Here is a 72,089-nt window from a genome sequence, read left to right as displayed (position 1 = left end):
TCACCCACATCAATCTACACCAATTATTCTATATTAGCACGGAACTAACACGTGAAATGACTGGATTGTCCCTAGGTAAAATTCTAAGTCATTACAAAATGAAACCCAAAACCTATTTACTTAAGTCCGTAAAGGGTATCTCTATTAGAAATTAATGCAACAGCCTTTTCGTCCACTTCTGCTCCTCTGATTGGTTCAAGGCCTGGACCATTAGAAATCTCTTTCCGAGTTGGTCGTTTTGACATATAATAGGCCCAATTCTGAGGTTGAGTTCAAAGATACGACCTGCGGAAGTTCTGTTGACTTTTCTACTCTATTTCTGCCCGCGCTGACTTTGACTTTTTAGTTTTGACCGGGAATTAAAAAGGCTTTTTCTTTTTGAGTCTTGGCCTTTGATCATAGAATTTCTTAGCAACCAACCTTTGCTCCTTTATCTCACAAAAAAGACATATTTCTTCACATATTGGTCTCCAATACCTTAAATACACAAAAGCACGTAAATAGTACTAACTCTTCTTTATTATAAACATAATTGGTCTAACTGTAATGATATTAAGGGGTTAAAACTACAGTTTTGGACTCTTATCAAAGCCCTTACCTGCCCCTCAACCCTCTCGAGAGGGCCAAGTATTATGTCATACATTTGAATATTTAATTAACAAAACAAAATTTAAACATTTTGTTAAAAATGATAAAATTGTACTCACTTCTCAATTAAAACGTCAAGCTACTAAAAAACTTATTAAACTTACATTTCTTAATTATGATTAGCTAAATTCATTTAATAAAATATTATAATGCAATAATAAGGTTGGCAAACTTAAAAAATAAGTATTTTTTTAAGTGATGTTTAGTGTATTAATGTTAAAATGGGGTATATTATAATAGAAATCAATAAATTTATGTGATAAATGTTAAGGGCCTAATGAGGGATTACTAAGGGCCTACGAGGGCTGAGCTTAGGGGAGGGCCTAAGCTTCAAAGTCTTGGCCCTTATATGCCCTCCCCTCAAAGGCTTAAGGGTCGGCCCGACCCACAAACATATGAGGGCCTTATTTTGAAGGCTTTTTCAGCCTATGGGCTGGGTCGGGTGGGAGGGCTGAGGGTTTGAGGGCCATTTTGACACCCTGCCAAAGGCTACCATATATGCAATTTAGCAATTTGGACATTGCCATCCGCTTCTTAAGACGTTGTTAAATGGTTATAATAGCATGACGTAGACTATGTAAAAGCCAAACTGAGGTAAAATATGTAGTTTAGTACTCTACATCACCCAACATTCTACCCATATTTTGGTTATGGCCAGATGGGGCATTGGTTTAAAGTTTTAATAAGTGTCCAAATTAATTTAGAAAAAGATAAATTAAAAAAGAACGTTAAACAAATAGAACAACATTTGCACCAACAGAACTAAATTTTATTTTAAAGGATTTAGGATTCAATCCAAAGCTACACCAAAGAGAATAATACATGGGCTTTCTAATAAAAGTTGGAACTAACACATGCACGGAAAATATGACAACAATGGCAACTTAATTAAGACTTCCATTTTTTAAGGAAGGAAACAATTGTTCCATACTATCATGTTGAACATATATGGATAATGGACCCCACACATAAATGGAGACAAGAAGGGGCCATCCCCCTAAAGGTTTTGAAGAACCATTATGTTCTATATATTATCAGTATGAATTTTTTTGAATACATAGAGGTTTGCCCCCCCTCAAAATAAGTTCAAATATTTTACTACCGCCCCCTCAAACTTTTTAGCTATGTTTTTTAAATGTGAAGCCACAACATAGTCTTTTTATAATAGGTGTAGGAGGGTCATATCAAACCCAAGTGTTTTATCATTAATCTACTCTTAGAGAATATAAAGGGACGGGACCCGAGAATAGAAGTAAGTCAAGTAACACACAATTAAGTCGAGCAAAAAATCCTTGTAAAGTCATGACTTACTTGCTCTCTCCAAATATCAAAATGTAAAGCCTTATTATACCATTTACACCCTTTCTTTAATAAGGTCCCATTCTATCTTCACTCTTCAATTTACCTTTCTGAGTTTTGAAAAAAAGGGGGAAAGTTGTTCATTTAATTCTTTCATAACTTCTTAAACCAATTTATTTCAATTCACAGCAAGGATTTGCTAATTTTGATGGAAAGAAGTCAAGAAATGATGTTAGAAGAATATATAAGCATTTTAAAACCCTAATATTAAACTATTTTTTCAATTTGTTTGTAATTTGTTGATTTTGATATTTTTTTGTTGTTAGAGTGTTTGTTCCACTTGTTATTTTGCAGAGATATATTGGTTTTAATGTTTTAGGCTTTTAGAGCACCTCCGAATGAGTGAAATGACAAATCCACACTTATAACTTCTGTGAATTTGTTCACTTGCTCAATACTTGGGAACTTAAGTCTTCAGAGCTTGGGAAAACAAAAGGTATTGTTTAAAAACGAAATTGATATTTAACTTACTCTGATTTTGGCGTTACATGTTGACGGTGTTGTATTGCAATCTTTTAATTAATTACAAATTTACATCGTTTACTTGCTGAGTTCGTTGCTGTGATATTGGCTTGGAAGTCTAGTAATATGCCATTTGGGTATTTATGTTTTGATGTTTGTGTCCGTTTTTCGGCAAACAATTGACTAGTTGAGCAAACTGACCAGGTGTAGAAAACCTATGGGAGTTCCCTCTGTATTTTGACTTGTTATTCATGAGGAAAAATACACTTGATTCGTACTTTACTCGACGCCCTTCTAAAGCTCCTAGAGTTGAACCTGAATAAAGAGGCTTTTCCAATGGTCCTAGAGTTGAATATGAAATTGCTAGACCTTCCATAGCAACTTGTGTTGAATCTCAAGAAGTTGGTCTGCTTGAAGCTTCTAGAGTTTTATCCGGAGAAGCTAGTCCTTCTGGAACTCATAGAGTGGACTCTTAAGAAGTTGACACTTCTTTAGTAAGGGATCCAAGGTTGAGAAAACAAATATGGGATTATCCAAGTTCTCAACATGATAAGATTAGACGTGCTTATATCATTGCTAGACCATGTTAACCTAAGCCTCCAACAAATTAGCATTTTCTTCATGATAAGAATCATCGTTGCTTTCAAGAAAGTTGGTACAAATTATTTCCAGATTGGTTAGAATACTCTGAATTGAAAAATCGTGCCTTTTGCTTTCCATGCTTCCTCTTCACGAAGCCATCTCAACGCCCTGGAGCTAGTGTGTTCATGGTTGGCGGATTTTCTTCGTGGAAAAAGTCAATGATGGCCAGAATTGTGCTCTTTTATCTCATGTCGGAAAGGGTCCGAACTCGATACATAGAGTTCTTGTTGGATGTTGCTATAACCTAATGAAACAAAAGCAACATATTGAGAATATTGTTGAAAAACAAACTTCTCTAAACAGATTGCTAGTACTCGATTACGGCTTGGAACAGGTTAGATATGATATCTTACACTCCAAGGTTATTCTCTTAGAGTCCGCGATGAAAGCAAACTTCTAACAACCGAGGGAACCTTCTTGGAATAATAAAGCTATTGGCTTCGTATAACAAAGATGTTGATGCTAAAGTTTTGGATAATGCTCCTCAAAATTGTACCTATACTTCTCTTACAACTCAAAGGTAAATTCTTATTGTTTTGTCACACAAAATATGCAAGTTTATTCGTGAGAAGATTAGTGATGAGAAGTTTTGTATTATAGTGGATGAAGCTCGAGATGAATAAAAAAGGGAGCATATGGCAATTGTTTTGAGATTCGTCGATAAACATGGTTTAGTGTGGGAGCATTTCTTTGATATAGTTCATGTGAAAGATACCATTTCAGCAATTATGAAAGAAGCAATATGCAAAGTCCTTTCTCGCCATGAACTTAGTGTGCAAAATATTTGTGGGCAAAAGATATGACAATGCAAGTAATATGCCTCCATTTTTGCTCCATTGTGTGTAATATGACGGTGTGAGTAATTAGTGTAATATGCGAGTTGCAAACAAGTGGCCGAGCAATTAGTGTAGATTGTTGTTATTGATTATAATTAATGTTCTGCCTCCATTGTATGTTAAGGTTAGTGAAAGCGTAATTATCTATGGGTTGTGGTGGAGGTGAACCGTAAAGTAAGGGACAAAAGGAATTAGTATGGTTGGGATTAAAACAGACATTATATGGACCAGTGTTTATGTTCATGACCGGATTGGGTTTCGGTTCTTGTTTGTTAATAGAGAGGGCATCGACCTTTCGAGTGAGGGATTCAATGAGGGATATTAACTCAGGGTTAGGTGTAGCCTCAAAAATGTTGGTTGCCTTAGTTGTTGATGAACAAGTATTGGAGTGGGAGTACTCTACCTCCCCAGTTGCTTATCTTAGTTTATTGATCTTCTAAGAAGATATATGCATCATATACGCTTTTACTTAAGAAATTTCCTCCATTCATGATGTTTAGAGTCTTCTTGTGGTATTGTGAAAGACCCTTGAAGAAAGCACGAACAAGTGTGTCTTTCTGAAGGTTGTGGTGGAGACATTCTATAAGGAGATCCGTAAAACGACTCCAAGCTTCTGAAAAAGATTCATGAGGGTTTTGGTAGAGGAATTAGATCTGTTGAAGCATTTCATCGGTCTTCTATGGTGCGTAAAATTGTTCCATGAATAACCCAACTAGTTTCGCCCATGTGTCCACAGAGTTCGGTTTTTGTGTTGTTAGCCAAGCAGCCGCTTTGTCAGCTATGGTGAAAGGAAATACCTTAAGTTTTATTTGTTAAGGACCTACTTCAGGATGATGGAAGGTGGTTAGTACTTGTTGTATCCTACGTAAGTAGTGATAGGGTTTTTCATGGTCTAACCCATGAAAAATAGGTAGTAAGTTAAAGATATTATGGGGGTTTCTAAAATCTCTCGTTGTATCTACAAGAATGATGCATGACTCAGGTCCATCGTTCAAAGCCTTGTAAAAGTCAGAGAGAGGTCTCTCTGTCTCTTGAGCCATTGCTACAGATGTAGTGTGTGTGAATTTCTAGATAGGCGTGTGGTATTGCGTCTACAGTAAATAAGTAAAGCAGGTGTATGCGTACCAGATCTTAATCTCATACAACTTGAAGTATAATATGCAAACAACCTTTTTTAAGCATGCAAAATAGCCTGATTATTACTAGAAATATAATCCTCTTATAGTAGATTTGAGGATGCAAAGAGGTGTTACCTGGAGCATCCTTGCTATGCTTATAAATAGCACCTTAAACAACCTTGAAGCACATCTATTGTTACTGGAACACTTATACTAGTACTGGTCTAGGTCCACGAGGTGGATTGTGAAGTCCTGTAAAAAACTTAACCTGGTGAGTATTACCTCGAGGGCGGGCGCACTCTCTAACATGCTAATTAGGCAAGGCGCGCTGTATATTAAAAAATAAAAGTCGGTTTTTTACTGTGGGCTTCGTGTTGGGCCTGGATGTCAGGCCTGTGGTCAAATGGTGAAACGGGCTTTGGTAGTGGGTGTGCTTACTAATTTTACTACTAAAATCTTATCAAACCAACGGCCAGGTAACATAAGAATTGAGGGAGGTTGTCTGTGCATGCACATTCCTTAATTAGATAACCCCAATTCTTTAAGTTTTCTAGACACCATGTAGTATGAAAATTTTATTATGAAATACTGTAGTGGGTGAGCATATGAGTTTTGTATTGTACTCGTGAGGTAATATTGCACTTACTGTAAAAAAAAATTATTTATTCTATTGAAACTAGGGGGCATGCGCGCTTAGGAATAAGCTAATTTGGGTGCCATTTGATAAAATCAAATTTAGAATGTGTGTGAACAATACTTTAAATCATGCTTATCAATATATTATACTCTCAAATATCATGTGATAAATAGGAGTAATCGTGTTCGATCCACTCTTTTGCACGTACTTAATAACGAATCTAGATTAAATAAACTAAACTATTCACTAATGAGAGTAATATTTTTATTCTATGAAAACAGTAAATTAAAGATATTAAAACAGTAAATTGTTAATATGAGAAATATAATAGAGAGGGGTAATCCACCACACGATTCAATTGCCTATTAGTTTAGTTATTAAATCGATTTTCTTGATCCTTAGGGAACACCAAGTTATCTCTAATCATAGCTTCACTAGCAAGATAGATTAGCACCTCCACAAATCTCTTTGGTGGGGTTTCTAATATCTAGTTCACCGTTATGAGATTTATCTCTAAATCCCACAATAATGAACTTGAAACGCTATTCTAAACAACAAATATTTTAACTAGTAATCATTCTCATGTGGCTTCATAAACCCTCTCTATTGGAGGTTTAGCCTTCTATCATTGGATTTTTTATATTAAAACAATAAAGTAAAGACATAATGTAAAGAAGATGTTATTTATTTGAAGAAACTAAAGCTTGTATTGAAAGGTTTAATGGAGGCTACAAGAATAAACCCTAATTACTTAAATAAACCTAAACTAAACTATACTATACTAAAGAAAATGGGGGCTAAGAGAGAGAGAGAGGGGAGAGAGGTTAAGTTTAGCCTTAATCCTTTTATATAGGAGAGTATTAGGTCACATTTTCATGCATAGGCCTGGAAGGGAGACTTTGGGCCTCTATTGTGAGCCCAAAGTCCATTAGGTTAAGTCTAAAAGAGCCAATGTTGTTGGAAAATACTTCAGTACCTTTTTCATCTAATTTTATAGCTCTGATTAGGGCAAGGCTAGGTCCATTGAAAAGTTTGTTCCGCGATGGTCGTTTTTGATAGGGTTATATACTAAAAGCATTACTTTTGTAATAACTTTAATTATTTATATTTTGAATGAGAATCATATGGGCAAATGTTATGCATATTATATTTGTTATTAGTTATATGCATGTGTCTAATACTTTATGTTGTAGATGATATGGTGTGTGGTGACACACAGAAAATCATATCATCAGTACCTTATAAAGTATAAGTAATCGTTCACAACCTAGATGGATTTGGACAAACCATTGGTACGGTTATAGTATAATCTGGTATTAGTCTATCTTGACTATATGATTACACTAGTACACTTTGTGTGTATTTAACAGGACCAAGTGAGGTTGTTTCTCTTTATAGACTATATAAGAGAGAACGAACATACTCTCATATTATGGATGATTGTCCTCTTAATCCGGATATAATAACGGACACTTACATGTATTATACATTGATATAAATCATCAATGAGTGAGATTCATTTGTGAATCAACAAACTCGATGGATTGGGTAATGACATTGTATGTTAGGTGTGTTGTTGATTATAGAAGGAATCCGTGTCCCGCAAGAAGTCGAGCTAAAGATGTCCCCTTGAGGAGCTCATAAGGATTGTCATGTAAACCTTACAGGTGGATTTGATCCGACATGACAATGAGGTTTAGTGGTATTACTCAAGGACATAAGAAGTTGATTAATGTAGTTATCAGTAACTTGACTTAATCAATGGGCATTCGATATCTTAAACACGGGGAGATCAACGAGCATATAATATGGAGTCCATAAACTCTGACACGTAATTTGGGATTAGGGCGGTAGTGCAACAATGGCTTTTAGTGGAATAAGTCATTTGTTGACGGACTTGGGTCGTGTGTTCTGGGCGAACATGGGAAGCCCAAGCCCGTCAGGAGGCCCAACCCTAATTTCTCCTCATGGTCCCTGTTGTAGCCTATAAAAAGAAACCTCTTTCTCTAGCCGTTTTTAACACTTAGCTTTCAAGGTTTTACTCAAGCAAAAATAGATCCAAATTCGGTTCTAAGGTTGTGAGAGAGAGAGAGAGGCCAAGAGAGAAAGAAGAGGTTAGAAGATCATTGCCCACACAACGTCCACTCTGTGCATAGGACTACAACAGAAGATCAAAAGGTTGTTGATTTCATAGCTATTGGATTCTCAGAGATATCAAGAAGCTGATCTACAGGTATGATTTTCTATCCAAAATCGTGAGAACCCATTAATTCCACTACGCATGGTTTTCATGGTTTGTAGAAATTTACATTCTGAAATAACGGTTCCTACAGTTTTGACATAACGTAGGCCCAATTCCAAGGTCCAAGTCCAAAGATACACTCTTCTGAAGTTCTAATAGCATTTTACTTTTTTTCTACCCGAATTAACTTTGACTTCCCAGCTTTGACTGGGCTTGAAAAGGTTTTTTCTTTTTGATTCTTGGGTTTTAAAAATAGAACTCTTCCTAGCAATCATCTTGACTTATTTTCTATGCAAAATGGCGTCTTGAAGCACATAAACAACTTCAAGACCTGAAATACACAAAAATACGTAAACAGTACTAACTATTATTTATTATAAACATAATTGGAATAAATATACTACTATTAAGGGTTTAAAACTACAATTTTTGGTGCTTATCAGCAAAAATTGTCAATCCAAATGTGGTGTGTGTATTTTAAGATTTTGATTGTTGTTTACTTACTGTTCATTACTATGGACAGTGTATAAGTCATTTCCTGGTTCTTAATTTATATGTTGGACTATAGTGTAGTGTGAGTGAATTTGTGCTGGAAGAATGAAAAAACAGAAGTGGTGCTAAATTGTTTATTAATTTTTGTTTTCAGGCCTTGATGTGGTGACGACCATAGCTGTTATACCTACTTACAAACCATCCAATCGAATATGCTAATTCAATGATTTGGCTGATTTTTTTTGGAGATGAAAGAGCTTAGAGTGCACATAATATATGGAACAGACCTCTTAAAACAGTATATATAAGTGACTGTGAGGAGCTTAAAGTGGCCAATCATTTGCTTTCTCCTAGTCTGCCCTGATTGTTCCCTTTCGAGAACCATGGGGTATGTTCATAATTTGAATATTTTATTTCATCTACTAATACGTTTTATTATCCCTTGTTAATTACATGGTCAAAGTGGTAAACACGCTTCATTCTATTTCATTTTCTGAAATAGTATAAACACTCCCTCCCCCCCTAGGTCAGATTTCTGGCTTCGTCTGGCCGTCCCTGTATTTTGATTATGCATATACACTCGCCCCCTAGGTCAGATTCCTGGCTCCGTCCCTGATCCCACACACTGATCATCATTGCCAAACAAAAAAAAATTGCTATTGGTTTTCTCTTGTTACCACTATTGCGATACCACCACTCTTCACTAACCATTTGTTTCTTCTATGAAATGTGTTGGCATGATCATCTATAACAACAAAAAGCAATAACATATGTTAATATCAAGAAAACCAAATAAAAGTGTCCACAACAAAGTCGATTTTTTCATTACAATAACATAAACAATATGTAACCGATTATGAAGAACACCAATCAAAATGTTGAGTTGGACTGGACTACTGCAGCTACATTCACTTTCACAGTCTTACTACTCTTCAACCATTCAGGAGGTTGAGTTAAAAAAAAAACTAGGTTTAGTGTTTTTATTTCATGCTATGATGCTACGCACTGTTTAAACTTGTCAATACTATGATAGCTTTATATAGGGTTTTTTGAAGTTCATGTTTTTATTTGTTTCGGTATGGCTAGGAGAAAAATATTTGGCAATTTTAGACAAATTACCTCCATGCACTTCTGGCTTCAAAACCGAGGTCTTATGATAAGACATCATATTCCACTTCTTAGAATTCCGTCACCATCACCTCGAAATTTTGATACATGTATTATAAATGATATATTATATAATCGTAACAAATATAGTGATAGTAGTACCGATAGGGGATATAGTTTTAATTCGAAGTTCATTTTTCCTAGTGATAACGAAATGTCTAGTGAAGATACTGATAAGAGCCCAAAACTGTAGTTTTAACCCCCTTAATAATATTACATTTAGACCAATTATGTGTATAATAAATAAGAGTTAGTATTGTTTACGTGTTTTTGTGTATTTCAGGTATTTGAGTCAAATATCTGAAGAAATATGTCACTTTTGCAAGAGAAAGGAGCAAAAGTTGGTTGCTAAGAAGTTCTATGATTAAAGGCCAAGTTTTAAGGAGAAAAAACATTTTTAAAGTCAGTCAAAGTCAACGCGGGCAGAAATAGAGCATAAAGTCAACAGAACTTTCGTAGGCCGTATCGTTGGACTTAGACCTCTGAATTGGGTCTACTTTATGTTAAAACGACCGGCTCAGAAAGAGATTTCTAACAATCCAGACCTTGATCCAATTAGTGGAGTAAAAGTGGACGAAAAGGCTGTTGCAGTAATTTCCAACAGAGAAACCCTTTTTGGACTTAAGTAATTAGGTTTTGGGCTTGATTTAATGTCCCAAAATATTGCTCCAAAGCCCATGCATGAAATTGTAAACCTAGCCCTCTCCTATATAAAGAGGACTAAGGCATAACTCTAAAGATATAGTTTTTAGTTTTTAGATTGATTCCCATTAATTAGTACTCTCTTAATTAAATTAGTCTCTCTCTCTCTCTTTAGTATAACCTAATTATTAGTTCTAAACCCTAGCCTCCATTAATAATAAAACCAAGTTATTATTATTATCTTCATGATGTCTTACTCTTATTCTATTAATGATCGTCTAATGAATCTTAGCTAAACCTCTATTAGAGGGGTTTAATGAAGCTTTGATAAAAACTTGATATGTTAGTTAGATTTATTACTTAATTCAAGAGTTTCAATCTAGAGGTTAGTTTATTTACCATGAGAATGGGTTAAACTTTCTCTCATGCTAATTATTAGTTAGTTAGAGATGTCATGAATAGTTAGGAATCAAATACTTAATCTTTATTGGTTAAGGTTGCAATAATCTACACTAGCATATTAGGAATTTATTTAAGTGGAATCGAATTCCCCTAATCCCTTCTTCCCATTTAAAACCTTCGTAGTAAATTGTTGTAGTATAAACTAGACCATTAAATCTTTGTAATTAGTTATAATTATCATATTAGTAAAATTACAATCCATTGCTCTCACGGATATACGTAGAATTGTTAAAACTAGTGAACTATTACGTCTAAACAACTAGGAGTGGAACGAATTCTTTACTCCATAATATTGCATGATACTTGAGAGTAAAATTCGATCTAAGAGTAGAATAACAAGTTTTCTTATTCCTAGCAGTAAATCACACTATTATTAGGATAAGTGAAGTGTTATTTCTTATTTATCTTCTCCACCTCGGCCTCGACATCTGGTAGATGTGCATCTGACCTAACAACCCTTGGAAATTACCTTCATTGCTAATGGACTGCCATGTCATCCTTTTGAGACAGTGGCTTCCGAATCTGAATGTGATATCACAGAAGACACCAATATATGGAGTCATGGGTTAAATCCTTACTTCCCAAAAAGACCCAACCTAACTTTGGTTCGAGCTGCATATATGATACCCGATAATGTCCATCTTGATACTACGCTAGGTTGAGGAAAGGGACCAAATGCCAAAACGGTAATCCTCAAGCAATTATTATAACCGTTGGTCAAATAGCGGCAGGCTTACGACTTCCCTTCACCGCCCTCGACCGCGAAATGCTTAACCATCTGAATATCTCTCCTGGCCAAGGCATGGGAAACTTTTGGAGATTGATGTATATTTGTAACTTCTACAATGTCCATCTAACTCCCGACTTGCCAAAGTCAAAACGAATTAGGTTGAGTGACATTCTCAACCATTATACTTTTGTCGAAGGTACCGTGAAACAAACCATTGGCCTCGAAAAATACATTGGTTGTTTTTTTCCCAAAAAATGAAATAATACATAAATTAAAGGAATCATTAGGGTAAACCAAGACAGTGACCAACAGTGGCCTCTCTATCCTGACATTGTTTCTGGCCAATGGGAATCAGCTGAAGTCGAAGCGGTTCCTCCCTTGGTGCATTAAGTTTTCAATCTTGGATGTACGTTATCTTTAACTACCTCTTTGATAAAAATTCCAATTCGTTGCCCTATCATCCCGACTCTGATTAATCCATTTGTGCTACTGTTCTTAGTGTTAAGACTTGCCACCTTAAGGAGTAAGGGAAACTCCACGAGAGTAATGGGGCTTTTGAAAGGCTCCAAAGAAAAAGTAGATGCCAAAACTGGTGCCGATATCTATCTTCGCGTGTCACGATGCACAATGCAAACAACTATCTCCCTCTTTTATACGTTCTCAAGGGTAGTGTACTAAAAAAGGATCAACCCCGAGGTCGAGACCCTAGGCCAACGACCAAGGCTAAAGGTTCCTTACAACCTTGCTATTCTTATGCTTTTCAAAATACGTTTAACTTGGAACTCCCTCAGAATGTACCTCAATGTTATTTTGATTATGTAGAAAATGGCTTAGCAATGACTAAAGATCCTTTTCCCAAAATCAAACAAGAAGTCACAGATTTCTATAATTATGCTCTTTTGCAAGATGTGTTTGATCACTATTCGCTACTGCACATAGATATGACTTCTAGAATCAGGAAAAGTGCCACTCTGCAAAGGGTTTCTGACTGCCTTCCAGCAATCTACTGGAGGTGAATGTTCTAAAGCTCCTTCTCAAGAGAAGGATGCTCATACCGACTCTAACTTGAGTCGAAGAAAAAGGAAGAAGTCCTCCGAGACCGAGGTTGAGAAGATCGAACCACCTCCTCGTACATTGACTATTGCTATATGTCGCCCTCCGATGGTTGGTAACGCTTCTTTTGAACCTCAATTCCTTCTTGATAGAGATTAGAAAATTTTCTCTCCATGCTTCTCTCTTTGCTGAAAAGCCGATATCCAGTCTTAGCCGAACTCTTACCACCACTGTCATTCTTCCCAAGGACCGGTAAGTGATAAGCAAGATGTCCGATCTAGATCGTTTCAACATTGTTTGTGATTCGATAGAAAATGTATGTATTGTTTGCCCCTTCTTAATGTATTATGATTTGGTTGTAAAACAGCGGTCGAGTTTGTCATTTCGTTCACATTTCAATAAAATTGCAAATATTTATTTATAAACATAAACTATTAATTCGATCACGTGATTTAGTGAGAAAGTGGATGAAAGAAAGTTTGATTTGATTTTGAAAGAATTTTGAGATTTTTTTATTTCCTAATTGATTTAGAGATTAAAAATAGAATTTGAAATCAGAAAGCAATAAAATGAAATTGAAAACTGAAAGCAGTAAATTAATCTAGAAAGCAGTAAAATTAGACTATAAAGCAGTAAATCTAACTCTACTCTTACAGATGGAATGGTTCATTGATCTTTCTGTAAAACAGTGGTCGGGTTTGTCATTTCGTTCACATTTCAATAAAACTGGAAAACGTTATTTATAAACAAAACGAATATGATCACGTGAATTTGTGAAAGTGAAATTAGGTAAGAAAATCATGAAAATAAAAGAAAATAGACTTTGATTTCAGAGATAGAAAATAAACAGAAAATAAAACTAAATTAACTAAGGTGTTATTCTAATTAACAGAAAATAAAACTGAATTAAAAATATTTTAATTAAAAACTGAAAATTAAATTCTTCATTACACTAGAAAAATAGTAAACAACTCTACTCCTATGATTGAATACTAACCATTTAATGAGAAAAACTAAAACTAGACCTTTCTATTTAAAGGTTGAATGGACGGTCATAATCGAATCTCAGAAATCTGATCCAACGACTGAGATTTGATCACTATTCAAAATTTTGACTTTAAGGAATAGTAATCACTATATGACACTATTCAACACTATTTGACACTATTTAGAACTATTTATCTTTTGACTTTACAAAAAATTAAATAATAAAAATTCTAAAATATATACGCCGTCTTCGATGAATAGTGATGTGCTTGGCTTTATCTATGACTTCAAACCATACATCCATTTTGTAGAAGCAATATATCATTGCGTAGAGTTTTCTGCCCAGATCATTTTGACAGGTCATATGTTTCAATCAGAGTTAGGAGATGGAAGATGTTGCCGTTTGAACTTTCTCCTGATTCTCAGACTATTTTAGGTCAATTTGACCAATTCTTGACCTGAAAATGACTCCTTTGGCTGGCTCAGGGGCTTAGGTTTGCTCTTTTGACTTGTTTCATGACTCTTTCCATAGTGGGGACCATTCCTATGGTGGGACCCATAACTTTTACCAGTGAGACCCGAAAGTCGACTTTTTGCAAAATCTGGCATTGGATAGAGCAGGTTGCAAAATCTTTTGGGCAGGTCACTTGTAGAATTTGGAGTTTAGAATAAGAAGATATGAGCTCCAGAATTTGGTTGACATTTTGGCACTATTGACCTGTTTTGGCCCGTTGAGTCCATGAGTTTTATTTTGGCATCTGTGAGCTTTAAACAGCTGAGACGGAAGACTTCAAAACCAAGCTTTATTCGACCGTATTATGTGCTAAAACACAGGTTTTGTGTGTATTTTGTAGTTTGAATTCTGAAACCTATAAAAGCATGAAAATATAATACCACGGGATTTATATTACAGCTTTAGGTGCTTATCATATTATACAAGGTTATGTAAGTTTCTAAATACTTTGCTTATCTGATCTTAGATGAAAGTTGCTATGGTGGGTTAGTTCGAGGACGATGCTGCTACATCTGGTATCTTCAAGCGAGAGAATGACACTCTGAAAAATTCACTTGCCAGAGAAAAAAAAAACATTCTAGTCACCTGATTCACCAACTTGATATTGCAAAGAAGGCTAAGAAAGAATTGTGGGATTCTTTGAAAGAAAAAGAAAGAAGTTGAAGAAAATGGCATCTGAACGTAATGAAAAAATATAGAGATTAAAGAAAATGGAGGCAGATTATGAAGAAAAGCTCAAGCTCAAGCTCATAGCTGAGTATGAAGCTGAGGGAAATATGTTGGTGGCTCAGATGGAATTTTGTGTCCAGGTAATGAGGAGTTTTGCACCTTATCTGCCTCAGAACTTGATTGACCACATATAACCTCGGATCTGGCAATGCCAAGGAGGGCGTAACTGAAAGTGGTCTTGTAAAGAGTGGAGATGAAGTTACTGAAGTTGTGCCCCCCTCCAATTCTGTTATTCAAGAACCATCCATCCACGAGGCCGAGTCTGTGGACCCTGACATTTAACAAGCGAGTATCGACATGGATGCAGTCGATGTTGCTTTAGAGCAACAATCTAAGCAGTAGTGTCTTATTGAAATTTGTAATACTTAGATCATTTTTGGGGTTACTCTTGAAACAATTCTTGATATGTTATTGTAATATGAAAATTGTCTATATGCTCTTTATCTTTCATCTTAAAACATCCTATTATGCGTACTTGTGTGATTTATATTTTGTTGACTATTAGTGATTTGGATATTACTATAACAGACAAATAGTATCAATTGGTACTTAGCATATTTTAATTTGAAAAGAAATCTTCAATTTCGATACTACCATAACAAACAAATAGTATCAATTGGTACTTAGCATATTTTTAATTTTAAAAGAAATCTTCGATTTCGATACTACCATAACAGACAAATAGTATCAATTTGTACTTAGTATATTTTATTTTAAAAAGAAATCTTTGATTTCGATACTACCATAATAGACAAATAGCATCAATTGGTACTTAGCATATTTTATTTTGAAAGGAAATCTTTGATTTCGATACTACCATAACAGACAAATAGTATCAATTGGTATTTACAATATTTTATTTTGAAAAGAAATCTTCGATTTCAATACTACCATAACAGACAAATAGCATCAATTGGTACTTAACATATTTATTTTGAAAAGAAATCTTTGATTTCGATACTACCATAACAGACAAATAGTATCAATTGGTACATAACATATTTTATTTTGAAAAGAAATCTTCGATTTCGATACTGCCATGACAGACAAATAGCATCAATTGGTACTTAACATATTTATTTTGAAAAAAAATATTTGATTTCGATACTACCATAAGTACAAACAAATAGTATCAATTGGTACTTAACATATTTTATTTTGAAAAGAAATCTTCGATTTCGATACTACCATAACAGACAAATTAATAACATCAATTGATACTTAACATATTTTATTTTGAAAAGAAATTTTCTATTTCGTTACTACCATAACAGACAAATAGCATCAATTGGTACTTAACATATTTTATTTTGAAAAGAAATCTTTGGTTTTGATACTACCATAACAGATAAATTAATAACATCAATTGGTACTTAACATAATTAATTTTGAAAAGAAATTTTTGATTTTGATACTACCATAACAGACAAATAACATCAATTGGTACTTAACATATTTATTTTGAAAAGAAATCTTTGATTTCAATACTACCATAACAGACAAATAGTATCAATTGGTACTTAACATATTTTATTTTGAAAAGAAATCTTTGATTTTGATACTACCATAACATACAAATAGCATCAATTGGTAGTTAACATATTTAATTTGAAAAGAAATCTTCGATTTCGATACCACCATAACAGACAAATAGTATCACTTGCTGTATAAAATACCTGGATTTTTCGCTATCAGCCTGGTATCGAGATAAAGTTCCAGATGTCAGCGAGTTTTCATCTTTGACCTGGATAGAGGTCGACAATACAAATCGCAGGAGTTTTCATCTTTGACCTAGATTGAGCTCGACGTTACAGATCCCAGGAGTTTTCATCTTTGACCTAGATCGAGCTCGACGCTACAGATCCCAGGAGTTTTCATCTTTGACCTGGATCGAGCTTGACACTACAGATCCTAGGACTTTTTTTCTTTGACCTGGATTGAGTTCGATGCTACATATTCCAGGAGTTTTCAACTTTGGCCTGGATCGAGCTCAACGCTACAGATCCCAAGATTTTCTTTATATTTACCTGGTATCGAGCTCGGCGCTACAGATACTAGGATTTTCTTTATATTTATCTGGTATCGAGCTCGGTGCTATAGATACCAGGATTTTCTTTATATTTACCTAGTATCGAGCTCGACGCTACAGATACCAGAATTTTTTGTCTTTGACCTGGATCGAGCTCGACACTACAGATCCCAGGAGTTTTTCTCTTTGACATGGTGTCAAACGTTTGATGAATGAAATGAATATTGGCATAGTATTCCACCGATACTAGTATACTTAGATATTGGCATAAATATTATAATTTGGAAAGTTTGAACATACATAATGACAATGAACAAATATATTCTTTATTGACAATTAACTACTTTGAATCATACATAATGACAATGAACCAACATATTCTTTATTGATAAAATGCTTTCAAATTACTTACATTTTGAAACTTTGGTAATATTACACCTTCAGCTGTTTTTAAGTAATAAACTCCATTGATTCCAACCTTGTGAATGATGTAAGGGCCTTCCCAACTAGCTGCTAATTTACCAGCCCCTTTTTCCTTGGTAACTTGAGTTACCATCTTCAAAATCAGATCACCTTCTTGAAAATGTTTTTCTCTTACTTTCTTGTTGAAGGTTTTTATGAGTTGTCAATGATATGTATCCAACTTTATCCTGGCTTCATCTCGTTTTTCTTCGAGATTCAGTACTTCTGCTATCATTACATCCTCATTATGTCCATTCATAAGGGTTTTAGTTCTGGATGTAGCTACCACCATTTATGCTATAGTTACTGCCTCCATACCATATGCTAGAGTGAAAGGAGATTCTCTAGTAGAAGTTTGTGGTGTCGTTCTATAAGCCCATAGAACACTATTAAGCTCATTGACCCACAAACTTTTCTTATCTTATAGCTTCTTCTTGATATTATCCATGCATGATCATTTTATTTGTTGCCTCTGCTTGCCCATTTCCCTGAGCGTAATATGGTGCCGATGTAAAATGCTTTACTTTATATGATTCTAAAAAAGCTTTGACTTTACCTCCTTCGAATTGGGGGCCGCTATCCGATATGATAGCTAGGGCAACCCGTATCGGCAGATGACTCTTTTGAAAAGAAAGTTAATTACATCTTGCTCTTTTATATGTTGTAACGCTATGACTTCTACCCATTTGGTGAAGTAGTTTGTGACAGCGAGCATGAATCGTCTTTTACCTCTTTTAGGTGCTAATAGACCGACAATATCCAATGTCCATAGAGCAAAAGGCCACGGATTCGAGGTGCAGTGTAATTCCTCAGCTGGAACATGTATAACTTTTCCATGTATTTGGCATTGAACACACATTTTAGCATATCGAAGACAATCTCTTCGCATCTGAGGCCAAAAATAACATTGCCTTATTATTTTATTTGCTAATGATCTTCCAGCTGAATGATTTCCACATTCTCCTTTGTGAAGTTCAACAATGATTAAATGCGCGTCTGCAGATGATATACATTTTAGATGCGGGCCTCCTAGATTTTTCCACTATAGTTCATTATCGAGTAAAAGATATCTTTGAGCGCCTGACTTAACCCTTCTTGCTTCGTTTTTGTCCTCAACTAATTTATCATTGGATTATATATATATGCTTCCATCTATGACACCCCCAGCGTGTTGATTTCCATTACTTCTACTTCATCGATATTGATGATTGGCCTTTGCTGAACTTCGATATGCAAGATGCGCCTCTCAGTGTTTTCTAACATTGTTGCAATATAAGCCAGAGCATTGACATGCATGTTTTCATTTTTGTTGAGATGTTGAAGCCTTATCTTATTAAAATATTTCAGCTTCATCTTTATTAAACTCAAGTAATCCACCATGTTTTCACACTTTGCTGAATACTCTCCATTAATTTGGCTGATGACAAACTGTGAATCACTAATGATTGATAAGTATTTTACTTTAAGAGAATTGGCCATTTCCATACCTGCTATTAATGCCTCATATTATGCCTCATTGTTAGATACATGGAAACCCAAAGTAAATGTTGTTTCGAGCCTTTAATTATCATATGTGACTAATACCACTACAATGCCACATCCCTTACTCCCTGATGATCCATCAATAAACAGTCTATAGTCATTTGTTCCAGCCCATGGATCATCTTCATCAATAATATACTTAGGCTCTTGCAGTGTCAAAAATTCCTCTTCTTCCATTCCCCAATTAGCATCTTCACATGGAAAATCTGCAAGGAAATCTGCTAGCACTTGACGTTTCTCCGACACCCTATTTTGATATTTGACACCAAATTCATTTATCAATACTGACCATTTCGACATTCTTCGTGACTTAGCTATCTTCGCAAGAGTTTGCTTTAGTGGAAGATTTGTCATAACAATCACAGAATGTGCCTGAAATATGGTTTTAGCCTCTGAGAAGAGAACAACAGTGCGAGAGCATATTTTTCAAGCATCGAATATCTTGTTTCTGCCTTAAGCATTGTCTTGCTTTGAAAATATACTGGCCTTTTGACACCCTTTTCTACTTTCACCAATACGGAACTTATGGCGAATTCTGATACGGTGAGATAAAGAAGCAAGCTTTCACCCTCATCTGGTTTTGTAAGTGCTGGCATCTCTTGCAGATACTTCTTTAATTCAGAAAATACATCTTCACATTCTTCATTCCAACAGAATGTCGTATTTTTCTTAAGTAATTTGAAAAGTGGCTTATATCGATTTGATGTTCGTGAAATGAATCTATTGAGTGCAGCTATTCTTCCTGTTAGCCTCTGTATCTGCTTCCTTGTTTTTGGTGAGGGCATCTGCTGAATTGCTCATATTTGATATGGATTAGCATTGATACCCCTCTTGGTTACAATATATCCCAAGAATTTTCCTAAACCCACGCCAAATGTGCATTTTTCAGGGTTGAGCTTCATGTTAAATTCTCTTAATATCCAAAATACGGTATCGGGATCTTTAACATGGTCTACCACCTTTTTGGACTTTATAACCATGTCGTCGATATACACTTCGACTATACGCTTTATGAGCTTCTTGAACATCTTTTCTACCAACCTCTAATAAGTGGCTCCCGTATTTTTTAAACCAAAAGGCATTTTGATAAAGCAATATATACCGGCCTCCATCTACAATGAATGCCGTTTTGAGTTGATCTATGATGGTCATTAGAATCTGAAAATATCCAGAGTATCCATCGCAGAAGCTAATTAATTCGAAACCCGTTGTTCAATCAACCAACTCATCTATCCTTGGCATCGGATAATGACCTTTGGGACACTTTTTTTTTACATCCGTGAACTCGACACAAATTCAAACTTTACCATTCTTTTTAGGTACCACTACAATATTTGCCACCCAATCAGAATGGTCTACCTCCTTAATAATCCCGTTATCGAGCATCTTCTTGATTTCAACTTGCATCGCTTCTTCATACATTGGTCTAACTTTTTAATGCTTCTGATGCACGAGTGCCACGCTTTCCTCCATGTTTAGCTTATAGGAACAAATATCGAGATCGATACCGGTGAGATCTGACATCGACCAAGCAAAAACATTTTGGTTTTCTTTCAAGAAAACCATCAATTCATCTTTAATGGTTGAATGCATCTCTGTGCCAATTAATGTATGACGATCATTATCTTCCATGCCAATATTAACCTTTTCAACTGTTTCTATGGTTTTTGATAAGAGCCCAAAACTGTAATTTTAACCTCTTAATATCATTATATTTAGACCAATTATGTGTATAATAAATATGAGTTAATACTGTTTACGTGCGTTTATGTATTTCAGGCATTGAAGTCAAATATGTGAAGAAACATGTCACTTTTGTGAAATAAATTAGCAAAGGTTGGTTGCTAAGAAGTTTTATGATTAAAGGTCAAGATTCAAGGAGAAAAAGCATTTTTAAATCCCGGTCAAAGCTGAAAAGTCAAAGCCAACGCGGGCAGAAATAGAGCAGAAAAGTCAATAGAACTTTCGCAGGCCGTATCTTTGGAGTCAGACCTCGGAATTGGGCCTATTATATGTCAAAACGACCAACTCAGAAAGAGTTTTCTAATGGTCTAGGTATTGACCCAATCAGAGGATCAAAAGTAGACAAAAAGGCTATTATAGTAATTTCCAACCTAAACCCTTTTTGGACTTATGTAATTAGGTTTTGGGCTTGATTTAAGGGCTCAAAACATGGCTCCAAAGCCCATGCACGAAAATGTAGACCTAGCCTCTCTTATATAAAGAGGACTAAGGCATATAATTAGATATACTTAGACTTAGACAGATATAATTAATTAGAGATAGATAATTAGATTTTAGACTTAGCTATTAGTTTAAACCTTAGTGGATTATTGTTTTTCAGTATTCATTAGATTATTAAAAGTTCATTATTGTTCTTCATTATGTCTCCTTCTTATATATCTATTTATGATAGTCTAATGACATCTAGCTAAACCTCCATTAGAAGGGTTTGATAAAGACTTGATATGTTAGTTAAAATTATTGTTTGTTAAGAGTTTTACTCTAGAAGAATAGTTGATTTGCCATGAGAATAGATTGGACTTCCTCACATGCTAATTATTAGTTGGTAGAGATTGTCATGAGTAATTAAGGATCAATACTTAATCTTATTTGATTAGAACTGCAATAATCGACACTAGAATATTAGGAATACATTAAGTGGATTCAAATCTCCCTAATCCCTTCTCCATATTCACATTCAATATTCTATTATCATAGTATAAGTTAAACATCTTAATTAAATTCAATTGTCATATTAGTGTAATTCAATTCATTACTCTCAACTGTTTTGTTAGTAGCGATTAGACTAGCGGAAACTTATGTTTAAAGGACTAGGAGTGGAACGAATTCTCTACTCCATTTATTGCATGATTCAAGAGAGTAGATAACTTTGATAATTTTGACAGTAATTACTATAGCGTTTACTTCTGCTTAAGTTTAATTAGTTAAAGTAGGAGTAAACAACAGTTTTTATATTTATCAAATGGCGCCGCTGCCATCTTAGTTCTGTTTAAATTCGTTTCTTTTAGAATTTTCGTCCCTACCAAAATCCCATTAAAACCCACCCACCCTTGTTTGATTCTGACTGTGTTTGTTTGGCTCAGAAATATTTTTTTTTCAGAAATCTACACGGAGTGCGCTCGCTCCCATAGTAGGCTATTTCGAGAGCGCGCGCGCCCTAAAAACACGGAACATTGGTTCAGGCAAGAACTCGCACACTTCTCCCAGTTCTGAATTTGCCCGATTTTCACAGCTTAGTTTCCAACTCATTTCATTTAAGTTATTCAGTGTTTCTAATCGTGAATACACTATGATTTCGTATACAAGACGCTATTCAAACGCGTAGCAAGGAGGCATTCAGGTACTCCTTCTTCTGCTCCTCGCCTCTCCTGTTAGAGGAATTGTTTCTAGCATATCAGGGTTGTTTGACTGTTTGTTCGTAGTTTGCTTTATATTGGCCTTAGCCTTGTATGAGACTAAGGTCCGGTACTAGTAAACCATCTTCGATTATTTATCATAAACGTCAACGCACATGCCTATCTAGAATACCACACACTACACCTACACAAATGGCTAACGAAACAGAGACTCCTCTCTCTGAATTTTATAAATCCCTTAACGATAGCCCTAAGTCTTGCATCGTTCTTGCAGACCCAGTGGGGGATTTTTGAATCCCCCCGAATATATTTAATTTGTTACCAGTTTTTCATGGGTTAGACCATGAGAAGCCTTATCAGCATATGCATAGGATAGAATAAGTTCTTACCATATTTCATCATCCTACTGTTGGTTCGGAGCAAATTAAATTAGCCCTCGCCAATAAGGCAACATCTTGGTTAACTACCCAAGCGCCTATTTCTATAGACTCATGGGCCAAGCTTGTTCAATTATTCATGGAACAGTTTTACCCACCGCTAAAGACAAATGAAATGCTTCAAAAGATTTATTACTTCTGCCAGAATCCTCATGAATCCTTTTTAGAGTCCTGGAATTGGTTCACTGATCTTCTCATTGAGTGTCCACATCATAACCTTGCGAAAGACGCGCTTGTTCGTGCCTTTTTCAAAAGGCTTTTACATCACCATAAAGAGGTTCTTAACATAATGACTGGGGGTAGTTTCCTTAGTAAAGGTGCCTCTGAGGCTTATATGTTTTGGAAGATCAATCTAAACGTCAAAATAACTGTGGTGGGGTAATGATATCCCCCGCTCCAGTAATTCTTCTTCCACAGTTAAGGTTGCTAGTATGTTTGACGTTAAATCTGATCCTGAGCTTAAAACTTTAATCGAATCTCTTACTAAAAATGTATAAGCAATTTCTGTCCAACAACAACCTACTCCTGTCATGAACGTCAGCATTCTTCCATGTAATTTCTGTTACAGCCTTAAGCATCCTAACTCCTATTGTCCTCTAGTCTATGAACAACCATCCGCTCAACCGGACAATGTTTATTCCATTAATAGCGAACCTAACGCGCCTTGGAGACAACATCCCAACTTTGGTTAGAAAAATAATCATCACGTTACATCTCCAGGGTTTAATAATCAAAATGTTAGGCAAGTACCAAATTACAATCAAGCTCCACTGAGACAAGGACAAGGACAAGATAATTATAATAATTATAATAATAATTATAATGTTAATAAACGTATCGTTCCGGTTACTAATAACTATCGCAACCCACCCGTTAATAATCAAGGTGAGATAGTTCCAGTCACACCACCTGTGACCACTACACCTACACAACCGGATCGTCTCGGAACGCCTTCATACAGGATAGGCAACAACTTTTCCAATCCATGACTCAATCTAACCAACAAGTTTTACAATCCATTAATCATTTAACCCAATAGTTAATCCAAGAGAAAACCCAACCAAAAGGTGTGTTTCCAGGTCAAGCCGTACCTAATCCTAAAATGCCAAATACAACTTTTGAAGTAACTGATAATCTTAGTAATGAAAATTTCATTGTAGGTGAGCTACATGCCAACACCACTCTTCATTCTGGCAGAGTGGTTGATAACGCCGTAATGATGCCTATTCTTACCCCCCACCAGTGGTCCCTACACCTAATATTTTACTAAATACCGAAGTAGTAACTAATGATCCTACTCCTATAGAGGTACCAGTTAAACCTCAACCCAAGAGGAAAACGGCCAAGGTTAAAACTCATATTGATCTTTATGCTAAATATAGAGAGAACCCACCATTTCCCTAGAGACTAGCCATGTTACACAAGGATACTAACTTTAATGAGATTAAGGAAGTTTTTAAAAATCTAACGATTAACCTACCTTTTTTTTACGCTATTAAAAAGTTACCACAATATGCTAAGTTTCTAAAAGAGTTGTGCAATACTAGACGGAAGACCAATATACCAAAAGATGTTTTTTAACTGAACAGTTTTCAACTCTATCTGCACATAATGGAATCGTTAAATGCATGGACCCTGGTCGTCTTACTGTATAATGCACCTTGGGGGATACCTATACAACGACTGCGCTATTAGACCTGGGGGCGAGTGTTAACTTACTCCCTTATTATTTATATAAGCATATAGGTCTACAAGAGATGCAACCTTCTAAAATAACATTGCAATTAGCAGATCGGTCTATTAAGTATCCTAAGAGTGTTGTTGAAAATGTGCTGGTTAAGGTTCAAGATTTTTACTACACAGTAGACTTCGTTATCCTAGACATAGAAGTCGCTAACGACTCTATTCCTATCATTTTAGGGCATTCTTTCTTAGTAATTGCCAACGCGCTCATAAAATATCGTGATGGTTCGATGTCCATGTCTTTTGGTCATCTTTCTGTTTAGGTAAATGTTTTCAAGATGATGAAACAATTATCGGATTTGTCTATCGATGGAGCGGTTAGCATGATCGAGAGCTTAGCTCAAGATTATTTCAACAATATGTTTCCAGAAAATCAGATGCACCAATTCCTTTTCTTTGGTAGTTCCGATTTCGATGCTGACTCATACTTAAAGGAAGTCAATGCCCTTTTCAATTCGATTCTACCCTTGTTTTAGTTCCTTCTGATGCTCTACCTTCTGAGTTTGAAGATCTCTTACCTAAATAGGTCTTCACTACTCAAGACGAGGATCCTCTGGAATCCTTTTTGCCAATTCCTCCCACCCCTATGCTTAAACCTTTTCCTGCTGAGTTGAAATATATCCAGCTTAATGAAGAGGCCCGTTTGATTAGGGTGATTAGGGAACATCGTTCTGCGATTGGTTGGTCCCTAGACAACATTAAAGGGATTGACCATGGTGTATGCACGCATCACATACATTTGGAGGATAATGCGAAGACTTCATGTGAACCTCAACATCGCTTGAACCCTGCCATGAAAGAGGTGGTCAGGGAGGAAGTCTTTCGATTACTCGATGCGGGGATCATATATCCCATTTCCGATAGTGAATGGGTTAGTCTTATTCACGTAGTCCCTAAGAAATCAGGGTTACCATTGTTTATAATGCTATGGGTGGATATGTTTCCATGCGTGTTCCTATGAAATGGAGGATATGTATTGATTATACACGCTTAAATGCAATGACACGAAAGTGATCACTTTCCTTTACCCTTTATAGATTAGATGCTCGAACGTCTAGTTGGTCATGCTTATTATCATTTTTTAGATGGCTATTCTGGCTATTTTCAGACCATTATTGATCCTGATGACCAAGAAAAGACTACCTTCATATGTTCCTTTTTGGAACATATGCGTATAAACGGATGCATTTTGGTCTCTGTAATGCTCATGGTATCTTCCAGCGGTGTATGCTTCACATCTTTAGTGACATGGTGGAACGTTTTACGGAAGTTTTCATGGATGATTTTTCTATCTATGGAGACTCTTTTAGTTAGTGCATGTCTAACCTTTCCCAGGTGTTGACACGATGTGAGAAGAAAAATCTGGTTTTAAATTGGGAGAAGTATCATTTTACGATAAAGAAAGGGATAGTGCAAGGTCATATTGTATCTAGTGATGGCATTGAAGTAGATAAGGCTAAATTGGATAAGATAGCATATTTACCTATACCACGGACTGTCCGTGACATTAGAGCCTTTTTAGGCCATGCAGGTTTTTATAGGCATTTTATCAAGGATTTTTCGAAAGTAGCAAGGCCTTTAACTAATATGCTTTTAAAGGATGCCATCTTTGATTTCAATTTTAACTGCAAGCAGGCTTTTGCAACTTTAAAAGCCGCTTTAATATCTGCACCGATTATATAGCCTCCCGATTGGTCTAAACCTTTCGAGATTATATGCGACACTAGCGATTATGTTGTTGGTGCTGTGTTAGGACAAAAACTAGATGATAAGTCGATTGTAATTTATTATGCTAGTAAAACTTTAAATAATGCTCAACGCAATTACACTACTACTGAAAAGAAATTTTTAGATGTGGTGTATGCTTTAGATAAATTCCGCCCTTATTTGGTTGGTTCTAAGACCTTAGTCTACACCGACCATGCAGCTCTTAGGTACTTTCTTGCTAAGAAGGATGCTAAACAGAGATTGATCTGATGGATTCTTCTCTTGCAAGAGTTTACCCTAAAATTAAGGATAAACGAGGGGTAGAGAATGTGGTTGCATATTACTTATCTAGACTTACCAATGACAGTGATAGTGATTCAGAGTCCATACCATATTCTTTTCCTGATTAGCATCTTTATGCTATTTTTTTTGCATCATGGTATGCCGACATTGTGAACTACTTAGCTTCTGATATTATTCCTGATATTTGGTCCATAAATGAACGTAAGAGGTTTTTGGCCAGAGTTAAGCTATATTACTGGGATGAGCCCTACCTTTTTAAGTATTGTGCAGATCAGATTATTCGTTGTTGTAATCTCCAATGGGAATATAATGAGGTTTTATCCTTTTTCCATGACAAAGAGTGTGGTGGCCATTTTAGTGGTATGAAAACGGAGGCTAAAGTTCTTCATTGTGGTTTTTACTAGCCTACATTGTTTAAAAATGCCCAAGTTCATTGCAAGATGTGTGTTCGTTGCCAACAACTTGGGCATATTACTAAACGTAATATGATGCCATTAAACCTCATTTTGGTGGTAGAAATTTTTGATGTTTGGGGCATTGATTTCATGGGTCCTTTTCCTGTTTCCCACAGTTTTGTTTATATTCCTGTTGTCGTAGACTACGTTTCCAAATGGATAGAGACCATGGCTTGCCGTAGCAATGACCATAAGACAGTGGTGTATTTTGTTAAGGTATACATTTTCTATCATTTTGGCATTCCTAAAGCAATCATTAGTGATGGTGGAATGCATTTTTGCAACAGAGTTGTTGCTTCTTTAGTTAAAAAGTACACAATTACCCACAAGGTAGGCAACTCCTTATCATCCACAAACTAGTGGCCAGGTAGAAGTCTCTAATAGGGAAATAAAGAAGATATTAGAAACAACAGTAAATCCTAATAGAAAAGATTGGTCTAAGCGTCTTACTGATGCCTTATGGGCATATCGGACTGCTTTTAAAACTCCTATAAGTATGTCTCCCTTTAGACTTGTATTTGGAAAACCTTGTCACTTTCCCGTTGAATTAGAGCACCATGCTATGTGGGCTATAAAAATCCTTAACTTCAATTATAATGAGGCAGGTGTCAGACGCAAATTACAATTAAATGAGCTTGAAGAAATCTGTAGTGATTCTTATGATCTCGCGAAAGATTATAAAGCTAACATGAAATGTGTTCATGATAAACAAATTTTGCGTAAGGAGTTTGTGGTTGGTCAGAAAGTCTTGCTTTACAACTCCCATTTGCACATTTTCCCTGGAAAGTTAAAAACCAGTTGGTCTGGTCCTTTTAAGGTTACTGAAGTCACCCCTTATGGGGCAATCACCTTGTTAAATCCCAAGGACAACAGTACCTTTAAAGTTAATGGCTAACGATTAAAATATTTTCACGAGTTACTGTCCCCAGATGTGGAGGATGTCCTTTTACAGGACCCTGTCTATGAGGACTGACCTTTATTGTTGGTGTATTTTCTTTCATTTCCATATTTTGGTTAGTGTACCATCCAGGTAATCGGGCCATCCCTTTGGAGTGTGTGGTTGTAAGTACGGATCCTAAGTCCACGTTTAACATAATTCATGTTTTCCACTCTTGCATGTTTTCTCGGTTTTTTAGTCATGTTTCTCTATAATGTGAATTATGTCTTTATTGCTTTATTGTTTTCCCTTATTTTAAAACTTATTCATAAAAAATAGAAATGTTAAAACCATAAAAATATGTAATCTAGCAAGTCTCGGGAATTTGACTTTAAAAGACTCACGTGTTTAAACAAATTTTCTAAACCATATTTTCAAAATTTATTTGGGGGTGGGGTGTTGGTCTTCCCATTCTTGTTCGCTCAACTTCCTATTCTTGTTGTTTATGCCGTTTAGTCATATTTTGATTCGGGTTGACACTATCTATGAATTTAGATTTCTTATGCACATATAACTTATGTCATGCACGCATTTCAAGGTGTTTTCCATTTTTAACATGTCAATTACGGTTAGATTTGAGTTTTTTTTTATAGATCATTGGATTGTACCCTCTTTGGTGATCGTTTTTATAGCTCATTCACAAAAATCGGACCGTTAATGAATCGGAAATTTTAGTTTTAATTTCACGCGATATAGGACGGAATGGGTATTTTCAAATTTGTTCTAGGCTTGGGACCAACCGGTTAAACCCACGTGTTTAAACCTCTTCACATTCTTCATCTTCTCCCCGCCTCCAAGAACAGCATTGAACCAAAAAAAAAAAAATCCAAAAAGCCATGCGACCCACTCCAATTTGTTTCAAATAGAGTACAATTAGAACTTCTCCCCACCTTGCAATCCACCCAAATTCGAATTCCAAACCCCAATGGCGACCCAAAACCGGAAAATTCTTCCGGAATAAACTTTTGTTTCTAAACAATTTTCACCATTTTATGATACTGAGATGATTAGTAGGGGGGAAAGGGTTGTGGTATTCGGTGAATGATTTTTATCACACCGATTTGGTGTTGAATTTCTATAAGAAGAGGGAGATTGAGGGTAGGAAGATTTTTGTGAAAGTGAATGGTACGATGAGAGAAGTGTGTACAGCTATGTTGACTAGGATTCTGGGCATTGAGGCAAGACACAACCTCGTAATCATAATGCAGGAATCGCAGTGGGGTGGAATCGAGACATTAATGAAAGAGACAGTATTGGAAGGACAGTACAATGCGAAATCGCATTATGTTTGACAATCATCTCTGAGAACCAACCAGCTGGCTGTGGCTCAGTGGCTTGGTAAGAACATCGTTGGCACCTCGAAAGTCATTGACATCGGCTCGTCCTGTCTGCACATTCTTTGGGTCCTTCAGGAGAAGAGGTATGAGTTTTGCATCCTCGACTTTTTGAATGTTGAGCTTAGAAGTGTTGGAATATATATTGCACCCTTCCCTATTTTGATTACGAAGATCATGCTGCATTTTGGAGCTGTTCCGAAAACTCAGTGAATTATGTTGAAGTTGCATGCAAATGCAAAGATTTATAAAGACTATATTCAGAGGAAGTGGAAATTGTCTGATGATAGGGGTGTTGAGACTGAGTCGAGTGATGATGATGAGGAAGACACGACATGTTTTGAGGCCAATGCCTTGGAAAAGGCTACTTCTGATATAGAACGCATGGCATTACTTCATCGTGGCATGCGTTCTCTTAATACCATTTGTGAGGATCTGCGGACTAGGCAGGTTAACATCCATTAGAATTTTGAAGACCTCGGTGCTAGTAACCGAGAGCTCCAGGCTAACATGGAGACCGTAGTCCAGCGAGATAAGGAGTGTGAGGAATCTATGAACGTATATATAGAGGGACAGAGGAAGTTCCAAGTCAAAGTTCTTCGACGCTTGCCACCTGATGGGGGTTCTTCTTCAGATACCTCTGTGAGGCATGAGTGTCGTCGGCGTAGGATGGACGACTCTGGCCCATCCTAGTCGCGTGGCTAGTTTTTGTTGTGTTAAGACTAGTTTTCTTGTTTTTCATAGATTTTGTTTCCGAATTGTTAGTTAAGTAGTTAATATTTGGATTTTGTAATTGTTATTTCATTTTAATTTAATTTGAAGTTATTTTAGTTTTCGGCATATGCTATGTGTTGTATCGTGAATCCCACCCTTTCAACTTGTTTTGGGGTGAAATTATTTATTTAGAAATGCCTATAATCATATCCACGTATTTTGTTGTTGAATTTATTGCTGGTTTGATTATAATTGAGTTATGTGAGAATGTTGCTATTTTGGTGTCGCTAGAATTAGCAAGTGATGTTTGGTGCAACCTCAAGGAGTCATATGTAGATGATTGCTATTTTCATTCCAGCCAAAAAGCTATTGGTTTGGTTTTGGAGTATGCCTCTTATCTGTTTCTATTTTGGATTTAGAACTGTCTTATTCCATCATGTTGCCTTAACTAGTTGGGAAACTTGTGGAACTTAGAAACTAGTTCTCTATAAAACCTTGGTGCACTCTCACTTCACATCACACCTCTCACTTTGCCTTTGAATTTTGCACTTCATAGCACTTATCATACTCGGAGCGCGCACACCCTCTGTTTTGCCTATACTCAGAGCGCGCACGCGCTAAAATCACTGGACATCGAGCAAGGCAAGAACACGCCCGCGCCCTTCACCTCAGCAACCACTTTCAGTTCTAATTTTTTATAGGTTCTTCCTAGGTTGCTTCCAATAGTTCTAGAGTATGTTGTGTGATATGAAGCCTCCCCAGGTTATACCGGAGCAGTCCTTCGAAAATTTGCTTAGAAGCGAGACCTATAGAGGATGGTTCCGCAAAAGGATCGTGCAGTCAAGATGGCATAATCTACTGGTATGTCCTGATGACTCGTACTCACCTAAACTTATTGAATATTTCTATAATAATTCTGAAATCTTTTATAGACCAGATGGCGAACAATTGTTCTCTATTATAGTTAATGATACGACAATGGATTTCAACAAGTTTTTGGTTGCCTTTGTTGTGAAAATGCCTATGCCTGTTCTTAAAACCTCATGGGGATATCTGACTAATAATGTATACCTTTATAACTACGAGTACTTTCACGAGACTCATGGGGCAGAAATTTTTCGTATAGAGGACCGAGGGCAATATAACATAGCCCTTGGTAGCCTGTCCCTTAACGTAGGCACTACCATGTTATTTATCATGATGAACATCTTAGGGGAATGGCGGTTTTCTTCTGCGAATCATGCCGCTGGTGATGTTTTCCTTGCTTTAGCTGAGGGACGTTTCTTATATGACATTCCACAGGTTTTACTGGCTAGTCTAGCAAGAGCTCATAGTATGAGGCATAAGTACCTTCTTATGCCCATTTTAGTTTGCCACATCATGCATTTCTTTTTTCCTAATTTTTGTACCCGTTTTACGGATTGGGTTGGGGTTGAAATTATGAGACCCACCAATTGTACTGTTCGTTCGTTTCGTGTTATGACTTGGCCGGGATGGAGGGTACAGCCTCATTGGGTAGCTCCTTACACCCCATCAAACCAAGTAACGCTTGACAGATTAGCGCGGGTTAATGATACAAGGAGAAAGACTTGGCAAGTTATCATGGCGTGGCAAGATGTAAAAGAACCTCGCTGCTGTATTGAGGAGGAGGACGACGAGTAAATGCGGGATATGAGGTAAGTATGTTTTATTTTTGTTCGTGTCTGCTTATGTCCCAAGCAATTTACTTCTTGTTATCCCCATAACGGGTGGAATTCGTATAGAGTTGCGTCTGTTTTTCTTTACCTATAGTAGTATGTTATAATTTGTTTTGCACGTGTTTTTCAATTTTCACACGTTTCAATGGTATTTCCTAACCTTTTTATTTTAATACTTTGAGGACAAAGCATGTTCTTGTTTAGGGGGGTGGCATAGAAACACACATAAATTAAGGCACCTATTAGGATAATATATGTGTAATATGCACTTGTTTTATAGTAAAAAAAATCAAAAAAATTCATAAATATAAATAAAAAGTTTATGTTATACACTTAGGAATATTGGTATTGTTTCTTTCTCTATGATGATAATAGTCTAGATATTTTACATTAGTTCTTATATTAGAATAGTTTTTAGAAATTTAGGTTAATATATAGGTAATAATCATTGCATCTTTCTATAAATAAATTGCATGAGTATCTATGATTGTTTGGCAGTAAGTTTCTAAAATCTAGGCTAGAGTACTTATTCTACAAATCCTGTGAGAATATATCCTAAAGCCTTATATGAGTGAAATATTTGAGAAATGACACAAGGGAGAAGTAAATTCCGAATAGAGAAATCACACGTCCACTTGCTTGATCACTATACCATATCCTAAGCGAGAATTTAGGCCCTCTTTGGATCGATATAGCTAGAAATTCAAACCTATATGAAATTATTTCCGCTAGTCGCCCCTCTGAGCCTTTCTTTAGCCTTTCATAAACCGCAAATCATTTACCCTTTTACAAAACAAAATAAAAATAAAAATCAGCCTACCCATTTTTGAATGAGTCTGATAATAGAAATGAAATGAAGAATAGGAAAGAGAAAGACCTGTAAAACCAAGAATTTGTTAGTTGCTTCAAATAAGAAAATAAAGTTTCCATCCAAATAAAAGAAAAGAAAAATAAAATAAAATAAAATAAAATAAAAAGTTAGAACTCCAAAAACATAATCAAATGAGTCAAAAGCCAAAAGAAAAAGAAAAAAATGGGTAAGGATGGAAACAAAGTGTAAAAGCAAAGTAAATAACAAGGTTTTCTCTAGTTACATAATATGAAGACTCTATTATCAATACACCATAAGAGTCATTTTGTAACAGAGCTAAATTTTCATTTGTAACGAATATATCTATTACTACCTTTCTAACGGACATAACTATGAGGTTTGTTGGTATCCGTTAGTATATTTCAATTGATTTTTCTAATTATTATCAAAGCTAGTATTTTAATGTTTGGAAACAATTGTGTCCGTTAGGAAACAACTAAAATAATGACCAGAAAAGTATATTCGGAACTAACGGACAACATTAAATTAAATAGAAAAAAATTGTGCCCGGTGATTTCTCTTTCTCTTCTCTCTCTTCAAGCCTCCATCAAACACTTCCCCCGTCTCCTCTGTCAAACCCTCGCCGACGAAGAAGGAAATAAACCAGGTACGTTTTTTTTCTTTTCTTCTACCCAAACCCCATCTAGTGAATTTCTAAGTTTTTTTTTTAATTGTGCTCCATGATCGAACTGTTCAAGTTAGGTTTAATTGTGCTCCATGTGTCGTTAATAAAATTTGGTTATGAGGAATTCCTAGACACGGCATATTATCTGATAAAAACTTCCATTTGCATTATATATCTGTAACATTCCATGTTTCCCATGCAGGAGTGACTACATTTTCTCTTTTGTGTCGTTTGATAGTTAGATGGCTTTTTGCCAAAAGAAACAATAATTACATGATTGTATAACTTGTTTTGTAAAGAGCTTGTATCATGTTTCTATATATAGACTAATAGACATAACAAATCATCTCAGAAAAAAAAAGTTGTATTTGATGTTTGAAACCATCCATGTCTCTTAAGAAAGGAGTCTATTGGATTGTAGGTGTAGTCCAGTTTTGGCTATTATGGCAGAGAAGAAGTTCGCAGTCAACAATCCAATGGCCTCCATAAATGCTCTTTCGGGATTTGATAGATTCTTTATGTCATCTCTGACTTGCTCCCACCTCATCTTCAGATACTCTGATGTCATTGAACTAGTATGTGTAAAGTCTATAATGTCTATTGTCTCATCAGTGTGCACAAAGACTGGATGAGGTGAAGAATCAATGGGTCATCCTCAAAGTACTTTCTTGTGTCTCTTTTTCTTACTTATGTGTGTGCTTTGTACAAATGTTCTCGCTATAGAAGCAGAGATGAACCGAGACAATACTTACTTGGTCGCTTAACACTTCAAGGAACAGGCAGGGAAGGCTTCAAACACTATTTGGCATATTCTTTGAGGTGAACTATTTCATGGCTGCTGTCGAAAAAAGAAAAAGCTATTTCATGGCTTATTGATAAATTCTTATCCCTCGACTCATTCCTACCTTACACTTTGGTTCATGATATGCTTCATGCAGAAGATCAATCATGCAAGAGCTGGTAGGATATGGGCAGAACTTGTAAGCAACAGAGGTCAATTCTAAATTCCTAAAAACAGTTTGCAAGTAAAACAGATATTTATTTATTAATATTTGTCACATGCCACTAGATTCCAGAACATATGATACAACTTAAAAAGGAGTTACATGCCACTTCAAATGGACCTTATATGATGCTCTCTTGTTAAATTTCCCCTTCAAACTTTGTTGTGTCCCTGAAATGTGGCAACACATGTGGTTTTTCTGCCTAGCAGTAAGCATGCTGCGTCTAGAATGTAAAACTTCATACAATTCTTTAGACTGTATGTGGGCCTCATGCTCATGACACTTAATATTCTCTAATGGTAACTATCTTATTCATCTAAGACCAGATCATATGTATCCTACCCTATTCAGCACGTGGAATCCATGCCTTGGGCAAGTCTCTTATTTCTTGTTTATTTTTGCAATACTTGATTTTGATTTTCTTTTTATGTGAGTCTGTGTGTGTATTGGGGGGAGGGGGTGTCTAGAGATGCAATGATTGCACTAAAAGTGTCAGAGATCAGTATAGTGGTTGTTCCTCTTAATGAATGAAAGATCAGTGGCTTTTGTATCCCCAAGTTTGTTTATACCAATAAGGTGCTCATACAGTTTGGTCTGCAGGTTTTGAAGCTGGTGGGCAGAACACTCCCTCAAACATTAATCCTTGAACTATAATTGGGGATGAATCCTCTATAATCGTTTCCACAGACCGTTCATCCCTTTTTCAAACGTAATAAAGTTGCACTCCGGGTGGAAGTACTCTGTGACACCACGGGGTCTAATGTCTGTTCTGTAGGAGGTGTTAGTATATCTAATCCTGGTTACTGGGGCATGGTAATAAATCGTTATACCGCAATTGTATATCCAATTTTATATCTAACTTTAATTGGAATGTCCCGTTTAACTGTGACTGGATAACACTCATCTTTGTGAATGGGATTGGATCATTTTACTTATTATGAATCTGCTAAACTGGGAGCTGATACCTCATTTTGAACCTTTACTATACTCAGAATGGGTTTACCTCTACCATTTTTCAACTTTAATGATTCAGTAATAACTCAGATATCTAGAAATAGTCTAGTACCATATAAGTTTCTTTATTATGAATCAGACTACAACAAAAGATATAGTGATTTTTCTTTGGCTCAATTTTTTTGTAATTTATAGATGATATATTATCTTGATAGCGAATCACATACCGGGCATGCCCTGTCGATCCAAAGATGCTTAATTCCTCATTTGAATATAAGAACTTGTACTCTTTAATACTTTATTAGAGTCTTCACCGTTTTGATTCTTATGTATGTATAAATTTTACATGGCAGAACATCGAACAAGGAAAGACCTACAAAGTGGTTCTGCATGTTAAGTCTTTGGAGTTGGTCAACATTTCAGTTTCTTTGGCAGGTGCAAATGGACAAAACCTGGCTTCTGCTTACCTCATGTGAGCTTCACTTGTACAAGTACATCTACATTGATAATACTTTCTTACATCATTGGCAATTTTTTTTTCTCATTCAACCTCTTTCTAATTTCTTTTGTTCTCTTAGTGGTTTGATTAAGTTTCAGTCATGCCAGTGCACACTTATAAGGTACTTGCCCCTTCTGAACTGTTTTCTAAAGCAAACAACTTAAATGGGAGACCTCCATGTCTTCATGCTATTGTTTCACCTGTGAATATTACTAGTGATTTTTTCTCTATTTGATTTACATGATTATCTCTATTGCATTTTGGAACGTGTATTATTCTTTAACCTCTATTAGATCTGTTCCCACTCCTTCATTAGATTCTATTATGTTTTGATCATTTAAAGAATTGTCAGTATGTTTTTAATCTACTTAGTTTTGAGCTTTTCTGCTGTTGACTTTTCAATATGTTATTTATCTAATTTTATGTTGTAAAGTGTATTATCTTTTCACATCTATATGTTGTTTATCTTGACAAAAACTAATATGTTGTTTGCAGGTTGGATTTCTCTACTTGCGATATATGCTGCAAACCCAAAAACATTATGGGGCTGATTTGAGCCTTATGTCAAAGATGACAAGGTATTGTTTATTCCGTTTCATTGTTTATAAATAGCATGTGTTTGCTTTTTAATGAGATAGACACGAGTCTAACATGGGTAGAAAGTGTCAAACATGAGGCATGGGGCAAGAGGGAAGGTATTTATTGGCTCAATGTCAAATTTCATGTATTTTAGATGCTCTATTCTTGCTTTAGTGGTGTTTCTTACGAGCTTACAATTATGGTTTTCACCAGGAATTCGCTCCAGGATCAAATGGCAGACTGACGACTATGGGTGTGTATGTACGTGATCTACTTCTTGGACAGGTCGGTTGTCATACCATCCAATTTACTTTGCATTGGGTAGTAGCTAGCTCACTATATTAGTTATTTAGCTCATTGTTCTATTATACTACTTTGGTGCATAGCCTGATTGCGCATGATTTTGAAGTCTATATGTGAAGTCTATATCTTTGGTGCATGGCCTGATTGCGCATGATTTTGAAGTTGGGCTGGTGTACTGGTTGACCAAAGTACCACAGCTTATGTTGGAATTCTGGTTTTTTGGAACTGTTAGAATACTGACAATTCTGAAATCGTGAACTATGATCTTAAGTGGGATGAAGCAAGATTAACAAATACAATGACACTAATAAGGGGGACCAATGATATCATTATACTAATAAGTTTTAAATTGAATGCTGACCTGGTAGAAAATCTTTACCATGCATGCCATTAATTGTTAAATTGTGTTCGAAATTTAAGTTCATTGGAGAGAATGTTAAGGAAATATATGACAAAATGCTTAAGTTAGTTGAAGGGGAATATTCACCTCATAATATATAGTGAGGTCATGGTTGCTTGAAAAAGTACGCTAATCAAGATGACATTGCACTTTTTTTTCCAGATTTTATGGAAGACATGGAGATTTGTGAGCTAAATTCCTCTAATTGACTATGGTATGCTTCTCAAGGTACATATCAATATCTTTTGCTTTATTTATGTAATAGTTAGATTATCACTTTTATTTTCTTAATAGTATCACGCACCATTTTCTGCTTAAACCTAGTACAACATTCATCATCTTTTAAGGTTGGCTTCATGTCTATATGTGATGTATTGTTATAAATGACAAATTATGTGAGAGCCACTTTCTATTAAATGACGAGTTAGACTTGCTTGTTAAGTGTTTTATACTATTGTGTGTATGTAGGTCTTGTGGAATCAGCTTCTAATGGAATTACATGCAACAATCGACATGAAATTCTGGTTTTGGGAATCTCTGTGTTTTATTCAAGCAGTGTACTACTTACCATTTGCTAGTTGTTTTTTGTACAATTTGGTATAGCCTGTGGATGAATAGAATGTTTTAGTTAAATACATGAATTTTGGATGAATAAAATACACTAAAAGTATTGTTTGAAGTTCATCGTTGAGGTTGTACTATATATATTTGTTAAATTATTTGAATGGTAGAGTTGGTGTAATTTGTGGATGAATATAAGTGGTTTTATATTGGTATTACTTGGTTAGTTTTTATTTATTTTTTATAAAAGTTGTCTGTTTTGTAAGATTTGGTAGAGTGTACAGTGGAGGCCAACCCAAAGTCACTGGGAGTACTAACTATTTCTTGTAGGGGGTGCAAGTATCCCCAAAATTAAAACTATTTTTTTTTTAAATATATTGACCATTAGTAACGGATATTTCCGTTACAAACAATAGTTAGTAAATAGCACATCCATTACTAACGGATATTTCCATTATAAACAATAGTTAGTAAATAGCACATCCATTACTATCCATTAGAAATGACAAATTTAATCGGGCCACCAACAGTTGGCTATCTGTTACAAAGAATTTTAGTAACGAATATAATTATTACTAAAATTATTATCAGTAACGGTTATATCTGTTACTAAATTTGGCCTAAGTGAAAGTGATGCCCCAGAGCTAACGGATATAACCGTTAGTAAAAATATAAGTAACGGATGTAACCATTAGTAAATGCCTTTTCTGGTGTAGTGTATCTCAGACTGATTCTTTTTTAATATCAATTTCCTTCATTCTTAAACCATCACCTAATCCCCGCAACACCTAATAAAGACCTCTAGCTCAATTAGGAATAGGTTAGTGTGATAGTAAGTGGCAGATGTGTTTGATCGACTTCGGCTTCCTTGTGTGTCATTGAGATTGTAAGGTAAAGTGTGCTCACTGTACACTAGAGTGAGCGAAACTTGAGTGGAAAAATCAGAGCAGTTTTTGTCTTGACATATATGTGAGGACCTACTTAAGGACGCTATTCCAAAGTTTCAGAAACGGACCTGTTATTGCATTTCATAGCATAGTTCATTGTATATATGTTTATTCGTAGATGATTGATTATTAAGCACGTATTAGCTTAGATTTCGACTTGATTATTCAGTATTCGTTGCTAGTGAGATGTAAAGATATCTGATGATAAAGTAGGAAACAGTATTTTTATTTCTTAGTCGTTGTAGTATAAATGAAGTTAGTACCTTCTCTAGAAAACTCTCACGATGCTATAACTCGTCTACTAGGGAATTCCTAGTGGTTTAAAGCCTTGTTGCATATGGTCAATGCAATCACACTCAGCGAAACGAGATTAGTTAGAACTCCATTTTTGGTCACTTATTTTAATTTCTCATATTTGCTTGAGGACAAGCAAAATGATGTTTGGGGGTGGTTTGATAAGAGCCCAAAATTATAATTTTAACCCCCTTAATATCATTACATTTAGACCAATTATGAGTATAATAAATATAAGTTAGTACTGTTTACGTGCGTTTATGTATTTCAGGCATTGGAGTCAAATATGTGAAGAAACATGTCACTTTTGCGAGATAAAAGAGCAAAGGTTGGTTGCTAAGAAGTTCTATGATTAAAGGCCAAGATTCAAGGAGAAAAAGCCTTTTTAAAGCCCGGTCAAAGTCAATGCGGGCAGAAATAGAGCAGAAAAGTTAATAGAACTTCCGCAGGCTGTATCTTTGGACTCAGACATCGGAATTGAGCATATTATATGTTAAAACGACCGACTCAGAAAGAGGTTTCTAATGGTCTAGGCGTTAACCCAATCAGAGGAGCAAAAGTGGATGAAAAGGCTGTTACAGTAATTTCCAACAGAGAAACCCATTTTGGACTTATGTAATTAGGTTTTGGGCTTGATTTAAGGGCCCAAAACATTGCTCCAAAGCCCATGCACGAAAATGTAGACCTAGCCTCTCTTATATAAAGAGGACTAAGGCATATAATTAGATATACTTAGATTTAAATAGATATAATTAATTAGAGATAGATAATTAGATTTTAGACTTAGTTATTAGTTTAAACCTTAGTTGATTATTGTTTTTCAGTATTCATTAGATTAATAAAAGTTCATTATTGTTCTTCATTATGTCTCCTTCTTATATATCTGTTTATGATAGTCTAATGACATCTAGCTAAACCTCCATTAAAAAGGTTTGATGAAGACTTGATATAATAGTTAGAATTATTGTTTGTTAAGAGTTTCACTCTAGAAAGATAGTTGATTTGCCATGAGAATGGGTTGGACTTCTTCACATGCTAATTATTAGTTGGCAGAGATTGTCATGAGTAATTAGGAATCAACACTTAATCTTATTTGATTAGAACTGCAATAATCGACACTAGCATATTAGGAATACATCAAATGGATTCAAATCTCCCTAATCCCTTCTCCATATTCACATTCAATATTCTATTATCATAGTATAAGTTAAACATCTTAATTAAATTCAATTGTCATATTAGTATAATTTAATTCATTACTCTCAACTGTTTTGTTAGTAGCGATTAGACTAGTGGAAACTTACGTTTAAAAGACTAGGAGTGAAACGAATTCTCTACTCCATTTATTGTATGATTCAAGAGAGTAGATAACTTTGATAATTTAGACAGTAATTACTATAACGTTTACTTCTGCTTAAGTTTAATTAGTTAAGTAGGAGTAAACAACAGATTTTACATTTATCAGTTTTACTTACCCATATTTTTTCATTCTGCTTTAACTATTGTGTAAATTTTACTTGCTCATGTATTTGCTACATATCGGTATCGGCAGGTAAAATATCCTATAATTGCTAATTAGCACTTTCCAAGATGCCCCCAACGTCTTGCCTTTTTTCTTTCATCATACCCTTTACCGTGACAAAATTGCATTTTTCTGATTCTAACTTATCTCCCTTTATTTCATGCAAACCATATGTAGTGGGAAATTTGATTACTTGATAGAAGGTACTTAGAACTGCACACATATCATGAATCCACTTTCTATCAAGGATTGCATTGTGATCAGAATGATGCTTTATAACAATGAATTTTGTCATCACAGTTTGTGGTCCAGCTCGTACTGGTAATATGATCTCCCCAGCTAGCTTGATGGAGCTTCCGTTAAAACCATACAAGTTTAATTGTGGTGCTTTTAGATGAGTTTCATCGAGACTGATGCTGGTGAATGCATTCCATAACAAAATATTTAAGGAACTACCACAGTCTACCAAGATCTTTTGTACATCGTATCCTGAAATGTGAAAAGTGATTAATAATGCATTATCATAGGGCAACATAACCTTCGATAAGTCTTCTGGAACAAACATTATTGCTCCTGGAATGCTGGTCGATACCAGATTATGATTTACTGGTATGGGCTCAATATTGACCTCGAGAACCTCCCGTACGGTCAAAATTTTCCTGATTTTGTCTCAAATAATCTTCTTTTGAGGTATGACCCTTTTATAAATAATGTTAATCACTCCCAACGGTTTCTCATGTATTGTAGCTATGATCTATGGTCAAGCATTAGCTCAAAATTCTCAAAGTTTTCCATCTTTCATCAGCCTATCAATCTCCCTTAACAATTGTAGACACTTGTTTGTGTCATGATTCTTGACTTTATGAAACTGGCAATAGGGCTTGTCTGCCAATTTTGTAGGAGTGAATTGTGGATGTCTCACATAAGCTTCCTTACCTACTCGTCTCAAAATATCTTCTGGGGGTTGTATTGATGGCCACGTAGTTCTTTGGATCTAATTCTTCTTTTAATGACCTTTCATATCTCCCTTTCGCTGAAAGTTGAATCTTCGGTCTTGCATAATCATCATGAGGTCTTCTTTTATCTGGTTTTGGATACTCTCGACTCTCACCTCGGTCTCGAGTATCCTTTTCCTTTTTTCACGAGTCCGATACTTGAAGCACATTTTGAACTGTAATTGGTTGGATCCCTTCCTCGACTCAAATGTCCCTTTCAGCTTTGTTATATAATTCTTGCAGACTTTTAACCTCCTTGCGTAGCAAGTATTTATACATATCTAATGCTGGGACCAGGCTAGTTAATTAAAATGCCATAACTGATGTCATCTCGACCTCGTCTAGCTTTTCAACTAACTGTGTTTCTGCCTTGAATCTAGCCAGAAAGTCTTTAAGCGACTCCTTTTTACCCTCCTTCAAATGAAATAAAGTTGATACCTGCTTCGGTTTTACTCATTGATGGCCATAATTTGTCAAGAATTTTTCTTCGATTTCCCGATAACAGGAAATTGACCCTTCTTGCAACGAACAAAACCATTTCAACGCCTTACCCTTCATATTCGATGAGAATGACTGACATAACATCGAATCCCAAAACTCCGTTTCATGGTATACAGAAAATTGATGTCGGTACCCGAACAAATGATCCATGGGGTCCGTTGTCCTGTCATACTGATTGTACTTCAGGTTTTTAAACTTAGGGGGTAACGACATCAATTCAAGTTCTTTCTTGAGAGGGTTTCGACCAACATCGTCGGCCAGTGTGCACACCGATGTCGACACCTTTTCTAACAACTTGTTTCCAAACTGTTGCTGTATCATCTCTTGAACCATTTCTTTCATGATCGGTTGTGTTGTTTGTTTTATTTCCTCTTCATGAACCACTTTCTGTGCTATATTAGCCACAGATTGTGCTTCTTCGAGATGGCTCTTTCTAGCCATTGGGGTGGCCAAGGTCGACTCCTCCCCCGCCTTCTCATAGAATTCTTCATGTGTAAGTTTCTCATTCATTTCTCTCACCGCCTTATTTTTTGTCATTAACGCTTTATTTTGCTTCTCCAATTCATTTAATTTCTTCAATAAAGCGTGTAAATAAATTTCTTCTTTTTGTATCTCTTCCATTTCATCTTTTACTCTGCTTACTGATCTTCTCATTCGTCTTTCCTCATTCTTATATGTGTTTTCCTCATTCACTGTTACTTTACTAGTTGGTGCACGTTTAGGAGGCATTGTGAAACTAGATTATGAAAACTAATCCTTAAAAAGAGACTTCCTTGATACACTTTGCTCACCAAAGAAAGTTTGATGATGATCAACAAACTAGTTGATACCACACTCTCTTGATGAGCAGACAACCCCAATGTAGTATGCAAGATAGTTCTTCTAAGGATGTGTGTTGTTTGCTTGATGAATTTGGATTCGAGATGAAAGAAAACTAAGATTTTATTGATCAGCAATGGTGATTACAAATCTCTTTGTTTCTCTCTCTTTCTCTCTTATTTACAATATTATTTGTGGGAAGAAGATAATGATTTCTCTTTCCTCCTTTGGTCTTTATATAGTCTTCCAAAACACCTCTCCTCTAGTCAGCTGCTAACACGTGTCACTTTTTCTTCTCCATTTCTTTCCCGCTCAATACCTCCTGCAACACTCAACTTATAGGGAGATATCGACCTTTATGTCTATATATCGATATTTAAATGTATATATGGGCTAAAATATCAGTTGACGATATTTGTCCACGACAGTTACATATTAGTATCATCATTTATTTTTATACATCTGTGACATAACTACATAAACTATTTATTCGATAGTGAATTCTAAACAAAATAGAACAATTAATGAATGTTCGAATAAGCTAAATTGAATAAAGAATTTAGAAGAAAAAATAATCAAAGACAGAAAAAAGAGGACTACTATTCGTGAATCTCATAAATTCCTCAACATCTTATTGATATTGAAGATTCGAAGCACCTAATTCTATAGCAAAGTTGAAAGAATGAGGAGCAGAAAGGCATAGAGTACATTTTTTTTTTCCGAATGCAGCAAACTTCAATATAAACTATAAAAGGAAAAAAAGAACTAAATAATGTAATGTTGAGGATATAAATTTTATGGATGGAGATGGAGTTCTAGACATTGGACGACTAATCCCGATTGTTGAGATTGGAAAGAACCTTGCGTTGAGTAGGAAAAATACATAAATTAGAGTGTTATGTCAATTTAATTTATGATATTCCTGTGTTGCAACAAAAAAAAATGTACATACGTTTTTGAAATTGATGAAGAACTGGAGACCACTTCAAGCGGTTATATTCTACAAAAGCAAAAGCAAAATTTACTAACGAGTAATGAAAATATAAAAATGATGATAAAGAAAATGGAAAGGCAGAGAATGACCACGTTAATATCGAGAGAAACCTTGGAAACGGCGGAAAATTATCTATCCACAGCCGGAACGTTGCTGTAAAAGACCGTCTCTTGTCTTCTGGAAGCGAACCTACCCAACGATATTTTTGGAGCTTTGTGGGAATATTTTTGGATTTATGTCTTGAGGGAAACGATGCGAAGAACATGCCATTTCCTGTTTGAGACGATATTTTTTGGTGACCCGAATTTATTTGGTGACAGGAAAAAATTGTAAATATTAGGCGTATTTTTTTTATCCAAACTTGTTGAACTAAAAAATGGTTACTACAAGCATCAATTCTGATTAAAACCGGATACTCTTGTATCAATTCTTACATATACAATATATATACTTTTGAAAGAAAGAGATACATATGGACAAGGAGTGCCTATGAAAAATATATTCCAAGCTTTACCAAAAAATATATTCCTAGCTTACATTGATTTGTGTGTGGGTTTTTGCACCATTTCCGTTTCCTTCTCCTGTTTGCAATCGAAGTTTGTATATGTTTTTTTTTTTTTTTTTCTTATTTCATTAAGTAATCTTTCTTGTGAAAAACCAAACTCTAAAATCATGTTTCACATACTTACACTATAACAAAAAAGGCTTTATATCACTTCTTACATATAAAATATATACTTTTGAAAAAAATATTCTTAAAACCGCTGACAAAGTGGGGTTTTGCATTTTTTCACTCCTGTTTTTTTTATCATTTCATTAAGGTTTTTTGTCAACATTAAGTTTTTCTTGTTGGTCTTTTGTCACTGGTTTTTTTATTTCCCAAAATCATGACAGAGTGGGGGTCATTTTTTTTCCCCAAAACTGTTACAAATATTCATTCAATAGTAGCCTTCCAACAACACTTAACACCGTGACAAATAGTAAAAAAACAATCACTAAAAAACATGGTTTCCATGACTGTTTTGGTGAAACAGTTGCAAATTGATTTGTAAACTGTCATAAAAGAGTTGTTATTTGCATCAGGTTTCTTAAAACCATCATAAAAATCATTCTATTTTATAATAAAAAAATTCTCATTCTACACTAATTCTGCACTCATAAACAACTAAACACATACGCTTGATATAACTTCATAAACTCATATAATTCGTTACATTCCAAAAAATATTTCATTACAAAAACTAATTCCACTTGAACATTTCAATCTCTGTACATAGACAAAAAAAAGAAAAAACATGTAAATTCAATAGCAAAAAGACTTGTGAGATATAGCCACATGCATTTCCTGCGTCCATGATGAATCTTGGTGGTAGTTCGACAAAATTCATAGTTGTACAATCTCAATTCGAAAGATTTTTTCTGGCATTGTACAAAAAATTAAACAACATAGTTAATATTCGACCAATCAAATTTATTAAAATTAAAATTGTTATGACATAGTTGCTTTTCTAAACTGTGTCATACTCGTGCTTGCTAATGGAGTTAGCGTAGTGCGCTATCTGTTAAAGAATGTATGTTAAAAGCGAAAAAATTGGTGTGAGACAAAGTCGAAAGTGAGCATAAAGACTCATAGAAAGTTTTGACAGGTTGCAATAGCTTAGTTGTCTAATCCTCATAGAAGTTGCATAAGTATTTGACCAAGTAGATGGCTTCAAAGCGGGAAAACTAATCCACATTTATTGAACTAGCTGTACTTTGCAACTTGCATAAGGACCACAAGGTAAATGTGTCTTAATCAATAGAATCCTACGCTCTATGGTCGAATTCTGTTTGAACTATCACATTATGTGAGGGAGTCTAAAAGCTAATGAAGTATATGTATACACATGTCTCCGCACAAAACGGACCAAACAATCAAATTTCTTGGTCATAACACATATAAATAGTGCATACATTCTATATATCATAGGAGGTTCCATCTATCTCAACCATCAATGTATAGGGGTAATGTAGATTCTATTCTTAACGAGCCATTGGATAGTGGGAACTCAAATATTACATATGTAATAAGCTGGTTCATCATTTAAGGAGTCTAATTGGGTTACTGATCAGCTTGGACCAAGTTAATTCCCACAACTCCATTTCATCAATAATTGGAAAGCACTTAAACAATTAACATTTTATCTACTCTACTAATTAGTGTGAGAAAAAATAAAATTACCATCTGTAAGGCTGGTTCTCTTCAATCCTTGTGGCTAGCGCTAGACAAGCTATCCAAAGACTCACTCCCTGCATGCATTTGATTCCTGCTTTCAATCAAACACCAAATTGTCAAGAACCCATGCGTCTTGAGTAACCTTTTGTTCACATCAGCTGATTCTTTTACAAAGGCACTCAATAACACACTTGTCAATTCCATCGAGCTTGTAGATCAGATGTCCAGTACTTCCCAGAGTCGACAATCGACAAGACCAACATCAACAATGCTTATATGGATATTCTCCTTACCCATACCTGCCTTTAGTTCAAAACTCACAAACAAGAAAAAGATAAGAAAACTCCGCGGCTTTGACAGAATATTTAAAAATTAATAATCGCTCCAAAGAAAGAAATTAATGTGAATGACAAGCTTGTGAAAAAAGCGAAAATATCATTTTTGCCTTTTCTTATTAGTTTGGTTTTTCATATGCATATTTGGATGTTAGATTGTGCAAGATCTAGGTATGCTAAAATAGTATGTCAAGATAGCTGGCCCATATTCGTTGTATATATTCCAAGTGGTCTCTGCCAGCCGATTCATTGTATATTTGTTTGCCTTTCAGCCATCGTAACAATTTTTTAAACGAATACTGGGCCCTTTAAGGTGACGTCCATGATCCATTCTTTTTTGCATATACAATTATCCGGCTTTTTATTTATTTATGATATCTGCCGTCGAAATATAAGTATTGGTATTAGACATATTAAATATGATAATCAGATTTTGTGTTCTTCTGATGCTAAACTAACAGAAGTACATTGGTAGCCTGCAGGCTGCAGCTAGGTAAGTCTTTTTATTCCCCAGATAAAATTGGAGCTTAATGCTCAACTGATTAGGCCCTTGTCTTTCAGGTAAATGTCCGTGCTTACACAATTGCGTCGCAATCTCAAAGCTTTGACAGTACGTATGAATCATCGCGACTGCGATTAATACTTTGGTTAAAATTGAGAAAGTTAATATTTGCTACCCATGTTTGTTTGCCTTATGCATATCCTGTGCAGTAATCTGAACAGTTCCATACCAGCTACGTCCTAATGTCCCTTATTGTCTCTACTCTCTACCATATCGTCTATTCCATATTCCATCAACAATGTCAATTAACAAGTACAACAGGACTACAGGAAACCAACGGGCTGCGGCTATATATATATAGCTTGCACCCTCCAACGTGAATGATTTTCTTGAATGTAGAATGGACAGCTGGTATAAAGGTCAACTCAATGATTATATGAGAGCGCTTTTCTTCAAGTATCATTTTTCACTATAATTAAAATGGGCCTCCCAGGCTACCTGATCGAGTCCCAGCCATTTTATTGGGCCCGATCCATTCCCAATCATCTAGTTTAGTTCCAAGATCCAGTCCATATTAAATGTTAATCCATTTTTTCTGAACAATTTCCTCTATCTAAATTCGCAAATGATAAGGAGAGATTGATCTCTCCTCATTTGGAGCGCACCATGGTTGAATTAGCGGGTTTCTTATCCCGAGTCGACAAAGTGGCGGCTGAAGTACAGAGACAATTTAAGGACAATAAAAAATAAAATAAAATAACAAGTTTTGAAAAAAGAATTAAAATAGGGTGATTTTGGACACACCCATAAAAACACTCCCATACCCCAACTTTAAAATAAATAAATAAAATTGTTTAAGACACATTTAGGTTCCTAAATTACCCTTTCTTTTATTAAGTATATCCAAGACAAAACAAAATAAGTGTTTATCCTTCCAACAAACACAAACCCTTCGCACTTATTTTCCTTTTATTTTTCTGTCACTTTTTTTTTTTTCCCATTACGAAAGGAATTAGAAAGGTAAAATTGTAGAATTTGGGAAAACAAATAAGTCTTCCTCCTCCTCTCACTCATCAACCATTAATGCATTTTTTTTATCATTGCAGCTCCTTGCTGTCTTTCTCATTTTTCGCTTGAGAAATTTCCAATTTGATATATTTCTACTAAACTCTTTTAACCCTTCTACAATGATGAAGAATAAGTAATTGCAATAAGAAAAAGAAAATCAAATTTGAAGCAACTTCTAGAAGAGGAAAAAAATGCATTAATGGCTTATGAGTGAGAGGAGGAAGAAGACTTATTTGTTTTCCCAAATTTTACAATTTTACCTTTCTAAAAATTCCTTTGTAAAAAAAGAAAAAAAAAAAAAAAAAAAAAAAAAAAAAAAGTTGTGTTTGTCGGAAGGATAAACACTTGTTTTGTTTTGTCTTGGATATACTTAATAAAAAAATAATAATTTAGGAACCTAAACGTGTGTTAAACAATTTTATTTATTTATTTCAAAATTGGGGTACGGGAGTGTTTTTATGGGTGTGTCCAAGATCACCCTTAAAATAACAACAAAAAGACAATTAAAACAAAAAATTCATGTTCATTTTCTTCTTTTGGATTTATTTGTGGTGTTTGGTTGTATGGTGATTCGGATGTGGTACATTATCGGTGATTGTGTCTTACGAGGTTTTTAATTTTATGGGCCTATAAAGTTTCAATTTAATTATACTATAATTTTGGCTTTGTGATTAGTTAAGACTTTATAGTTTTAGCAATGGAAGCTATAATTTTACTGTCCTCAAACTTCATGACTTTAAGGTCTGTTTTATCTAGCAAAGAAGATATGAGGAAGGATGAAGAAGTTGAAAATAACTTCAAGTAGTGAAAACGAAGGAAGAAGAATTCTTCTCTTTTTTTTTTCAACCCCACACATGCTTATCTCAATATTTGTGTGTTTGGACAATTATGACCATCGTGCGCATGACTTGTAGGGAAGATCAATCTCTCCTCATCATGACTCATCTAAATTTCTCTTTTTCGTTATAAATAGTTTGGACTCTTAAATTCACCGTGATTTTTTCTTCCACTGACTACCCTTAAGTCAAAACTTTATTAAATTCGAGCTCGTTATATGAACTCTACCTTTTATAAACTCCAAATGAACTCCACCACCAAAAGTGGATTTATAAGATGAATTGAGGGCTGATTTTTTGTGAAGATAGTCTTCTCATAATAGAGAATCTTCTTATAAAAAATCAGCACAAAGGGAAACGTTTAGCCTTGTCAAAAGTTGTTTTGAAATTTGAAAAATCTAGACCATTTGATAATTTTATAACATTACAAACAAATTTTGATACATCTAGACATCTTCAAATGTACTGATTTTTTCTAAGGATGATTTATATTGTGGGACTAACATCTCCACAAAAAATCAGTTTCTAATTCATTGTTTTTCATGGTGGAGTTTTTTTGGAATTCGTATAAGTGGAGTTCATATAACGAGTAGGAATTAAATTAGCCAAAACTTAATTAATTAATAGGCAAGCAGTCACTAGTGTTGGTTCAACAAATTACATTGCCTATAAATTTCGTATAATGCTTGAGCAATATTTTCCTCCTTTGACCATGAGTTCACTGGATCAAATTTTGTAACCATGGTTTCATCTGTTTCAAATTAAGTAAGGTTTAGTTGCATTTTCTTCTTTCGGTTTCTTTCTTCAATTTATAATGAATTCAGCACATAGATATTTTGTAATTTTAACTTTGATTGAATAAAATTGAATTTTTTGTGGGCCAGATACCATTGCATTTCCGTAGTCGTGTGGATAAAACATGTATTGGGATAATTAATAAGCTATGTGGATTTGAAAATGTAAGATTAGTTTAATATTGATAATTTATTTTTTATTTGGGGGGGTGATCTTGAACCCTATAAAAACACTTCCGTACCCCATAACTAACTTAAGTTTTTGTCATACCCCAATAATTGCCTCAATCCAATAATATCTCCCAAATTAATTTGGGGTATTTCTAATAGAGGCAAAATAATTAAAAAGAAAAATAACAATATGTTTTTGGGTACTCGTTCTTTTGATCGAAATAAGAAATCAAGAGCACTTTTTTCTTTTGATTAACACGAAGAAAAAGAAGAAGAAGAAGAAGAAGAAGATGAACACGTTCTTTTTCAGTTACAAATGAATAACGTAGTATCTAGGGTTTAGTATGTATGGAGTCCCACGATGTATATTTAATAAATGATTTGTTTTGTCTTGGGTACACCTAATAAAAAAATGGTAATTTAGGAACTTAAATGTGTCTAAAATCATTTTATTTATTTATTTTAAAGTTGGAGTACGGGAGTGTTTTTATGGGTGTTTAGGGTTTATTTAGTTATTCTTGCCTTTTGGTTTGCTTATTAGTACTTCAATAGTGTTTTATAAATGTAGTCATGGTATTTGAACAACTAAGTGACCAACTTCTATGGGTTTATTTCTCCTCCTTAGAATTATCAACGCATTGTTATAATTCATTTCTAATGTGACAGTTGACAAAAAAATTGGCAATTTTCGTCCCCAACGCGCTGTCAAAACACCGTTTTTATTTTAACAATTGTCAAATCCGAAACCAAATTAGTCAGAAATATAAAAATGACTCGCACGGGACAAGTTTTGCCTTCTAATATTTTTTCTTTTCTTTTTTTAATAAAAAATTAAAACTTCTCGATTTTGCATGTGGGGGCCAAAATGTTGGACAGGACAAGTTTTGCCGTCTAGAATTTTTTCAATTTTTTTTTAATAAAAAATTAAAATTAACAAATTAAAATGGCTATATTTTTTTGAGCCCAAGATGTTGGACGGGATAACTATTTCCGTCCAAAATAGAAACCCCAAATTCGTCGAAAATGCATTAGTACTTGACACGAAAATAACAATTTTGAACGACGAAAAAGGCTGATGTATCACAATTTTTTTTAACAACGAGTTGATGATGCTCTTACCAGACTGATAAAAAGCATTCTTAAATAGAATCTTTCGATTGGCCGGATTTGTTTTGGATTTTAAAGTTTCCATTTTGAGAATTTTAAATTCTAGATGGGTAGGTTTCTTAATAAAGTTTTCTTTGCATTATCGAGCCAAAGAAATATTATATTTACATGACCAAATTAAGCATATTTTTAGCAAAGCGAGAAGCTTTTGGTCATGACGAATCATTGTTATTCCTGAGGACTAGATTGAGTTCAATGCTATATATACAGGTGAAGGAGCTCTTAAGGCAGAGAAGAGTTCCTACGTGTTGGAAATACGATTTGAATATATGCCAACTGCCAAGGCAAATTGTAAGCACTTCCATTGATGGTCAAATCTTTAACATATATTGTATATATTGGCATCAACTTGAGATTTTGTTATCTAAAAGAAATTTTAAGCTGTAATATCTCAACTTTTAAGTGCACGTTCAAATATAGTATGCAATGCTTTTGAAGGGTAGGTGTTTTAGTTACAGATATTTGCGTACCCTGATTTCAAAGCAAAGTGGTAAAGGTTTTGGGTGTAAAACTATGAACCTTTCGACTACCTCTGCGAATAATTAAAGAAGTTTTCTCCTTCCACCTAATACAATGAAAAAACTGGGTGGGAATTCTGCTGTAATGTTTACCCTGTTTTACATGCAGTTTATGTGTAGTTGAATCATTACTGATTTTTCATGTATTTGGTTTCTCAAATTTGTTAATATGGTACTTCAAAATATCTATAATAAATGATTGAATGCATATATAGGATGTCTAGAATCTGTTGTGATAATTTAAACTGTAAAGTCCTTATATAAATCATTTCTTATTTGGCTAAAAAATCATCATATCGTATGTATATATATATATATATATATATATATATATATATATATATATATATATATATATATATATATGACATATCATCCCGTGTCAATGTGCATTGTGCATTACAACTTGTTAAATTTTTTAACATGATGCATCCTATCCACCATCCTTACAGAACTAATTTCGGCTTTATTTTTTGAATTACAGTGTCTATTGACTGCAAATGTCTATCTAAGGCTTATATTTGACTCTACTGGATGGATCTTCACAGTGCTATATAAAACAAATTTCTTTATTTCCAATAATAGTTTACAGTTATATTGTTGTACTGTAAACTATTATTCGAAAGAAAGAAGTTTGTTTTATATAGCACTGTTTTATAAATATATCGGGCCGGATAGGTTGACAGCCGAAAATCTAACAGTAGTCTTACAGCCGAAACTCACCGTTGGATCACTCAATCTAAATTAGAAATCAAATACCCAAATATTGCCTTAACTAAATAGAACATAAGTATTTTGGTAAATTATTTTTTTTCTCTCCCAACTTTCATTTCTATTTTGCGATCAAAACCATTACCTTCTTACTCTCTCTCTCTCCAAAAATCGAAAATTTCCATTTAAACTATCAAAAATCAAAATCAAACTGAACCCAAAACAAACTCTTACTTTCTCGCGTGCTCTCACTCTCTCCTCCACTACTAAAATCAAACCCAAAATCAAACCCAAAATTGAAATTCTAAAAATCAACTTTAACAGAGCTTTGTGAATAATTGATTTTACATTTGAATCTTTTGATTAAATAATTTAATCAAACTAAAATACGTGTATAATAGAGTCAATGGCAAAAAATATAGCTATCAGTATGGAAGAAGACGTAGTTGTTGGGTCTTCTTCCAATAAATCTCCAGATAGAGAAATGCATAAACTAGTTGCTCCGTTTGTAGGTATGGTTTTTAGTAGTGTTGACGACGCAAAGACTTACTACAAAAAGTATGGTCAACAAGAGGGATTTGAGACTCGTGTTCAGTCGACGGATCGGAAAAAAAGCGGTGTGGATTTGGCTACGGGCTGTTTAATGGTTTGCTCTCGTGCAGGGCTCCATAACAAGAGAGAAATGGGAGAAATGGGTGTTTCTAGAAATACTAACACTATCAGGTGTAGTTGCCCCCTAGAATGCATGTTACGAAAAGAAAACACGAAGATATATACTATGTAAGTTATGCTGAAAATGACCATAGTCACGGTTTGGTTAGTCCAGTAAAGAGAAATTGCATGAGATCAAACTAAAATATGCCTGAAGCGGCGAAGAGGTTGACTGAAATTTTTGGTGAAAATGGTTTACCAGTCGGCAAAGTTGCAGCTATTTTTAATGGGGAAGAACTTGGGTTTACAAAGAGGGATTGCTGGAACCATCATTACGGTTCGACAAAAAAAATGCCTAAAAAAGGTGATGCAACTGTCGTGCTTAACTATTTTATGCAGAAGAGTGCCGAGAATCTCCAGTTCTACTACGCCATTAATCTTTATCAAAATGGGACTGCAGTAAACTTTTTCTGGGTTGATGGGAGGTCTCGAGTGCAGTATGACTATTTCGGGGATGTTGTCTCTTTTGATACCACATATCGTACAAATGCATACTCTATGCCTTTTGCCCCTTTTACTATAGTCAACCATCATATAGCAGTCGATTCAGTTTGGTTGCGCATTGTTACTTGATGAGACAGAAGATACATTCATATGGCTATTTAAGGTATGGCTTGCAGCCATAGGTGGTCGTGTGCCAACGGCAATCATCACTGACCAGGATAGAGCGATGACTGCAACTATTGCCTAAGTGTTCCCTGATACTCGTCATCGTCACTGTCTTTGGCATATTATGCAAAAATTTCAAGAAAAGCTGTCATTTAATTACTAAAATTGAGACACTGGTAACTGACTTGAAGAACATTATTTCTTTCTCGTATAGGATTAGTGATTTTGAAAGAAGATGGTGTACAATAATAGAGAATAATGAGTTGTCTGAAAATCCTTGGTTGACAGAAATGTATAATATACGAGAGAAATGGGTGCCTTGTTATCTCAGTGACACATTTTTTGCTGGTATGCATACGACTGGGAGAAGTGAATCGATGAATTCTCATTATGACCAATTCGTAAATTTGACAACTAGGCTAATGGAGTTTGTACATGGTAATGAGAGGTCTTTGGCTTTGATTATTATGAATGAAAGAGATTTTGATTACCGCACCAAGCATAGTTCACGAATTGTGCCTAAAGATGATTTTCTCCTTATGCATGTTACGAAGGTCTATACAATTAATTCATTCAATAAAGTTAAGGAGCAATTAGAGAAGGCAAAGACAGAGTACAAATTTGATGGGGACGAGATTGTCAACAATGGAACCGAAAGTTACATGGTGAAATTCAGAGACCCGCAGAAGAAGTCCGTTTAGAAAGTGAGTTTCAATAGAAGAACCTTAGAGGGAGACTGTGAATGTAAGCATTTTCAGTTTAGGGGGTTACTTTGTGGTCACATGTTAAAGCTTTTTCAGTGTTACGAGATCGAAGAGATTCCAATGCATTTTCTTTTGGAGCGGTGGATGCAAAAGGCAAACACGTATAGAGCGGAGTTTGATACTGGATTAGTGGTCGGCCATGAAAACCATGAACCTTTGAGAGTGGTTCATTGTATTAAGGTTGCTTCTCAAGTGGCTTACGATGCAGGGAATACTGTTCAGGCTTATTCATATTTTATAGAAAAGATGGGTGAAATGGCTATTAGAGTTTCAAAGTTGAATGAAACTTCCGAAGGAGTCGCAGATAATGAAGAGCCTTCGATTGATACCTCACAGGTTAATTGATTTTAATGTTTAATTTGATATAGGTTTAATGTTTAATTTGATATTAATATTTATTTTATTTTGACTTTCAAATCTTTATTTCATATATTGATTTTGAATCCTAACATTTCTCAAACAAAAAAGAGAAAGAAAAACGCAGAGAGATTTAAATCCCCTAGGGAGATAGCCCTAAACAATCCAGGAAGAATGTGTAGAAACTGTGGAAAGATTGCTAACTATGACTCGAGAAATTGTCCAGAGAAAAAAAATACGTAATCTGTGAAATGTAAGTATTTTTTGTTATTGATTGCGTTTTCATGGTCTATTATTAAAGACACTGATGCAAGCTAAAGTCTGTCAGAGTTTTGAGTTCTGTCAGAGTTAAGGATACTGATGCAAGCAGAGTTAAGGATAATGATTATTAAGATAGTAGATAGAAATAGTTTTCGTTCATAGTATACATATCTTGTTTTATTTTAAACTTGTGATGTGGATATTTGTTTTAATTATGATTGAGATGGGAAATGATAAACTAGATCTTTAAGTTGAATTGAATTGTTGAAACTCCATTGCCCAAGATACAAATGAGGGTGCACCATGGGGGAAAATTCATTGACTATAGTGACTACTGCTAAAGATTATATTAATGGGTCTGATTATTGAATTTTTAAGGTTGATGCAAAAAATTTATGCTTAGTTTGATTGAATGCATTGATTCTTACGTTTGTCCCGAACCCATTTCGTTATGAACTTGAGATTGGTAGTGACCCAATATATTGCTTAAATGGGGATAGACTAAGTATAAAGAATGACAATGATTGTATGATGTTTGTGAAGGATTCTGATGTTGATGATACTGGGTTTTTGAATTTATTTGTGGAATTTGTTGTTGTGCCTCCTAAAAGATTTTCAATTGGGGATGGTGAAGTGTTTGAAGTAGTATGTGAAGGTAATGAGGTGGAAAAGATAATAGGAGGGTATGTCAAATTGGCCCATGAACATTCAGTGTTCATGTGGACTATGAACACTGAATGTTCATGCTCTTGTTGGACTATGAACATTCAGTGTTCATTGATGCAACAAGAGTATGAACATTCAGTGTTCATACACTATGAACACTGAATGTTAATACTCTTGTTGGAGTATGAACATTCAGTGTTCATGTTCATAGTCCACTAGGAGTATGAACACTGAATGTCCATAGTCTAACAAGAGTATGAACATTTAGTGTTCATAGTTGATGCAGTACAGTTTTCCAATACATATGTCAATGAAGTTGGCATATGATGTGTATGCCAATGAAGTTGGCATACGTCTTCATTGGCATACGTCAATGAACTGGAAAAGCGGGTAACAAAGTCGAAAAGACATAGACGCGGCCATATTTGATTGAAAACATCAAAATAAGCATAACCCACCGCTTTGCTGTGGGCACCACCCTCTCGGGCCCTAAATCCATCGTTTAGGCCTTCAAAATCACATTTTTGCCGTTTTAGGAAAGTTTTGTTTTGGCTATATCTTGTGATAGGAGAGTCCGTTTTTTATTTGGTCACTTGGGTTAGTTCTATTTTGATTAATAGTTTCTTAATATGTAGTTATCCCAAAACTTTCCATTTTTGGAAAATTTCGAGTTTTATGATAATTAGGGTATTTCGAGTAGTTTCTTAATATGAATGTTCGAGAGTATGAACATTCATTGTTCATAGTCCAATTACCACAAAACTCGAAATTTTCTAAAAATGGAAAGTTTTGGGATAACCATATATTAAGAAACTAGTAATCAAAATAGAACTAACCTAACTGACCAAATCGAAAACGGACTCTCCTATCAAAAGGTATAGCAAAAGCAAAACTTTTCAAAAACGGTAAAAACGTGATTTTAAAGGCCTAAATGATGGATTTAGGCCCGAGATGGTGGTGCCCACAGTGAAATTGTGGGTTATGCTTATTTTGACGTTTCCAATCAAATATGGTCGCGTCCATGTCTTTCCGACTTTGTTACCCGCTTTTCCAATTCATTAACGTATGCCAACTTCATTGACATACGCATTGGCAAGCTGTACTGCATCAACTATGAACACTGAATGTTCATACTCTTGTTGGACTATGAACATGAACATTGAATGTTCATACTCTTGTTGGACATTCAACTTCCAGAAACCATTAAGATTCTATGCGTCCAAAACCAAGAAAGGTGACCATTACTTGAACTTAGAAGAAGCACACGTGTTTGTATCGTTTAAGTTCATCTCTAAAACAACAATCGAACCGAGCCTACTTCAACATCGAAAACACAATTCAAAGTTTGGTTTTCTCGTCCTTTCCTCTTCTCTCTCCTGTTTCTTGATTTTTCTTCCTCACCACACTTTCTTGAAACTTGAAGGCCAGCCATGGCAAACAACTTTGATCCCAGGTTACGAACTTCGTACATCATTGAAAAGAAACTCAGCTGTGGCAATGTGACATCGGAAGTACACCAAGCCAAATTAAAAGACCAAAACACTGTTGACCTTGCTATCAAGATTCTTGACCTAAGCCAAACTTCTTCAACTTTTTACTCGATTGAAGGCCTACCACCACACCCCAACATTCTTCCTCATCTACATATCAAAATCACTAAAGATAACTATTGGGTAGTTATGCCCCTAATGAACTGTGGGTCTTTCAGCAATCTTGCATCAAAGTTGAACTCAGGGTTAATGGAAATTGAGGTTTGTACAATTTTGAGAAAAGTTGTGAAAGGGGTCCAGTTCTTGCATGAAAATGGGTGTGCACACAACGATTTGAAGATGAGGTCCACAAATCGAAAATGGACTCTTCAAATTTGGGTGCTGAAAATAGAAAATAAGGGGTTTTGGGATCTTTTGATTTCAAATTTGGGTACGTGAAATAGAATAGTTTGCTGAAAGAGAGGCGTTTGTTTTGGGTTAGGTTTGATTTTGATTTTCGATAGTTAAAATGAAAATTTTCTGTTTTTGAAGAGAGAGAGAGCGAGAATGTAAGGGTTTTGATCGCAAAACAGAAATGAAAATTGGGAGAGAAAGAAAGTAATTTACCGGAATACCCTGTTCTATTTAGTTAAGGCAATATTTGGGCCTTTGATTTCTAATTTAGATTGGGTGATCCAACGGTGAGTTTCAAATTTGTAAGGTTCTTTATTAAATTTTAAAAATTTATATATATATATATATATATATATATATATATATATATATATATATATATATAAATATGTGACACGTGACAACATCTTCTTAACGCTCGGGTATGGTCTTAGTGTGAGTAGAAAGTACCAGAACACACTTTAAGTCCAGGTCCTGACTAACTCACATCCTAGGTTCGAGAGTGAAATAAGAAGAGGAGGTTCGAATTGGTTGGAGTAGGTTCGGAGAACTGAAGGTTCAGAACTGGTTGGCCGGAATAGTAGGCTCGGAGAACCAATTCCTGACTATGAACTCCAAATCTGGAACTCAACTACTAGGTTCGGAGCAGGTTTGTGGGCTTTGGAACTAGTTGGAGTAGTAGGTTCGTATAACCAACTCCTAACTATGAACTCCAAATCCGGAACTCAACTACTAGGTTCGGAGCAGGTTCGTAGGCTTTGGAACTAGTTGGAGTAATCGGTTCGTATAACCAACTCCTAACTATGAACTCCAAATCCGGAGCTCAACTACTAGGCTCGGAGCTCTAACTACTACTTCGAACCTAAACATATTTTTCTGTTGTTTAAGTCAATAAAGGAGACCTATTTGATTTGGGAAACATGGGGCTTCTAGAAGAGTCAAGATCAGACTTAACAAGAGACGGTCTCCTAGTTAAACACTAATTGGGAAATCTCATCTATTCATAAAGATGATACTTAACAAGAGACGGTCTCCTAGTTAAACACTAATAGAGAAACCTCATCTATTCTTATAAATAGAATAGTTGAACTACGCTTTGAGTTTGATTCCTATTGACAGGATACGTAGGCAACCATTAAAGAACATGGTTCAACTCATCATCTTCTACATCTCTTCTTCTTCTTCTTGATCCAATACTTCTCATTTTTCCTTGATCATCAACAAAATATTTGTGTTTCTAGAATAGAAAAAATCATCACACAATTGGCACCGTCTGTGGGAAAACCATACAGAATTGATTTGATTTCTTGGTCGAATTTTTTTCGGTTCTAGGTTCTCCTACCCACCAATTTTTCTTGGGTTTGTTGTTCTTTAAAAAAAAATAATTCTTTTCTTCACTTTGATTCAAAATCATGGTTACTACAAGAGCCATTGCGAATCAAAGTAACGAGGGGAATAACGGGCTTAATAACCCACATGTTACTTCTCAAAGACAATCTGAATGTAGAGGAGATCATCATTTTGGACAGGGTTGTGAAAAAGATGAGCCTAACAACGATACTCCCCAATTTGCCATAACCAACCAAGCCGTTATGGATGTTGTGATGGTCGAACGTGGTCGTCAAGAGGCTCGTTTGCGTTTTTTCCAAAACTACTGATAAGATCCCAAAACTGTAGTTTTAACCCCTTAACCATCATACTTTTAGACCAATTATGTGAGTAATAATTAAGAGTTAATATTGATTACGTGTTTTATGCATTTTAGGCTTCAAAGTCCATTATGTGCATAAAATGTGCCACTTTAGCGAGATAAAGGAGCAAAGGTCGGTTGCTAAGGAGTTCTGTGAATAAAGGCCAAGATTCAAGGAGACAAAGCCTTTGTAAAGCTCGGTTAAAAGATGAAAAGTCAAAGTCCACGCGGGTAGAAACAATGCACAAAGTCAGCAGAACTTCCGAAGACCATATCTTTGGACTCAGACCTCGGAATTGGGCCTACCTTACGTCAAAACGACCGGCTCGGAAAGAGCTTTTCAATGGTCTAAGCCTTGACCCAATCAAAGGAGCAAAAGTGGACGAAAAGTCTGTCGAAGCCAACTGCAGCTGAAGAGGCCTTTTTGGACTGAAAGAATTGGGTTTTGGGCCTGATTCTCTGGCCCAAAACATGGCTCCAAGCCCATGCACTATTTTTGGATCTGAAAGTATAAAAACAAAAGCTTGACTCTTTGTTAATGTTTAGATAGTTGGGGTAGATAGTTAGGGTAGATAGTTAGGTTAGAAAATAAATTAGGTTAGGATAAGAAAAGTAGCCATTAAACCTTAGTTCTAGGTCTAGTTTCAGATTAATTAATTAGTTTATTTCTTGAGTATTAAATCATTGAATATCATTCATTAGATAAATAAAATAGTTGTTATTCATTCAATCATATCTTGTTCTTATTGTTCTATTAGATTTATAAAGTTAATTACTTATTCCATAATGACATGTTCTTATTATTGTTCTTGTGTTGGGAATGGTAGTATAGAAATTTCACATCAAATCATTACTCTCACCATTGTTCCTTTTGGGTTTGATTAGTTGAATTCAATTTAAGTCTAGATAGTTAAGAGTGGAACGAATCCTTATGATTATGTTTTGAGAGTAAGAAGAATTGATTTAAACGTAAGAACGGTAGGATTACGTATTAGTGTTGTTAACATTAATATTTAGGATTCTATTATTTTTACAGTTATCAACTACTACCGCACGAAGGAAGGTCGTTCACCTCCAAAGGTGTTGCCTACTGATGGAAACTCGAGGGGGCAGTTCCGACCACCAAGTCTCGACCATGGTGAGGGTTACGTCCCTACGCCTTATATCCCTTACTTCGTTGGGTATCATAGTGACCAACCAAATTAGGATTATAATCCGGAATTGGATCCAACCCGACACTCGAGTTCACACGGAACTGACTTCTCTTAGTATTCAAGTTCTTGAGGAACGAGGGATGGACGCCCGAATGTGTTTTCTCGGAATCCACAACTATCAAGGTCACCCTCGGCACGAAAAAGACTTTCAATTCTAAGGGAACCTTCATTACCTCGGAATCCCTCAGTTCCCCGATCCAGTTTTGTAAACTCCTCCACTCGATCTTGGGAACCAGAACCACGTTATCATCGAGATGAGATATACGAGAGTCCAGGTCCGAAGTACAACAACGAGAGAACTCCAATTCATGAACCGACTACTCTTACATAGCTCAAGGTGCAAATACTAGAGGAACTGCAAGGTTCAAAACCAACCAAGATGGATGAGTCAATTATTCAGTCAACAATCGATGGAGACATTGGAACTCCTTTTTCACGACATGTTATGAGTGGATACATCCCCCATTATTATAAACCACCGAAGTTCTCTAAATTTAATGGCAAAGGAGATACGGTCTCTCATGTGCTCGTTTATCATCAAGCAATGGTGGGTCTTTCTAAGAAAGATCATTATTTGTGCCGATATTTTGCTTCAAGTTTGACGGACTTCGGCACTCATCGGTACCGAAGGCGCGAGGCATTCATTCAGTTTAAGGTGCTATCCATCAATTTCATTGCAAAATTCAGTTGCAACCGACCTTACATTAAAACCGTTGATGCACTATTTGACATGAAGATCCAAAAAGACGAGCGTATTAAGGAGTTCACCAAAAGATTTAACGAGGTTCAATTGCATGTTGACAACGTCGATGAGACCCTCGTCATTGTGGCCTTTAGAAAGGGGTTAGATCCCACTTCTAGTCTATACATGTCCTTGAAGAAAGAGAAGCCTACGAACATGACAGAGTTGCAGGCTCGGATCGATAAGTATGCGGAACTAGAAGAAGACCAATTGGATAAGGAATCTTCTCATAAAAAAGTAATAACCAGTATCACCTCCGCTCCTGTTGGTAGGAGCTCTGCTAGTCATTATAATTATAGGAAGTCCGAGGAACCACAGTCGGAGCACAAGTTAGTCAATAGCAATCCCTATCAAGATAAGCCCAAGAGACAGAATACTGGTGACACGTTCGGAAGTAATAGATTACCCCCACAGGATAGGGACTTTACCACTTCAACTTATCATTATGAGGACATCTTTGAAGTTAACCAGGAACAAAATGTTCATGAAAGATCCTCCAGTGGTGAATCTCAATGCTAACATGTACTGTTTCCAAGTAATGTTACACTACTCTTAGCTTCTAAGCGACAAAATTTTCACAAATTTGGATCTGCTTCCACTATACTGGGGGTATGATATATGTCAATCAATTCTCAATAAAAGTTATATTTATCTTTTTAGAGCATTGTTTCTTTTATAATTTTCTACTGGGATACTTTTTGGATGTTGGGTGAGAGATCCCATATGTTGGCCAAAGTTGTATCATAACATTTAGAAAGCTTTTTGGGATGATGAGTGAAAGATCTCATGTGTTGTTCCCCATGTGATAGAAAAATTTAACTTAGCTTGGATTTTATCATCCTAAGAGAAGTTATAATGCCTTATGCTTATAAGTGTCGGTTTATGCATTAGATACCAGATCATTTAAGGATTTTACACGAAATAATACAGGGGCACACCCTACGTTCCTACAAAGTCTTATTTCTTAACAAAAATAAAGGTATTTATAGGAATTGACACAGGGGCAAACCCTATTTTCCTACAAAACCTTGTTTTTCTAAGAATTTGGAATACAAATTTGTATAAAATATAATTCAATACTTTTGTCATTTTCCCTCAATAGTCGAATGTGCAACCGTCATCTGAGAGAAAAGTGGGGAATATGTGTATACATATTTATGCAAATAAGGAGAAAAGAACACCACTTCCTAGCTAGTCTGGAACTTCACGTTCGGAATTTGTCCAAGTTCGAAACTCCACTTCCTAGCTAGTTAGGAACTCCACGTTCGAAACTCTACTTCCTAGCTAGTCTGGAACTCCACGTTCGGAACTTGTCCAAGTTCGGAACTCCACTTCCTAGCTAGTTAGGAACTCCACGTTCGGAACTCCACTTCCTAGCTAGTCAAGAACTCCACGTTTGGAACTTGTCCAAGTTCCGAATTTCACTTCCTAGCTAGTCTGGAACTCCACGTTCGGAACTTGTCCAAGTTTGGAACTCCACATTCGGAATTTCAACTTCCTAGCTAATAAGGAACACAGGAAGTTCAAGTTCGGTACTGCTCTCTCGAGTAACAAACCCGAAACTATTTTGTTGACGGAAGAATCCGAAACTACATTGTCAATTACAATACCCGGTCTATCCGAATTGTATTGTAACTTGACATATCCGGAACTGCCTCGATAATTGAAAAAGTCAAAACGGATTGGCAAGGTCATAGAGAAATTGGTAGTGTGCAGTCAATTGTCAAAACCGGAACTGACCATTCAAGTTCTTAAAGAGGATGATGTAGCTATTGTCACTCAATGCTTCAATTTCCTCTAGTATAAACTTGAAGAAGGATGATCTAATGCAAGGAGAAAAGCGTTGATTAGTAAACATGCAAGATGTGTTTAGTGATGACCAAAGGCTTCAACAACCCATTAATGGTGGTTTCCAAAAGAAAAATAAATTGAACCTTTATACAAATTAAATAAGTTGTTAGAGCCAAAGTTCAAGTTCAATGTTTTGTCTTCGACGGAATTAATCGACAGTGCGGAAACAAGTTACTTTCGAAAACAACAAGCAAGCACCTTGAAGTAAAAGAGGTGCGAGAACTGTAACAAAATTGATACTTGCAGCAAGCAAGAGAATAAGCGCAGGTGCTTAACTCTTAAGGAATTAACAAAGTAAAGTTCACTTTTTTAGAACAAGCTTCCACAGTTTGTTATAAGGAGCTGATTCAAACAAATAACAGTAAAAGGAAGCTATACTAGCAGGAGGAGAAAAAGGTTTAAGCACGTGAATATGAATAAGTAAAGGGACTTCCCTTCTTTATTTTCTATTCCTGACCAAGTATAAATCAATTCCGGATGAGTAACCCAAGTCCGGTTAAGGTGCATTAGTCAATAGTTCAGGCCATGTGACCAACAGTTTTGGAAGGTAATCAGTAAGGCATGTGATGTTGATTTGCCCAAGTCTAGCTCATAGTAGACTTGGTGAGGCATGGTTGATCTGACTAGGTCCGGATCATCATAAGGCATGGCAGGTCCGGGTTTCACAGTTCCTAATGTCATATCCGGACTTAACTAATTTTAATTCTTTGCTCTCTCCTTATATACAAGGTTCGAGTTATGGTTGTGGCGTCTAGATAACACAATTCCTTGAGTTGATATAATGCAAGATTTTGGGCATAAATTCCAAGGAGAAAATCATGGCATATCGCTCAGTGTTTTTTATGTGGTTCTACGCAACGTGCACAAACACTTTTTACCCTTTTTCCTTAAGGGTTTAAATTACAACCCATGAAGAAAAAAGAGGGGCATCTGTGTGTACATATTTTAGCAAATAAATATATGACACGTGACAACATCTTCTTAACGCTCAGGTATGGTTTTAGTGTGGGTAGGAAGTACCAGAACACACTTTAAGTCTAGGTTCTGACTAACTCACCTCCTAGGTTCGGGAGTGAAATAAGAAGAGGAGGGTCAGAATTGGTTGGAGTAGGTCTGGAGAACTGAAGGTTCAGAACTGGTTGGCCGGATCGGAATAGTAGGCTCGGAGAACCAATTCCTAACTATGAACTCCAAATCCATAACTCAACTACTAGGTTCGGAGTAGGTTCGTGGGCTTTGGAACTAGTTGGAGTAGTAGGTTCGTATAACCAACTCCTAACTATGAACTCCAAATATGGAACTCAACTACTAGGTTCGGAGCATGTTCGTAGACTTTGGAACTAGTTGGAGTTGTAGGTTCGTATAACCAACTCCTAACTATGAACTCCAAATCTGGAGCTCAACTACTAGGCTCGGAGTTCTAACTACTACTCTTAACCTAAACATGTTTTTCTGTTATTTAAGTCAATAAAGGAGACCTATTTGACTTGGGAAACATGGGGCTTCTAGAAAAATCAAGATGAGACTTAACAAGAGACGGTCTCCTAGTTAAACACTAATTGGGAAACCTCGTCTATTCATCAAGATGATACTTAACAAGAGACGGTCTCCGAGTTAAACACTAATTGGAAAACCTCATCTATTCTTATAAATAGAATAGTTGAACTACGCTTTGAGTTTGATTCCTATTGACATGATACGTAGGCAGCCATTAAAGAACGTAGTTCAACTCATCATCTTCTACATTTCTTCTTCTTCTTGATCAAATACTTCTCATTGTTCTTTGATCATCAACAAAATATTTGTGTTTCTAGATTAGGAAAAATCATCACACAATATATATATATATATATATATATATATATATATATATATATATATATATATATATATATATATATATATATAGGGGTTGCCCGTGCCTACGGCCCGGTGATGCTTCGACGCACCTACGGTGCTACCCCTACCCCTGACGCTTGGTGTGCTTGCCCCCCCCAGCTCGCAATGCTTTGACGCCCCCTAACGCTCGGTGCGCCCACACCCATACTCATGTCTTCAGGCCGTAAAGGTTCACTCATAGGAAGGCCCAGACCCAACAGCGTAATCAAACCCACAAGCCTGTAAAGAATGTTATTTTGTTAGCCTATAAGCCTATAAATAAGTAGGTCCATAAACCGACCCAGCAACTAAAGTTGACTTTGTTGGGAGGGGGAGTTTTGGATGTTGATTGTTCTATCAAGTTGGATGAACCAGTTTGAAAGAAGGTTGGATTCACCACGTCATAAGATGGGATGAAGAGTTGTAGCTGCCGGATGGGGGACCTATGGGCCCCTCACTGCACTTCCTTATAGAATAGATTATATAATGGTAAAATATGAGATTGTTGCAGTGCATAGAAAAATAGAAAATGATTTCTAGTTTTTGTACTCTAATTTGTTGTTATATGCATGGACCAAAATATCGCCGATATATCACCGATATATATCGGTATTTTGGTACACCGACATCGATATTTTCGACATATATCCACCGAATATATAACTCTTTTTTCCCGATATATATCGAAATTTCTGATATGAAACTTTATATCGCCGATATAATCGATATTTCCGATATAATCGATATATATCGGTTGACATTTTGACCATTTTAAAATATAAATTCGATATTTCCAATATATTTCCGATATTATATTTCCAATATATCCGATATTTTTGATATTTTAAATAGTTTGGACTGGTTACCAAAAAAATGAATATATCCGAAATATCCAATATATATATATATATCGGTTTTTGGGTACACCGATATATTCATCGATATCGATATTTTGGGCCTTGGTTATATGTATAGTATTTATCTACTATTTTAAAGAAAACTCCCCCATCTACCGTTCTCTTTTCTACTTTTGCCTATGGGGCTTTTGATTTATTTTAATTGTTATTCAAACAAAAAATACATAATAATTTATGAAATTGAAGGGTATAAAGATAAATTGATTGTCCCAAATTCTATCCACTGGACTTTTTGTTTCCGATTTTAACATGGCAACTTAAAATTCGAGTTGAAAATGTTTACTTTTAAAAAAAAAATTCGTAAGATTAATAAATTCAAAATTGATTTTTTCTAAAAAAATTAAAAATTAAAATAAATTTGAAATGGAATAAAAAATTGAATCCAATCCATGCTCATGGAGCGTGCACAAAATGCTAGTTTATGTAAAGAGAATACTCTTATGTAAAACCTTAGGTTGTGTTTGTTTAGTGGCAAATTTTATTTTCCCACTAGATGCACCATTTGCCAGTGTTTGGGTGCATTTAGAGGCACTGGCAAACACTATTTACCATTTGCCGACAAACGAAATTTTCCCACTAGAAGTGAGAAAATATAATCCACCTCTCCCCCTAAACTCTTTTGCCACTGGATATTTTTCCACTAGGGCAAGAAAAATTTGCCACCGTCTCTCGCTCTCATCTTCCTCTCTCATTCACGAAGGAAACTCGATCAACACCTTTCTCTCATATTTTTTTCTCTCTTGTAAAAAGTTTTGTGAGTGGGCATGGCGGTCCTAAAGGTTTGACATACGATGGAATGATGATGATGTTTTGAGGGGCTTTAACTGTTTTGTTTTTGGTGTAGTGGTAGAAATGCAGGATCTTCTTTGAAACGTTTCTTTTTCTTCTTCTTCTTCTTGAAGTTTTAAGTTTTTTGGTCTTTTCTTTTGTTTGTGTGATCTTTGGACTGTGGGTTTTAAAGGCGGAATACTATGGCTTGAGTTGAAGTGGATTTTGAGGTGGTGGAGATCTTCACTGTAAATTAATTTGCTTCCTTTTATAGTAATAGTGTTAATTTGAGCCGAATTTGATAACTTTTGGTTTGTTAATTATAGATTTGGATTGTGTTTGTGGTATACTGAAATACCATGGAAGTGAAGCTGAAGGTCTCGCGAGGATGATGTTTTATTGTTAGGTGTGTGTGAGTGTGTTGGTGGTGGCCAGTGTTGTGTGGTTTGTGCTGGCTGGTGTGTATTTGTGGTGTTGCGTGTGTTGTGCAGGTGGCAGGTGGTGGTAGTGTGGTGAGTGTGTGTTGGTTGGTGTGTGTGTGAGTGTGTGTGGTGTGATGTGCGGTGGTAGGTGGTGTAGTGGTGTTGGTGGGAGGTGGTGGTGCTAGCAGGTGGTGGTAGTGTGGACAGTGTGTGTTGGTTGGTGTGTGTGTGTAAATATATAGGTGGCAAGTGGTGTTGGTGTCTACTACTTAGTGTAGGTGGTGCCGGTGAGTGTGTGTTGTGGTCAATGGAGGTTTGTGAGTATATGGAGGTTTGTTTGTGCGTGGTGGAAGTCTGTGTAGTGTAGTGTAGTATGTGTACAGTGTAGTGTAGTGTGTGTGGTGGTCTAGTGCAGGTGGTGTGAAGTGTGGAGGAGTGGTGAAGAGTGCGCAGAAAGTGTGGAAGAGTGGTGGTCGTGGTGCTTCTTCCTGGTGCTGCCTCTTCGAGTTCTAGTTGACCAAGTGACTGTGCATTGTGTGTTGTACGTGGTGTGTGTGGACTGGTGTGTGTTGTGGTGTGCGTGGTGGTCGTACACAAAAAATCAAGAAAATACAGGTTTGATGTGTATATACATGATTATTTAGTAAAAAGGAACTTGCAAGCTTCTGCTAAAGCTTTTCAAGCTAAAGGAAAAGTATCTCCAGATCCTGTTGGTAAGTTTTTGTAAAGATATTAGTAATAAGCGGAGATTGTCTCATTTTGTTATGGCATTCTTATTATCATGGCTTTTTCTGACTATTGATGCTCCCGGTGGTTTTCTTTACAAGTGGTGGTCGGTTTTTGGGATATCTTTATTGCAAGGACAAATGAGAAACACTCTGATGTTGCTGCATCTTACATTGAAGTGGGTTCGTTTTTCTCTTCCTTTATTTTTTCCAGCTAATTATATGTCTGGCATTTAGTAGTTTATTGTGCTTCTTGTTCTTTTTGTACCTACTTCTTACATGTAGAGCCTTTCTATTTTCTTTCAACCGATATGATTGTGGTGTGGTGGTTGTACGTGTGGACTGGTGGAGTGGTGGTTGTACGTGTGGTGTGTGGTGGTGATGGTGCTGATCTTTGGAGTCTTTGGTGCTCCGCTGTTCTTTGGAGTGCTAGTCTTTAGCGATCTTTGGGTGTTATTCTTTGCTATTCTTTGAGTGTGCTTCGATGATCTTTCTTGCTGGTCTTGGTGCTGGTGCTACTGGGTTATGGGTGGTGCTGCTGCTGCCTTGTGAAGCTTTTTCTATCTATCCTTGTGAATCGTTTTCCTTGTGAAGCTTCTTCTATCCTTGTGTGGACTGGTTTATGTGATATGTCAATGTAGTCGTTTGGTTTTAATGAATTGTTGCCCTCATACTTGTCGTAGCAACATGATATGCCAATGTAGTCGTTTGGTTTTAATGAATTGTTGCCCTCATAAGTCATACTTCTTGTTTTTTTTTTATTATATATTTTAATGAGATTGAAAAAAAAAAAAAAAAAAAAAAAAAAAAAAAAAAAACAAATTTCCAAAAAGTTGAAATATCATTTGTCATGGAAAAAAACCATGTAAACAAACACTAGCAAAACTGGCAAATATCATATTTTTCCAATAGAAATTTTTGCAAACAAACACTGGCAAATTGAAATTTTCCCACTACAAATTAGCCTGACAAATCTAATATTTTTCCACTAGAGATTTGCCAGTAAACAAACACACCCTTAGAGACTGAAATTTTGTTCACATACACTTATCAAGTTATGTAATATTTGTTTGTCATCAACGTGCAGAGAAAGTTTAGAGCACTTTCTTTTGCTAGTATTACATAATTCTCAATTAGGAGAAAATGGGACAATTTTTTCATTCTCTTAGATTAATTGAACAATAGAACACTGTATTTATTTTCTTCTTAAAACAGTGTGTTCGTTATCTTGATTTTATGGAAGTAGCAAGAATTGGTTCGCAATATTGTGTATTGACCATGCATATCTTAAATTGAAAATTGAATTGCTCAATGGACTTACATTATTTTAAGGAAAATTATAGTTTTAACTTTAAAAAGAGACTATGAAAGATAGTTTCATGCATTTTTATGAAATAAAAAACTATTTAAAATATCATTTGTTTAATCTGTGTTCTACGTGTTGAAAAGTTGAAGTGATTAAAAAATAAAGATATGGTTATGAGTTGGATAAACGCTTCTATCATGGTTGAAATATTGTCGAAAAAGAGGTATCACAGTTTAAACACAATTAATTAAAGCTTAAATGAGATAAGGTGGCTCTGGGCCTGTGGGGAATGGGGATGCTGTATTAGTAATCAGTAGTAGATTTTTTTTTTTTTTTGTGAGTGCCGAATTGCACGTGTATTTCATCTGATAGAGCAGTTGGACTTGTTATACACGTGTTTGAAACTTGAATATTCAACGAAAAGGAGGGAATTTAACCTTTTTCTTTGCATTATCACTCTGTCAGTGAAGTTCATCGAAAAAAAAATCACTCTGTCAGTGAACGGAGTTTGCCCCCACCACCTGCTAGATACGAGTGCATGAACCCGTACAATTTTTTGGCTTTTGGAAATGATAGCAAAAACTGATTTCTATGGAAAATTAAATAAATGTTAATAGTTTCTAAGCCCGTAAGCCGTAGCCGTAAGATGTTGTTGTATCTTTTTTCTGTAACTTCGAATTGCTATAAGTGAAAAATACGTAAGTACATTGATACAACTGAAAACTTAGTAATGGTTGAAAATTGTACAGTGAATAACGAAGGGCTGAACTGCAATATTGCTAATATACAATGTGATATGACTATGTGAAGATTTAGAGAAGGCTTAAAAGTTAAAACCACTGACAGACACTTCCACATGGCATTCCCCCTCATGGGGTCATTCAATAACAAATGATTTTATATTACGGGGGCCTTTATATTAAGGGTAGCTGACGTGACTAACTTAAGATATGGTTCATGTGAGTAATGTCATATCTTTCAATATGTGTGAGTGTGTGACCACCAAAAATGTACTTATACATCTTCTCCTCTTTATTATATGGAGCCAATTGCGTGATTTTTGAGCTCAATAAGATAAATCCTACAAAATGACTCAACTCCGACCCACGGGATAGGAACGAAAATCTATATAATAAAATAGTTTAATTTTTTATGTGTTTATATCAAGCGGTCAGAGAAAAAATAATTTTGGAATGATCTAACGGTGATTATAAGACTTTTTTATTTAAGAAAAAAAAAAACCCTCTAAACAAACCAAATCCAACGTCTAACGGTGATTATAAGACTTTTTATTTAAGAAAAAAAACACCCTCTAAACAAACCAAATCCAACGTCCAACCGAAGAAATAACATAGATAAAAAACAGAAAAAGTTTTTACCAAACCCATCCCCCAATTTCAATCACCATTCCATTGTCTGCAAAATTTTACCCAACCAACCTGCATATTTGGCATCTGTGCAAGTCATTCTCTTTCACACCCCCCTTTCAATCACTCAATCTCCATTGTCTGCAAAATTTTACCCAACCAACCTGCATATTTGGCATCTGTGCAAGTCATTCTCTTTCACACATGGAGCGATTATGCCGAGTAAAGATGTTGATCACAGTGAAATCATAGAAAAACTGCCCATTTTGACAAAGAAGAAGAAATATTACTAAAAACTGCCCATTTTGTGGCCGGAGAACGAAAATGCTTCTACGGTGGAAATTAATGAGTGATATCTCAGCGTCAACTTATATTCTTCCTTTCTTCTCAACGTGACCTTCAATTTTCAAGTCAGGTATTGCGTCCCTATTTTATTTTATTTTTTTCTTTGCACTTCTTCTTTTGGTAATTTTGATTTTCTGTAGTTTTTCTTAATTTTATCTACAGTACTACTACTTTATTGGTTTATCTACATCTGTAAATTCTTATTGGTTTAAAGTTATTCAATTGTTTTTTATCCGAATGCAGGAAAAATAAAAATATGTAAGGGGAAACGGAAATTTTTATAAAAAGTTATGATGCTGTTAGCTATCTAATATTGACAAATAATCGTCTTGCGTTAGGTGTACTAAAAGTATAGTCAACACAGAATATATTAGTAATACTTTTTTTACAAGCTTATTATTTGATTAGACTAGATCATTTTCGTTTGATTGCTTTTATTGTTAAGGATTGAATATTTCATTTTGACTGCTTTTTGGTGGTTATATATATGAAATAAAAGAACTTCTGTTCGGCTAAACATGAGAAACCCAGAGTTGCTAAGGAAGAAATACTAACCATGTCTCACAGGCCTGCTATAGAATCTTCGTTATGATTAGAATGCAAGGTGTTCAACATGTTACTAAATATTATAGTTATGATGCTAGGAACATGGATTCTGTAGCTCAATCAGACACTTACCAATTCAATCCACTCAGTAGAAATAGTCGACTTGATAATATCTTTAGTTAACACCATCTTTTTTAGGAACTTGAAGTGAATTTCTGATCATTGAATTGTTTTATGAACATAAAGCAACCTGATGTTCATAAATGCCATACTTATCTAAACTTCAAGTATCACATTTATTTCTGTGTTAAAAATTTTTACCTCGGGTTACACGAGTTTGTATGTCTTGCTCGGAAATGGCTACACTAGACTAATCATCAATAGCCAATACTACAACAGTCTTCCACTTGAATAACTGTCATCCGAACAAAACCATTTCCTAAACCATTTTATAAGCCACAATGGGACTCCTCACTGTATGCTTAGCTCCATCATCTTCCCAAACCAGATAACCAAATGAGGTAGTCCCTTTCATCTGTTGGCTGTCTATAGATAAACTGAAGCTAAGGCTCTCATACTTATTGCTAAAAGTAAGTGTATCCGGTGTGGGCAGTTTTTCTATGATTTTCACTGTGATCAACATCTTTGCTTCTAAAGTTTTGCTTGTACCAAATTTGCTCATAATAGTTATAATAACACATTGCATCTTAGATCATCATCTTAAATCTACCCCTTTGCGTTCATGCAAATAATTTACATATAAAAATATTTTCTAACAACAATAGAAGATGTTTTCATCCAATTCTTATGCGAGTCTTTAATTCTTAGTTTGATTGTCACCTTATTGCCTTATTCTTAGCAATTCACTGATGCTACCCCGTCGACTTATACCGACTTGCGACTACAGTCCACCATATTATTTGAGAAAGCTAGCTAGAGTATTTTTTTTATTATTATTTATTATTTTTTTGTATCGATCAACTTTACAATCTAGAATGGAGCCACTTCCAGTTCAATTTTTCTTCAGTAACAGATGCGTTCCTCTTTGTCTTTGTTATTGAAAGTTTTTATGGGATTGATATCTTTATTTCTTGGATAATTTGCATCACATGATTGCTCTCTCACTTTGTTATAAGATTGTAACCATATATTCAGTTCACTACTTCATAAAGTTTGTTGGTTTGGAACTTGACTCAAAATTTACTTACCTACATATTAAAGAGAACCTACACTTGCACTGTTGCACAAAACAACAGCTACGCATAATTTATAATTAATTCTGACGAGATTGAAATGGGGGATTTCAATTTAGCATTAGTAATAATAACAATAGTAGTATGCATATTAGTATACCTGTTCAACATTTACTTATTAGTAAACCAATCTTATTTTTCTAAATTTGTTGTCATTTTCGGTTTATCA

General features: G+C 35.4%; 4 long non-coding RNA genes across 4 annotated transcripts in view; 3 read left to right on the top strand and 1 right to left on the bottom strand.

Moving 5' to 3' along the window:
- The first annotated feature begins 33,864 nt into the window (after nt 1-33,864).
- On the top strand, nt 33,865-35,400 carry LOC147486171 (uncharacterized). Its single transcript, XR_015200873.1, has 3 exons — nt 33,865-33,949; nt 34,561-34,773; nt 35,268-35,400. It is a non-coding gene; the product is annotated as an uncharacterized LOC147486171 (long non-coding RNA).
- A 707-nt stretch (nt 35,401-36,107) lies between these two features.
- LOC147486170 (uncharacterized) lies at nt 36,108-37,327 on the top strand. The gene is made up of 3 exons (XR_015200783.1): nt 36,108-36,277; nt 36,858-36,923; nt 37,164-37,327. It is a non-coding gene; the product is annotated as an uncharacterized LOC147486170 (long non-coding RNA).
- Nucleotides 37,328-44,488: 7,161 nt separating this feature from the next.
- LOC147486169 (uncharacterized) lies at nt 44,489-46,096 on the bottom strand. The gene is made up of 2 exons (XR_015202243.1): nt 45,550-46,096; nt 44,489-44,747 (listed from the first exon to the last, which is right to left on the bottom strand). It is a non-coding gene; the product is annotated as an uncharacterized LOC147486169 (long non-coding RNA).
- Nucleotides 46,097-69,823: 23,727 nt separating this feature from the next.
- The window catches only part of LOC147486168 (uncharacterized), a 5,597-nt gene continuing 3,331 nt past the window's right edge, over nt 69,824-72,089 (top strand). The window contains exon 1 of the long non-coding RNA XR_015201878.1: nt 69,824-70,191. This is a non-coding gene — a long non-coding RNA (uncharacterized LOC147486168). The remainder of the gene's footprint in view (nt 70,192-72,089) is intronic.

This window comes from Coptis chinensis, chromosome 7, assembly GCF_015680905.1.
Source record: "Coptis chinensis isolate HL-2020 chromosome 7, ASM1568090v1, whole genome shotgun sequence".
NCBI lineage: Eukaryota > Viridiplantae > Streptophyta > Magnoliopsida > Ranunculales > Ranunculaceae > Coptis > Coptis chinensis.
The sequence above is the reverse complement of the archived record's forward strand: the minus strand, read 5'-3'. Positions and strand labels throughout refer to the sequence as shown.